Source organism: Sycon ciliatum, chromosome 9 (genome assembly GCF_964019385.1).
Source record: "Sycon ciliatum chromosome 9, ocSycCili1.1, whole genome shotgun sequence".
NCBI classification, from domain to species: Eukaryota; Metazoa; Porifera; class Calcarea; order Leucosolenida; family Sycettidae; genus Sycon; species Sycon ciliatum.
In genome coordinates, this window is record NC_088651.1 from 21,813,845 (window position 1) to 21,885,933 (window position 72,089).

The 72,089-nt window shown below is 45.9% G+C and overlaps 1 protein-coding gene and 1 long non-coding RNA gene across 2 annotated transcripts in view; both read right to left on the reverse strand.

The window, feature by feature from the left end:
• Positions 1-514, reverse strand: part of LOC135824349 (uncharacterized) — a 1,377-nt gene extending 863 nt beyond the window's left edge. Inside the window, exon 1 of the mRNA XM_065337081.1 lies at positions 1-514. This exon is cut by the window's left edge and continues 863 nt beyond it. Coding sequence (XP_065193153.1) covers positions 1-514 — 514 coding nt within the window.
• Positions 515-22,604: 22,090 nt separating this feature from the next.
• Positions 22,605-36,096, reverse strand: LOC135825393 (uncharacterized). Its single transcript, XR_010555073.1, has 3 exons — positions 36,026-36,096; positions 28,664-28,711; positions 22,605-23,480 (listed from the first exon to the last, which is right to left on the reverse strand). It is a non-coding gene; the product is annotated as an uncharacterized LOC135825393 (long non-coding RNA).
• Positions 36,097-72,089: the final 35,993 nt, after the last annotated feature.

The window sequence follows — 72,089 nt, forward strand, 5'->3', positions numbered from 1 at the left end:
TGTCCTCTGCATATTCGCCTGCACGTGTCGTTCGACTGCTGTGGAGCCAGTCTTGGTTGTGCACATTAAAGTCACCAGCTAGGATCACAGGCGAATTTCGGCGCGCTGTCGACTCGAGGCCCGCAGATATGGCGTCAAAGATGGTGATGTCTGTGTCTGAGCACGTTCCAGGGCGGTAAGCTGCACATATGACCACAGACTGGCCGTTGCACAGCTTGACGCTTAGCCAGATGAGCTCCTGATCAAGCACGTCGATTGTTTCCAGCTCCCGCATAGCGAGGGAAGTCTTAACCCAGACTGCCACACCACCGCCATGGCGAGTCCTGTCACGCCGCAAGGGTGAGTAATAGCCAGGGACCGTCAGCTCTGCTTGCGTAGTACTTTCTGGGGTGAGCTTGGTTTCTGTGATGATGGCGATATCAGGTTGGACTTGGTCTAGGGTGTGCTGGAACTCACCAAGTTTGGATTGCAGTCCGAAGGCATTTGTGAGCAGGAGCGTTAGGCTGGGGGGCATCATTTGGATTGCTGCTCAGTGCGTTCCTTAAATCGCCATGGCCTCGCGTACAGGGGCCTTGGCCAGAAATTCTCAGTTGTGACTAGGGTGAGGTCCTTAGCGTCCACAGTTAGGTGGGCAGACACTCTTCCTGCCTCCGTGGTGTGGAGGCTGCAAGTGTGCACCGTTGCCGTACCCCCTGCTGCAACTGCACGCTGCTGGGTGAAGCTTTTCAGTCCCTCCTCAGTGCAGCTTGAGCTTAAATTGCCTACATACAAAACTGCCCTCCTGGACCTGGGAGGCTCTCCTGACACCAGTTGCCAGCTGTCGTCGTCTAAGACCTCCAGGACTGGCTTGGAGCGATGTTTAGCTCTCCTGCTGTAGGGGCCCTCAATGCCAATGATCTCAGAATTACTGTCTTCCTCACTGGACGCCTCAGGCTCAGGGTCACTGCCAGTGTCACCCACGCTACGGGGATCACCCGTACTAGCAGTGCACGCGGCAGCCTGGCCTGTGCGGGTACTACGGGTACGATTTATTGACGATTTCGTAGATCTACGCTTCGTACGCTGGCTCTGCTGAGAAGCTTGAACATTTGGGAGAACACTTGCCTTGGCAATGGCGGCTTCCTTGAGGGAGACAACTTCCTGAGTCAGGCCTGACACTTGCCGCGACAGGTCATTGATTCTTTTGTTGAGGCGATCCTCGCGATCGGCCGACTCGGACGCTAAGTTCGCCAGGGTCTTGATAACCTCAATCACAGACGACTCGATACCCGGGAGGGAGCACAGCAGTTTCGTCTCGACCTCTGAGAGCCCCTTGAGGGCGGCCTTTGTAGCTGGGGGCATGGCCGCCAGAGGTGGGTCAGCCCTACTACACGATACTAACTAACTAATACTGCTAGTGGTCCTCTCGGCCACGCCGACGGGCTGCCAGAGACTGAAAAACTGCGGAGCTCAAAAATTTGCTCTTGCTTTGCAATGAAACTATCCGCCAAGGACCGACAGCGACTCTCGTCCGTTTATCGTCGTTCTGTACGCGCTGCTTGTGGCTCGAAACTACAAGATGACGTCATGCCGCTGTTAGCTAGATTGTCGATTGATCCGTTTGAACATTACCTTATTCGTAGCATTGCTAAATTTATCCATGTTAATCATGTCGTTTTCCCTCTCCCAAATCTGACGGACCTTTTCCCTCAAGTTTCAACCGGCCCTAGGACAAAAAGAAGCTCTTTTAATGCTGCTATTGCAATATCTAAATTCCGGACGACTGACGGTGTCAATTCCTTTTCAAATCGTGCTGCCCTGTTCTTTAATTCTTTGCCTGTGGAGTGGCGCACCCAGCACCGCACTACATTTGCTAAGCACCTTCAGACCATGCTAAAAGACGCAGCGTCTTTTCAGAAGTATTTTGATCTTCTTTTCAGCAAACTCCCTCATTGATCTGCACCGCCTGTATTGTATAACTGTGTTTACTATTATTATTATTATTATTATTAGACCCAATCTCATAGCATGTGACAAGCATAGCTAGTGCAGGGACAGAATCCCCTGAGACAAGGGCGTTGAGCCAGCCACGGCAATAGTAAGCTAGGAAAACAAAGCAAAAATAATATGAATTAAAGCAGAAAATGAATGGAAAATTACAAAGAAAAACGATTAACGGAAGTGAGCACTATCAAAATTCGTGCATCACCCAGGTATTCGAGAATGTTCTTCGATGATAATTATTGCGTCTAGTTCAGTTGTGATAGTAGATCTTTAAACTGACCAATAGAAGAACAAGTTTTCAGACCGTATGGTAATGATAACCAATGAGAGTAGCCGGAAAACAAAGGGGACTTTAGATACTGGGCTGACTTAACAAGAGGCAGGGTGAGCGCGTTACGGGTTGAGCTTGTCGAAAACCAATTGTACTTCATCATGTGTGAAGGGGTTTTATGAAGAAATATCTTATGAACCAGTGTACAGAGATGGTGCTTATGACGAATGGAGAGAGGAGAAGTGTGTGCAAGTCGATAAAGGGCATCCGAAGGAAAACATCGATCCTTGTTGTAAAGAATTTTAAGTATAAATCTATGGTGGACTTCTAATTGGCTCAGAGTTGTGTCAGAAAGGCCACACCAAGCGGTATCGCAATAGTCGAATATAGGGAGAATAGAGCACTGATAAAATAATAGTTTACACTGGATGGGCAAATGAGTGCAATGTGATTGCGTTCCTAGTTTAAATTCGTTTTTAAAAACATCTCTTTAATTCTTGCATTATCCCATTATGACCATGTTTAAAGACGCAGCGTCTTTTCAGAAGTATTTTGATCTTCTTTTCAGCAAACGGCCTCATTGATCTGCATCGCTTGTATTGTATACCTGTGTTTACTGCTTACTGCTTACTGCTGCTTTATTGTTCCAAGTATCAGTTTAGTTTAGTTTAAATATCTCTTATTATTAAATATCTCTTATTATTTTTATTATTTTTTCTCACCCCACACCCCTCTACTCTGTTATCGGCCCTCTTAAGAGTTGTGTTCATCACTGTTGAGGCTTCCGATGGAAAATAAAAAAATACTACTACTACTACTAGTAGTCCTCAGTGGTGCTGAGTTACAATAACTTACCAGAAAGAACATATTCTTTCATACCACACCAAGTCTCTCTACATACAACCCACAAAACTACCCAATATAGTGGTACACAAGAATGATTGAAGTGAGATAATGCATGTAACCTCGTTCTAAAAAAATTAGTGCATGGCAGGGAGGGCCTTATGGCTTGTTTGTGCCCTTCAGGGTAGCCCTCGGGCCTACGGCCCTCAACCTGTCGGGCACTAACAAGCCACAAGGCCCTCCCTGCCATGCACTAACCTATACTTAAACCTATTCAGAGCCAATACATGATGTATGCAGTATCAATATTACACTTCGAAGTATTGTGTGTTTCCCTCAAAGTAGTGAATATATAAACGAAACAAAATAGTTGAAAATGACACAGAAGAACAGTGGCGTGAAGGCCAGCAAGTCAGATTGAAGTCTGCTGATTTTCAATCAGCAGAAGAGCACCATGGTTCAAAATGACACAGATGAACAGTGGCGGGAAGGCCAACAAATCAGATTAAAGTCTGCTGATTTTCAAAAAGTTCTAGATTGATTGGGAGGTTGTGCGCACTTCAAAGAACCATGCAGCAGCAGCAGGTCAAAAGAAACACCATGGTTCAAAATGACAGATGAACAGTGGCGGGAAGGCCAACAAATCAGATTAAAGTCTGCTGATTTTCAAACAGTTCTAGATTGATTGGTAGGTTGTGCGCACTTCAAAGAACGATGCAGCAGCAGGTCAAAAGAAACACCATGGTTGAAAATGACACAGATGAACAGTGGCGGGAAGGCCAACAAATCAGGATAGCTACATGTAGATCGATTTGACCCGTAACAGAGCAGCAGAAGAAATGCATAGGGAGTGTGATTTGATTAACCTGCTTATATGAATAGACTGCGAGCAGACAAACGCCATTCCATGCATTGACGATGATATGACCTTCAATGTTCTTTGACAGTGATCCACACTACTCAAACAGTGCAAAAATGTTCTGGCTTTGCTATACACCCATGCCCATGCAGAGCTTTTCCACGATCTGCAGGTGACAGGAACACGTGCACATATGCACGTACGTACATACACATGTACACACACTTGCACACAAACTCATGCACACAAACACGCACACCCACACATGTGCACACCCACACATACGTGCACACACACCCACACACAAACGTGCACACACACATGCACACACACCCACGCACCCACACCCAAACGTACGGTATGAATAGCGATGCAGGATTGTACCGCAAAGGGGGTATGACAAGCGAGTCATCACTATCTTGAGAATAAAGCATTGCTACATTGTAGACGTTACTGACAAGGTGGTAACAGTTAAAGGCGAAGGCGGAAGGTGGGGTGCTGACGAAGAAGATATAACTGGCATCTCAAGGCACAGCCTACAGTTTTGTTTGATTCTTTCTTTCTCTTGCACCTTGCACAGATATCAGTGCTTTTTAAAGGAAGATGTGCTCGACGGAAAACGGAAAACGTCTATCGGAGACTGCCCTGGCTATAATGAATCGTGCGATGGTGGAGAAGGTGCTTGGACGAGTCCAAAAAAAGATATCGTAAGAGAACTGGAGATTTTCATGCACAACACAAAGGTGTTTCACTAGCTGGGCTGCGAAAATCGGCAAGGTTGTCATGAAGCAAAAGTTTGGGTGCTAATGCCTGCTTAAATATTTGTTTGTTTGTTTCTCTTCTTTTTCTCTTCTGCTACCCAAGAAAAGTGGAAAAAAGGATTTAATGGCGGATTTTGGAGAGCTGACACTAATGGGTGCAACATACAGGACCATCTGTTATGATCGTGCTCTGGTTTTCATCGAAGTCCATACGCATGTTGGCTGCATAGTTGTCGCTGGTTAGTTTTGTTTACGATTAACACTCCAACTTTGCTGATTTTTCCCTGGACAATGTTCAAATGGTTTCCGTCGGTATTCCGTGTGTACACTGAGAATAGCAGCTAGGATATATAGTGTAAAGTTAGTCAGTCATAATGGCATCTTCTCCTTCTCTTCCTTTCTCCATACAAAGTTCTGCATTCAGCCTGAGCGGAGTGAGGATATCGCTGAAGCACTGACTATACTAAAGGCGAGCAATCCACGTTTGTCGAAAACCAATTGTACTTCATCATGTGTGAAGGGGTTTTATGAAGAAATATCTTATGAACCAGTGTACAGAGATGGTGCTTATGACGAACGGAGAGAGGAGAAGTGTGTGCAAGTCGATAAAGGGCATCCGAAGGAAAACATCGATCCTTGTTGTAAAGAATTTTAAGTATAAATCTATGGTGGACTTCTAATTGGCTCAGAGTTGTGTCAGAAAGGCCACACCAAGCGGTATCGCAATAGTCGAATATAGGGAGAATAGAGCACTGATAAAATAATAGTTTACACTGGATGGGCAAATGAGTGCAATGTGATTGCGTTCCTAGTTTAAATTCGTTTTTAAAAACATCTCTTTAATTCTTGCATTATCCCATTATGACCATGTTTAAAGACGCAGCGTCTTTTCAGAAGTATTTTGATCTTCTTTTCAGCAAACGGCCTCATTGATCTGCATCGCTTGTATTGTATACCTGTGTTTACTGCTTACTGCTTACTGCTGCTTTATTGTTCCAAGTATCAGTTTAGTTTAGTTTAAATATCTCTTATTATTAAATATCTCTTATTATTTTTATTATTTTTTCTCACCCCACACCCCTCTACTCTGTTATCGGCCCTCTTAAGAGTTGTGTTCATCACTGTTGAGGCTTCCGATGGAAAATAAAAAAATACTACTACTACTACTACTAGTAGTCCTCAGTGGTGCTGAGTTACAATAACTTACCAGAAAGAACATATTCTTTCATACCACACCAAGTCTCTCTACATACAACCCACAAAACTACCCAATATAGTGGTACACAAGAATGATTGAAGTGAGATAATGCATGTAACCTCGTTCTAAAAAAATTAGTGCATGGCAGGGAGGGCCTTATGGCTTGTTTGTGCCCTTCAGGGTAGCCCTCGGGCCTACGGCCCTCAACCTGTCGGGCACTAACAAGCCACAAGGCCCTCCCTGCCATGCACTAACCTATACTTAAACCTATTCAGAGCCAATACATGATGTATGCAGTATCAATATTACACTTCGAAGTATTGTGTGTTTCCCTCAAAGTAGTGAATATATAAACGAAACAAAATAGTTGAAAATGACACAGAAGAACAGTGGCGTGAAGGCCAGCAAGTCAGATTGAAGTCTGCTGATTTTCAATCAGCAGAAGAGCACCATGGTTCAAAATGACACAGATGAACAGTGGCGGGAAGGCCAACAAATCAGATTAAAGTCTGCTGATTTTCAAAAAGTTCTAGATTGATTGGGAGGTTGTGCGCACTTCAAAGAACCATGCAGCAGCAGCAGGTCAAAAGAAACACCATGGTTCAAAATGACAGATGAACAGTGGCGGGAAGGCCAACAAATCAGATTAAAGTCTGCTGATTTTCAAACAGTTCTAGATTGATTGGTAGGTTGTGCGCACTTCAAAGAACGATGCAGCAGCAGGTCAAAAGAAACACCATGGTTGAAAATGACACAGATGAACAGTGGCGGGAAGGCCAACAAATCAGGATAGCTACATGTAGATCGATTTGACCCGTAACAGAGCAGCAGAAGAAATGCATAGGGAGTGTGATTTGATTAACCTGCTTATATGAATAGACTGCGAGCAGACAAACGCCATTCCATGCATTGACGATGATATGACCTTCAATGTTCTTTGACAGTGATCCACACTACTCAAACAGTGCAAAAATGTTCTGGCTTTGCTATACACCCATGCCCATGCAGAGCTTTTCCACGATCTGCAGGTGACAGGAACACGTGCACATATGCACGTACGTACATACACATGTACACACACTTGCACACAAACTCATGCACACAAACACGCACACCCACACATGTGCACACCCACACATACGTGCACACACACCCACACACAAACGTGCACACACACATGCACACACACCCACGCACCCACACCCAAACGTACGGTATGAATAGCGATGCAGGATTGTACCGCAAAGGGGGTATGACAAGCGAGTCATCACTATCTTGAGAATAAAGCATTGCTACATTGTAGACGTTACTGACAAGGTGGTAACAGTTAAAGGCGAAGGCGGAAGGTGGGGTGCTGACGAAGAAGATATAACTGGCATCTCAAGGCACAGCCTACAGTTTTGTTTGATTCTTTCTTTCTCTTGCACCTTGCACAGATATCAGTGCTTTTTAAAGGAAGATGTGCTCGACGGAAAACGGAAAACGTCTATCGGAGACTGCCCTGGCTATAATGAATCGTGCGATGGTGGAGAAGGTGCTTGGACGAGTCCAAAAAAAGATATCGTAAGAGAACTGGAGATTTTCATGCACAACACAAAGGTGTTTCACTAGCTGGGCTGCGAAAATCGGCAAGGTTGTCATGAAGCAAAAGTTTGGGTGCTAATGCCTGCTTAAATATTTGTTTGTTTGTTTCTCTTCTTTTTCTCTTCTGCTACCCAAGAAAAGTGGAAAAAAGGATTTAATGGCGGATTTTGGAGAGCTGACACTAATGGGTGCAACATACAGGACCATCTGTTATGATCGTGCTCTGGTTTTCATCGAAGTCCATACGCATGTTGGCTGCATAGTTGTCGCTGGTTAGTTTTGTTTACGATTAACACTCCAACTTTGCTGATTTTTCCCTGGACAATATTCAAATGGTTTCCGTCAGTATTCCGTGTGTACACTGAGAATAGCAGCTAGGATATATAGTGTAAAGTTAGTCAGTCATAATGGCATCTTCTCCTTCTCTTCCTTTCTCCATACAAAGTTCTGCATTCAGTCTGAGCGGAGTGAGGATATCGTTGAAGCACTGACTATACTAAAGGCGAGCAATCCACGTTTGTCGAAAACCAATTGTACTTCATCATGTGTGAAGGGGTTTTATGAAGAAATATCTTATGAACCAGTGTACAGAGATGGTGCTTATGACGAACGGAGAGAGGAGAAGTGTGTGCAAGTCGATAAAGGGCATCCGAAGGAAAACATCGATCCTTGTTGTAAAGAATTTTAAGTATAAATCTATGGTGGACTTCTAATTGGCTCAGAGTTGTGTCAGAAAGGCCACACCAAGCGGTATCGCAATAGTCGAATATAGGGAGAATAGAGCACTGATAAAATAATAGTTTACACTGGATGGGCAAATGAGTGCAATGTGATTGCGTTCCTAGTTTAAATTCGTTTTTAAAAACATCTCTTTAATTCTTGCATTATCCCATTATGACCATGTTTAAAGACGCAGCGTCTTTTCAGAAGTATTTTGATCTTCTTTTCAGCAAACGGCCTCATTGATCTGCATCGCTTGTATTGTATACCTGTGTTTACTGCTTACTGCTTACTGCTGCTTTATTGTTCCAAGTATCAGTTTAGTTTAGTTTAAATATCTCTTATTATTAAATATCTCTTATTATTTTTATTATTTTTTCTCACCCCACACCCCTCTACTCTGTTATGGGCCCTCTTAAGAGTTGTGTTCATCACTGTTGAGGCTTCCGATGGAAAATAAAAAAATACTACTACTACTACTAGTAGTCCTCAGTGGTGCTGAGTTACAATAACTTACCAGAAAGAACATATTCTTTCATACCACACCAAGTCTCTCTACATACAACCCACAAAACTACCCAATATAGTGGTACACAAGAATGATTGAAGTGAGATAATGCATGTAACCTCGTTCTAAAAAAATTAGTGCATGGCAGGGAGGGCCTTATGGCTTGTTTGTGCCCTTCAGGGTAGCCCTCGGGCCTACGGCCCTCAACCTGTCGGGCACTAACAAGCCACAAGGCCCTCCCTGCCATGCACTAACCTATACTTAAACCTATTCAGAGCCAATACATGATGTATGCAGTATCAATATTACACTTCGAAGTATTGTGTGTTTCCCTCAAAGTAGTGAATATATAAACGAAACAAAATAGTTGAAAATGACACAGAAGAACAGTGGCGTGAAGGCCAGCAAGTCAGATTGAAGTCTGCTGATTTTCAATCAGCAGAAGAGCACCATGGTTCAAAATGACACAGATGAACAGTGGCGGGAAGGCCAACAAATCAGATTAAAGTCTGCTGATTTTCAAAAAGTTCTAGATTGATTGGGAGGTTGTGCGCACTTCAAAGAACCATGCAGCAGCAGCAGGTCAAAAGAAACACCATGGTTCAAAATGACAGATGAACAGTGGCGGGAAGGCCAACAAATCAGATTAAAGTCTGCTGATTTTCAAACAGTTCTAGATTGATTGGTAGGTTGTGCGCACTTCAAAGAACGATGCAGCAGCAGGTCAAAAGAAACACCATGGTTGAAAATGACACAGATGAACAGTGGCGGGAAGGCCAACAAATCAGGATAGCTACATGTAGATCGATTTGACCCGTAACAGAGCAGCAGAAGAAATGCATAGGGAGTGTGATTTGATTAACCTGCTTATATGAATAGACTGCGAGCAGACAAACGCCATTCCATGCATTGACGATGATATGACCTTCAATGTTCTTTGACAGTGATCCACACTACTCAAACAGTGCAAAAATGTTCTGGCTTTGCTATACACCCATGCCCATGCAGAGCTTTTCCACGATCTGCAGGTGACAGGAACACGTGCACATATGCACGTACGTACATACACATGTACACACACTTGCACACAAACTCATGCACACAAACACGCACACCCACACATGTGCACACCCACACATACGTGCACACACACCCACACACAAACGTGCACACACACATGCACCCACACCCACGCACCCACACCCAAACGTACGGTATGAATAGCGATGCAGGATTGTACCGCAAAGGGGGTATGACAAGCGAGTCATCACTATCTTGAGAATAAAGCATTGCTACATTGTAGACGTTACTGGCAAGGTGGTAACAGTTAAAGGCGAAGGCGGAAGGTGGGGTGCTGACGAAGAAGATATAACTGGCATCTCAAGGCACAGCCTACAGTTTTGTTTGATTCTTTCTTTCTCTTGCACCTTGCACAGATATCAGTGCTTTTTAAAGGAAGATGTGCTCGACGGAAAACGGAAAACGTCTATCGGAGACTGCCCTGGCTATAATGAATCGTGCGATGGTGGAGAAGGTGCTTGGACGAGTCCAAAAAAAGATATCGTAAGAGAACTGGAGATTTTCATGCACAACACAAAGGTGTTTCACTAGCTGGGCTGCGAAAATCGGCAAGGTTGTCATGAAGCAAAAGTTTGGGTGCTAATGCCTGCTTAAATATTTGTTTGTTTGTTTCTCTTCTTTTTCTCTTCTGCTACCCAAGAAAAGTGGAAAAAAGGATTTAATGGCGGATTTTGGAGAGCTGACACTAATGGGTGCAACATACAGGACCATCTGTTATGATCGTGCTCTGGTTTTCATCGAAGTCCATACGCATGTTGGCTGCATAGTTGTCGCTGGTTAGTTTTGTTTACGATTAACACTCCAACTTTGCTGATTTTTCCCTGGACAATATTCAAATGGTTTCCGTCAGTATTCCGTGTGTATACTGAGAATAGCAGCTAGGATATATAGTGTAAAGTTAGGCAGTCATAATGGCATCTTCTCCTTCTCTTCCTTTCTCCATACAAAGTTCTGCATTCAGTCTGAGCGGAGTGAGGATATCGTTGAAGCACTGACTATACTAAAGGCGAGCAATCAACGTTGGCAGCCTAAATACTTCGTGACAGACTGTCCGGAAGCAGACATGTTAGCAATTGAGGTGGTAAAGGGAAACATTATCACTACATGCATTCCTGCTTGGAGTGATGGATATCGGGTGAGTCCAAAACACGACCATCCACAGATACTTTCTGGTCACTTACTCGAATACCAAACTCCTTCATGGATTCAGACTCATTGATTCGAGCTTCTCTATACTATAATGTTCCCGAAGCCTGAGCAGATCCATTTGATGGCAGCGTTCCCACCCCAGGCAGTGTAACATTGAAGCTTCAGAACCAGCAGCGGCAGCATCAGTAGCAGCAGCAGCAGCACCAACACCAGCAGGACGATCAGCGCTCTAACAGACATCGGCACGATGGCAGAAGGTCCAGCTCCAGCACAGGGAGCAGAGCATGTCGTGGTGTACGAAGCAAATCACATTGTGTACCTTTCCGAGGGTTATACTCCACTCATACATCTTTGTGCTTCCTTGCGAGCTGGATCTTGTTCTAAAAATTTAATGCTTCTGATCTCATATGATAGGTTCAATGATCCCTCTTTACCGGGCAGGACCACAATTCTCAATATCTGTAGATACGTACGATTTTAAGTACGAATCTGTGCATCTTATATCTTTAGTTGCCAGTCATCTTACAAGTCTCGATGGCGAGGAAGGACCTGTACTGTGCCCAGACATTGCTCCGTCAGCAAACCTCCAACTATTCGCAAGGGGCACTTAGAAGAGCTGTTAATTCAAGCAAACCGTTGGTTCTCACCATCAAAAATGAATCTGACCGTCCCAAGTTGTGCTTGTCCTGGCTTATTTATGTTAGGTGAATGTACTCATTCTTTCCTCCTGGGGGCTGTCCCCCTGTTGTTGCTCCGAGTTTTCTTCTACATTCCGGTTCCCATCTGGCTGCGGCCTACTACCCTCACTCTGGGTGCTTCTGCCTCTGTTGACTGGGTCCATGTCGTTATGTCGGTGTATGTGGAGCGACTACCATTGATTCTCACCATCAAAAACCTGTATATCACTGCAGAAACAGTGAAGAGCAAGGGGACACTAATGTTTGTTTGTACCCTGAAATTTTGTTGGCATGCTTTGTGTAGCCACACCTGTCGTCACCGCTCTGGTTTCGGATGTCGACTCCGGTGCCATCGCTAACTCAACCTACGCACTCAGTCCGCAGAGCATATCCGAGTGTCTGCACCGGTGTGCGTTGAAGGTTGTGCAGTGCTGCCACAGGCAAGTTCACAGGCAAGTTCAGCATCGCAGCCCGGCTGAGTGCATCACATCTTCTGTGGAACCTCTGACGGCGATTGTCGCAAGCACTGCTCCACTGGACCGCGAGTCCATGCCAGTTTACTTTCTCTTAGTGGTGGTAACAGATAGCAGTGCCGATGGTTCGCAACTGGACGGAAAACATGCCTATCCATGACACTCAATGATGTGAATGACGAGACCCCAGCATTCGATCAGGCAAGTTACGGTGGAAAAATCCATGAAACCTTCCAGCGGGTCATTCCATAACTCGATGATGTGAATGACGAGACGCCAGCATTCGATCAGGTAAGTTACGGTGGAAAAATCCGTGAAACCTTCCAGCGAGTCATTCCATAATGACAGTGACAGCCACTGCTGCCAAGAACATCGGGCTCAACGCAGACCTAGTATACTCACTGAGCACCAATGGAGCGTGAACTCTTGTTAGACTTTTCTAAGCACTCGCAGACCCCGTTGAATGGTTTTTTTCACCCTGAAGATGGGCCATGCCCGAAAATTTGGTGCATTCCATATTTATCTAATATTATTTATATTTTTTGGAAGTGAAGTGAACGTATGCAGCGAAGAGACCGTAGTTGGAGAGTTTGAAGCGAGGTACCCTATAACTCTCTTTAGTGTCCACCAAGACATGAACTCCTCTGCCACCATCTTTGATCGGGAGACATCAAACTTCTGGCAGTTCATGATCACAGCTACAGACAAAGGCGCCCCGAGCGGGAACTCTCTTTAGTGTCCAACCAGACAGTGGCAAGATATCCTCAGCCGCAATATTTGATTGGGAAGCAGCCCACTTCTGGCAGTTCATGATCACAGCTACCGACAATGGCGTCCCGAGCGGGAACTCTCTAGTGTCCACACAGACAGTGGCAGTTCATGATCACAGCTACCGACAATGGCGCCCCGAGAAGGAACTCTCTTTAGTGTCCACCAGGGAGTCGTACTCAAACTAGGGAGGTGACACGGCACAGAAATCCGTGTCACAGGGGTTGACTCGCACCCGTGACCCCTCGTTGTTATTTTTGGAATAGTTCAGTCCAGTCCAGTCCGAAAGGTCATACTCGGATCGACTCGCCTTCTGTACTTCACCTCCAAGCGTGCAGCATGGGTGTCTAGTTTTTGAAATTATTGAGGCAGCAAATTTTCGTTTACAGCCCATCACTCGCCAGTATTCTTTGAAAGACTACCAGCAATTTGTTTACCTCCTGCCATGTCCGAACTACTTGATAGCAGTGATGGCAACAGCAGCAGCTATGAGACAGCGTGTAGTGTTACGGTGACTGTTCAGAACTGTTCAGAGTCGTATCCTAGGTTAATCCGAATACTAAAAATTGACCCAAATTGCACATAACACGAAGCTGGTTTTTGAAAATTGTAAGTCGTGTATCTGCCCCATTTCTTCTTTATGACTTGCACAATGGTCCAGTCTGACTAAATAACACATTTATAGCAGGGGTTATGTACCATATTAGAGAAGTACAGCCAATGATATTGTCATGTCTAAATGCTACAATTTTGACACAAATTACACATAACACGAAGCTGGTTTTTGAAAATTGTAAGTCGTGTATCTGCCCCATTTCTTCTTTATGACTTGCACAATGGTCCAGTCTGCCTAAATAACACATTTCTAGCAGGGGTTATGTACCATATAAGAGAAGTACAGCCAGTGATATTGTCATGTTGAAATACTACAATTTTGGCACAAATTACACATAACACGAAGCTGGTTTTTGAAAATTGTAAGTCGTGTATCTGCCCCATTTCTTCTTTATGACTTGCACAATACACCACTTTTCCTAAATAACACATTTATAGCAGGGTTAAGTACCATACAAGAGAGCTACATTGTACATCTAGTCATACTGTCATAAACAGCCAGCATTTTTCCTGCAGCAGTCACACCACCATCATCATTATTTCCAGGGAAATCCTCTTACATTGTCAGCTCCTATGTCGTTAGATACAATGTAGGGGGTTGTAGGACCGGCTCGTCAAAAATAGAGAACCTAAACACTTGAAGCGTGCTCGGGACATCTCAGCAATCGTAGTATGCCTGAGCACTCCAATAAAAACTTGATCAATGGCAAAATCGTTCCCCACAGAAAAATCATACTTTGCGGGTCTTGCGTTGCACGCTTGGAGGTGAAGTACAGAAGGCGGGTCGATCCGAGTATGACCTTTCGGACTGGACTGGACTGAACTATTCCAAAAATAATAACGAGAGGTCACGGGTGCGAGTCAACCCCTGTGACACGGATTTCTGTGCCGTGTCACCTCCCTAGTTTGAGTATGACTCCCTAGTGTCCACCCAGATAGTGGCATGATAGCCTCTGCCACAATGTTTGATCAGCAAACATCCTACTTCTGGCAGTTCATAATCACAGCTATAGACAAAGGCGTCCCGCCACGAGCTTTCACATTGCGGTGCCCGTGGCAATGAGCATCACAGATGCCAACGATAACCCTCCACAGTTTGTACTTGCTTCCAGGATCACCATGCAGTACAACGTGAACAAGTATGTATGACATCATCACTTTGAAGTATGTATGACGTCATCACTTTGAAGACCTACAAACTGCATACTACTTCTCTATACTACACACTGCACACTGTACACTGCACACTGCACACTGCACACTGCAGACAGCATTAAGTATTTATGCTATCCTGTCATACAAACGTCCACTCAACTTTCCCATCGTACAGGTGGTTTATATTGGGCATATAAACCAAATGGTCATATAAAGCGCATAATACTCCTAATATAAACCTCTTATCGCCCTCTTAGTATTTGACCTCACTAATGTTTCCTGATACCGGTCAATTATATTGCGTATTCGACTACCTAGTCAAATACGCAGTTATATTTGACTTATAGTAAAGAAAAAAGGACCAAGAAACTGCAAGATACGACAACTACATGACATTGTATGATGTCTTGGTCATTTTTTATTTACTATACATTTATCCTTGCCTCTCCATCCGAGTCCATTATATTTGACTACTTTTATTTGACTCCTTGGGCCATCCGTGAATATCAAACTTTTTCAATGAATTATTTTAGTTTGGACCCAACCCCTCCCTCCCCCTCAGAACGGAAAAATGTTAACTTGATACATGCAAAAGTCGCAAGTGTGTCACTGCTACTACGGCCGTGTACATGTATCAATGTTTTCTGAAACGAAATTGGTCAACCCCCTCCCACCCCATAACGAAAGTATTTCGTTTTGTGGACGACCCCTTCGATAGAACCTCGTAGGTCAAGCAGACAGCATTTGTATAGAATATGAGAGCGCCGTTTTACATTTTTTATTGTCAGCATTTAATTGTGTCCAGTCCCATTTCTATTCCCTCAACTACTGAATATTCCCCTGGTGATTGTTTTCTGTCTTCATTGTTTTTATTGTTTTCACATTTCTTTTATGCCTCGCAGTTGCTACAATCTAGTGGACTTACCCTGTCGGATACGCTTCAGTGTGTTGTACCAAGACCTTTCAGCGTCCCCTGAGAACTGAAAACAACATCACATAGGCATAGGAGAAACACAGTCACGTGACACAAAGACAATGGTTCTGGATGCGTCTTCACCCACAGAAGTCACTAGTGATTTCAGTCTTCATTTCGATGACGAAGAGGATGTGCAAGTGTGAGTCAACGACTACTGAACTAGCTCAATACCTATCATATGTATGAATTTGATCTATCACAGGGGTGCGGAGCGCTCTCCTACCAGAACCCTGCCCAAGTGCAGGAGAAGACAGCTCACTCTAGCACCGGAGTACTGCTTTAGAGTGTGTATGATTGCATCAGGACATGAACTGTGGCAAATTGCAGTGCTTCACCAGTTAGTTGTACTAGGTAACCACACAGACTACTGTCTACACCGCAAATGTCTGCCTCACTACAGGTGGAATCCTCATAATTCGAATATGGCTTAAAGGGGAAGTGCATCGATTTTTCAAGTAGGATCCAGAAGAAAGACAATTTGATATCGGTTCGAATGGCATATCTCTCGCTTCCATACGACAAGCCAAACTTGCCAAATCGCCAATTGTATGCTCACGTTGCCATAGCGACCAGCGGAGTGATGGCGTACGAAAGGCTTAGCTCCTCCACAGAGAAGGTCGATCACTGCATAAATTGGTCATTTTCAATTGTCTTATTGTATTCACGATGTGAAAGAAGTGCTGTGTTCAGTGCTGTTAGTGCCTCGAACTATTTTTCGCCCTTCTCATGCATTTCCCTAGGCTGACTGTGCCTTGGAAATGTGTTCCTCCAGGACAAGATGCTTGGAATTCGCCGTCTTTCCGAGACAATTTCAGCAAACTTTCAAACCTACGACATTATTTCATTCGTCAATCTCCACCACCCGTCGTCTCACCTGGCTTCAGACTGAGATGTTACGAGAGATAGGAGAGTCGCCAGGAAGCATCACATTCATCTTCAGGAAGTGGAAAGAGCAAACGGCATGGTCCTTGGTTGGGGGAAATGCTGAACGTCTGATTTGTCCCAACCAAGATTTCAGCATTTTGTTCGTCACTATTTTCGCTTGTCTGCTGGTGTCTCCGCGCTCCAGGTTTCTCCTATCGGTGTCACGTCCCAGTACACAACCAAGAGGACTACTAACAAACAGTTCACTGCACTTACAGCATTGAACACAGCCCTTCTTTCACTTCGTGAATACATTAAACCAATTGAAAATGACCAAATTCTGCAGTGATCGACCTTCTCTGTGGTGGAGCTAAGCCTTTCGTCCGTCATCACTGCGCTGGTCGCTATGGCAACGTGAGTATACAATTGGCGATTTGGCAAGTTTGGCTTATCGTATGGAAGAGAGAGATATGCCATTCGAACCAATATCAAATTCTCTTTCTTCTGGACCATACTCGAAAAATCGATGCACTTCCCCATTAATTTGAACATACGTGTGAACAGCTGTCACCAACGTGGATTCCATCTCTGTACATGCATACAGTCATAAGCAGGACTGCATATGAGCCGCGCCAAGCTAAAAAGTGGCTTAGCGTTTTGCCAACAAATCGAGAAAATCACCAAAACGTCACAGTCGGCAAAATTCTACTCGAGCGCAGTCGCGAAAATATTCACTTTCGAGCATCCTTTCAAATTCAAGTAAATAGTTTGCAAGTGGAGAAGAAGGAAGAGGCCTTTTATTTTTGAGCAACACTTCTTCAGTGTTCCCTCTTTCATCGTTGAGTGGATTTCTCGGTGCTGCCAGAGATCGTAATGGAGCGTTCTGGAGAATGAGGAGGCGAGCTGGATGACCCTCTGTCTCCGTGTGCGCCCAACCCTAGTTGACGAGGAAAACTCGCTCATTCATAGTGGCTGTGGTTCTCATCGTGGCCACGACTAGTCTAGAGCGTCTGGTATACCTATGTGGAGACGTCTACAAGCCGTCCGGCCATCACTCTGACAAGCTCCCTAGTGAGTTGGATCTTGCTGCGATGTTTCACTTTGTTTCGTGTACCTTCAAATGTTCATGACGTGGCGTACTGTACACCAAAATTTCCTCATTTCAAGGACAATAGTGCGACACGACGAAACGATGCATTGACTCTACCTGCTAGCATATCGTCCCGTGGTGCTTATACCACTACCTACACCAGGGAAGGAGAATGACATGGACTAGGACGGACAAAGAATCAGTGCCGCCTTTTAGCGATGTGCAGTCTGTTGGACCTACGTGCAAGGGACCAAAGGAGCTCGATCTCTGGCACAACACTACGAGCTACAGGGAAGGATAAATTCATGTTGGCGTAGGTGATTGGAGAGAGGATGACGGACTGCCTTGGTAAGATGCGACGTTTCCCAGCCCAGCGAAAAATATAGTCACAGACTCACAAAATCATTGAAGGATACGAAAATTCGTGTTGCGTGATGAAATGACATGAGATGAATACATCAATTATTTCTTCTTTCTTGGATCTTCTAATCAGAACACAAGTGCTCGTTCCTCTTGTATTGCTTCCACACCTGCTAAGCTCTGTCTCCACTTGGTGTCCCATGTTTTCTGGAGTAGGTCTTCATAATTATTATCTTAGTTTCATTGATACCAGGCATGCTGTGACATGTGGGCAATGTATGCTTATTTGTGGCACATATACATTTCAGATGGGCACCAAAATTTCCTTGATGGAAGTTGGATAGGTAGACATCGCTTTGGCATGAAAAAAGAAATTTCCAAAAATTATGCCTAAGCCACCTTTTTGCTTGGCTCGGCTCATATGTTAGCTAATCCCCTCCGGCCATAGTGGAGACAATCCTGACACGCTTTCTATGGGTTTCTCCAAGAGTACATGAAAACCAGAGTGTGCAGCTTGGGGCCTTTTCTGCTATGGGTGTCTGTCACGGCGGAATTCCGTGATTACATCATATTTGGCGCAGATCTCAGGCGGGAAATGGCATAGTGCTGAGTTGTGCAGGAAGAGACCTGCTTGAATCCTGCGTCTACGCACTACATCACCAAAATGATGTAATCACGGATTTCCGCCGTGACAGCAACCCATCCGAGCTGCACACTCTGGTGTTCATGTACTCTTGGTTGCTCCGACGGCGAAAACTCACATCACGTGGTGTAGTGTTCCCTCTGTACGGTCCCAGCCCGTTTTTAGGGACCAATGGAGTTGAAATAATACCACTCCCCGACAGAAACCCACCCAGCTTAGTCCAAGTCTACAGCATGACCATGGCAGATAATAGAGAGGTTTCGCTTCACGTTGTTCTGCACTACACCGTGAAATTTCACGTCGGTGTGGCAAATTTTGGCGTCGAAACTCCCGTTCATGACGTGAGCTGAGGTCAACTCACGTTCGACGTGAACGCGAGTTTTTGAAAATTTAGCCTTGCTATCAGGTTGGGATTATTGACTCGATTTGTCGATTTTGCCTAAACAAGCTACAAATAATATTTGTGCGACTTCGGCCTCACCAAAAATCACTTTTTTCGCTTTTTGAAGTTTTCGCTCCCAGTTTTCGCTCCTGTCGTCAGCGACACGACGTGCTTCACAAGCAACGTGAAACGAAAGCTCTTTCTGAGCTCGCGTCGACGCAAAAAATTGACGTTCACGTAAGAGCACAAATCACGCAGGTCGAAACCTCTCTATTCAAACTGCATGGACGCTATTTTCGTTGTACGCCGTACAAATCGCATTTGAAACACGTGATGCGAGTTTTAGACCCTGCTGTATGCAGAGTAACTGTTGCGCAGTGACACTCTTGAGAGCATACTATTGCCCTTGACAGTACTGTGTCATGAACGCCAGTCATTTTTAGAAAACTGGTTCTTAGCGGCCTTACCTGCAATATCTGTACTGACTCGCTGAGACAGACAAGGTGACGTCTTCCTTCACACTTCTCCCTTTTGCCAGAGTTGCCGTCGTCCGGTGTTGTCATTAGTCGCTGCTCGGAAAACTCTTCCGTCATTCTTCCGCAAAGTACATTGAATGCGGTTCCGGCCGCACACGCATCTTCTTGCGCTAACACTGACTAATAGTACATACTGCCTCAGGTAGCACGCTACCGTCCGCTGCCCGCTGATTGAGGCTGGCCTGCCGACTAGCAGCAGCCATCTACAACCCTCCGGCTCGATCGACTGTTCACCTGTCGTTGACTGCGCTCCATTGCGGGACAGCAATACGTATTCACTGCAGAATAGCAATATTTCCTCGCCCGCTTGACTTACTAATAAAACGAAACGAGGAAAAGGACAAAACTAAGGGGATGTAGGAACGACGTGTCGATGTGCTGGGAACACACCACGCACTCCCTCGTCTTCGGTGCTTTTTGAGCTGAGTAGCGACCTGGTCCCGGAAAGCAGACGTCGACCATTCCGCAAACATCATAGTCCCTTCAGAGCCGAGTGCTTTGTTGATAGTGACAGAGCCTTCAGGCTCTCCGGAGGTCGGCGACGCGAGCCGCGCGGAGAAGAAGTTCGCTAGAGCGTCTTGCGGCCAGGGGCCATTGGTTGGTTGGTACCGGTATTTTTACTTCGCCAGAATGAAGCGGCATTATTGCCCTTGGCTACTAGCATTGCGTCGACAACTCGTCTCCCGTGACTGCCGCTAGTGTTCATAGCTTTCTCGTAAGTCGCTCCTTCAACACGTGGAGGCAAAACGGTTGCCAGAGCTGCATACCTCGTCCGGTCGCCCAGCCGTGCACGCTCTGCACAGTTAGCCGTATTCCGTTTCCGGCGTTTGGTCCGCTCTCTCACAGGTGTGTCGTTTCCGTTGTACGTTGTGTTTCGGTAGCGTAGCGTCCACGTTGCGGTGCCAGCACACCATAGACTCCCACCAAGCGGCAAGCAATATGCTCGATAGTACCGCAAGGACTACAAGTGTCTTGTAGCCAATGAAGGCTGCAGCCCTTTTTGAGGACTGAGTCAAGAGTGGAAAAGAACGCATCAAGATCCAAGATGAGTCCTATATCTGACGCTAGAGCGGCAAAATCACGAATGAGCCAATTAAATGGCCAGGCGACAATGTGGGCGCAAGCGAGGGTACGTGTACTGTATTAGTTACATGCAAGACTGGCAAGGTGTGAAGACTCAATGGCTGTCACCCTGGACCTGCGCCTCGTCACAGACGACGCTGCTAACGCCGGGTTCACACTAGGCCGATTTTCCGGCCGACATGGACTCGTATGCAAAATCCTCAAGATCGGGATTATCAAGATCAGAGTGCTGAAAAGGAGGTACTGGAAGCAGACGTCCGATCTGGGATATAAAACTCTCGATGGAAGCAAGCATCTGGCCTTCTGATGATTTCACCTTCTGCAAATGTTCTACTGCAGTTCAAGGCAGGACAATGAAAATAAGTATTATGTACATGTGCGCGTGCGTGTTTGTATGTGTGTGTGTGTATGCATGTGTGCATGCGTTCGTGTGTGTATGTGCATGCGTGTGTATGCGTGTGTGTGCGTGCATGCGTGCGTGCGTGGGTGGGTGGGTGGGTGCGTGCGTGAGTGCGTGCGTGAGTTCGTGCGTGCGACGTGCGTGTGTGTGTGAGGATGTGTGTGTGTGCGAGGATGTGTGCGTGTGTGTGTGTGCGTGTGTGTTCAGCCCAACCCATACAATACCTTGCCCTTACAAGCCACTCGGCATATAATCCACCTACCCCCGTCCACAGTGCATTCACACAGTTTTTATGCAGCCATGGACCCCAGGTGAAATCACGCATGATCTGATGCACACAATAGAGATGTTAAGGTGCACGTTTTTCTGGCTTCACGCGAAAGTTCAGCTGGCATTATATGGCTTGCACGTCGAAAACGACACGAGTGACCTGCAGCTCACCGAAGTTTGGAGTTTTACGTCAAATTTGACGGCAAATTGTGCGTGACGTTCGAAAGAAGGTGCATCTTAACTTCTCTATTACTGTTAAACCGGAAAATCTAACGAGTCACAAATTCTAACGTTTAGCGACCAGTTTTTTTCGTTATTTCAAGAAACGTTATGGGGAGATGTCTGTGCATACAGATGGGTACCAGGTGGCCGACCAGGTAGCCATCGTTAAACTTTCCGCACGTTATTATGCCAAAATTTCAAAAAAAACGTTAAACTTGTTCGTTGTTAAACTTTCTTGTTTTACAGTATTTAGAATAGACGGCAGTGTTTTTGTCACTACCCCGTGCAATAAATGAATTCCAAAAAATAGTAGAACAGCAAGATTAACGAGAACAGCAGCAGCAACAAATTGATGACGACCATAACAACAGCAGCAACAGCAGCAGCAGCAACAAAACGATGACGACCATAAAAACAGCAGCAGAAGCAACAGCAACTACTAAGGGCGCGTTCGAAATGTCTTCACCAACTGTTCAAACAACTTTTATAAAGAGATTACTTGTACAAGTAGTTGAAGTGTCTCATTAGAACGGTTTCTATAATTTTTAGAGTTTTTCAGTGGAATTGTCATGGCTATGATGACGTCTGATCGGATCGACCAACTCCACATACTACGTGAAGAAGCTATTCCACACTTTTCGGAACTAATCCACCTCTCCCATCGGATGAAGTTGTGGAGTTTCGAGGAGCTTCGTTTTTCTGAAGAGGCCAATAAGGCCACCTCTTCAGAAAAACGAAACTCCTCGAAAAGTCAAAGAGTGACAATTTGAATCCGCCCTACATGTACTAAAGTGCTGCTCAATAAAATCCAGTCGCTTCACTCCAGTGTGCGCCGTGCATTGCACAGCCATAGACCTGAGAACATTGGGCTGTGAAATGATGCAAGGCGCAAACTCAAGTCACGTGACTGGATTTCATTGAGCAGCCCTATGCTAGCGTACCGTAGCTGTCATGCTGGACACACCAATGCCAATCTTATGGCCAAACCATATACATTCCTATTGCCGTAATAACCCAACCAGGTCATCAACCAACATAGTTGATCCAAGTATCCATTCAGCCCCACAAGGTCACCTTGGACGATAGGAAAATTGGAGAGACAAGAGGTCTGCTCATTATTAATCAGTTCAAGGATTAAGGAAGGTTGCGTGCACTTTAAAGAACCAAGCAGTAGCACTTATACACGAAACCCAATGGTTGAAAATGACACAGATCAACAGTGGCGTGAAGGCCAACAAGTCAGATTAAAGTCTGCTGATTTTTCAATCAGATCTTGGATTGATTGGGACGTTGTGCGCACTTCAAAGAACCATGCAGCAGCAGGTCAAAAAAACCAAATGGTTGGAAATGACACAGATGAACAGTGGCGTGAAGGCCAACAAGTCAGATTAAAGCCTGCTGATTTTTTCAATCAGATCTTGGATTGATTGGAAGGTTGTGCGCACTTCAAAGAACCATGCAGCAGCAGGTCAAAAAAACAGATGGTTGGAAATGACACAGATGAACAGTGGCGGGAAGGCCAACAAAGATTAAAGATATGTAACTAGTATGATTTGACCAGTAACAGACCAGAAGAAATACATAAGGTGTGTTATTTGTTATTTATATATTGTTGCACTTAGCTTTCACTTCACTTCTATTGTCTCACCTTCTCTCATTCTATTTTGGCACTGTATTTTGTTCTCGTAACACATCATTGAATGTATATCATTGTTCAGCATGGTTACTCTTCATTCATGACATTCCACTGATGAATGTGACAATAAAATTAATTATGGTAAACTTTCATGACTTCGTTGTAGTGTGGCGATGACTGCAGAATTTGTTCTCTTTATTGCTATTATATTTGATTAACCTGCGTATATAAACAGACTGAGACAGACACCATTCCATGCATTGACGATGACACGATCTTGGATGTTCTTTGATAGTGATCCACACTACTCAAACAGTGCATAAATTGTTCTGACTGTGCTGTGCACCCATGCCCATGCAGAGCTTTCCCAGGATCTGCAGGTGACAGGAACACGTGAACATATGCACGTACGTACATACACATGTACACACACACTTGCACACAAACTCATGCACACAAACACGCACACCCACACACGTGCACACCCACACGCGTGCACACTCACACACGTGCACACACACACACGTGCACACACACACACACACACACACACACACACACACACAAACACACACACACACAAACACACACAAGCGTACGGTATGAATAACGATGGCGGCCATGGAAGGGAGGTCAGGGGCCCTCCCGCTGGAAAAATTTCAAAAATTGAAGCCAATTGCAAGCATTTCCGGGCATTTGGTGCCATTTCAGTGTACGGTAACTACAACGAAAGTCTATTTGATTCTGCAACAAACGAAGAAGACGCTACGATCGGGGACAAACATATCCCTGCCCTGGAAAAAAATATTGAAGATAATAATTATTAAACTCGGATGTTGAGCCATAAATAAATGTAGAAGAGAAAAGGACATATTGCACTTTCTGACTGTATAAAGTATCATGTTACAGTGATGGAGAGTTACTCTTAACTCGTATCCATATGTCCTTTTCTCTTCTACATATAATAATTATTGCAAGCATTTCCAGGCACTTGGTGCCATTTCAGTGTCTCTTTCCCTCAAATCAGTTAATATAATAATTATTGCAAGCATTTCCAGGCACTTGGTGCCATTTCAGTGTAACTGCAATGAAAAACATTTTTCTGCAACAAACCACAATCAGGGACAAGAATTTGTCACGTTTGCGCTAAGCTGCGATCTTTGTGCTTTGTTGTAATGTGCTCCAAAAAAAACGGCGGAAAAAGTGAGGCGGCCTCAGCCGCCCCGGCCGTGACGGCCTTGCCGCAAAGGTGGTATGACAAACGAGTAATAAAGCATTGCTAGATTGTAGACGTTACTGGCAAGGTGGTAACAGTTAAAGGCCAAGGCGGAAGGTGGGGTGCTGACGAAGAAAATATAACTGGCATCTCAAGGCACAGCCTACAGTTTTGTTTTTTTCTTTCTTTCTCTTGCACCTTGCACAGATATCAGTGCTTTAGATGTGCTCGACGGAAAACGTCCATCGAAGACTGCCCTGGCTATAATGAATCAAGCGATGGTGGAGGAGGTGCTTGGAAGAGTCCAAAAAAAAAGATATCGTAAGAGAACTGGAGAGTTTCACGCACAAAAAGGTGTTTCACCAGCTGGGCTGCGAAAATTCCGCCGGAGTTTATTGTGGTGGGGAGCGGCTGTTGTTGGCGCAAGTGTGTCCGTATTAACTCGCTCTTACAGCGTCGTAAGTGCCTGAACGTCGAAGTACAGACGGGAAGTTGTCAGCAAGGTTGTCATGAAGGCGGAAGGTGGGGTGCTAATGTCTGTTAAAATCTGTGGTTGTTTGTTTCTCGTCATTTTCTCTTCTCTTTCAATTGTCCTTTCCTTCTTCTTTTCTCCCCATCGGGCTCCGGAAGAGTTCTATACTCCTGGTCGTCTTGCCGCTACCGCCGCCGCCGCTGGGGTAGGACAGTCTGCTGGTCGCAATAGGGTCCTTGCATGACGGGGCGGTGGAGCTCACCCCTGCCCATCCCGCAATCCAATAGTACTTACGGGGCAGTGGAGCTCTCCCCTGCCCATCCCGCAATCCAATCGTACTGATGTTGTAGTACAAGCTCTCTACTGCTTTTCTCTCGACCAGTTTTGTTTGAAAGGCCTGGATGAGTCACATCAGCACCAACAACAATATAGCGGGTTCTTTGAAGAATGGGTGCTTGAACTCGGGCACAATGACGAAGTTGATTCCATCAAGCTTGGAGTTAAGACTGATTGACGCAGTACCTGCTGCAGCCGGCGCACATGCTTCTGATACCAAAGAAAAGTGGAAAACAGGATTTAATGGCAGATTTTGGAGAGCTGACACTAATGGATGCAACATACAGGACCATATGTTATGATCCTGCTCTGGTTTTCATTGTAGTCCATACCAATGTTGGCTGCATAGTTGTCGCTGGTTAGTTTTGTGTACTATTAAGCACATTTCAACTTTGCTGATTTTCCCCTGGACCTTGTTCAATTGGTTTCCGTAAGTATTCCGAGTGTACACTGGGAATAGCAGCTAGGACATATAGTGTAACGTTAGTCAGTCATAATGGCATCTTCTCCTTCTCTTCCTTTCTCCACACAAAGTTCTGCATTCAGCCTGAGCAGAGTGAGGATATCGCTAAAGCACTGCCTATACTAAAGGCGAGCAATCCACGTTGGCAGCCTAAACTTCGTGACAGACTGTCCGGAAGCAGACATGTTAGCAATTGAGGTGGTAAAGGGAAACATTATCACTACATGCATTCCTGCTTGGAGTGATGGATATCGGGCGAGTCCAAAACACGACCATCCACAGATACTTTCTGGTCACTTACTCGAATACCAAACTCCTTCATGGATTCAGATTCATTGATTCGAGCTTCTCTATACTATATGTTCCCGAAGCCTGAGCAGATCCATTTGATGGCAGTGTTCCCACCCCAGGCAGTGTGACATTGAAGCTTCAGAACCAGCAGCTGCAGCATCAGTAGCAGCAGCACCAACACCAGCAGGACGATCAGCGCTCTAGCAGACATCGGCACGATGGCTGAAGGTCCAGCTCCAGCACAGGGAGCAGAGCATGTCGTGGTGCACGAAGCAAATCACATTGTGTACCTTTTCGAGGGTTATACTCCACTCATACATCTTTGTGCTTCCTTGCGAGCTGGATCTTGTTCTAAACATTTAATGCTTTTGATCTCATATGATAGGTTCAATGATCCCTCTTCACCGTGCAGGACCACATTCTCAATATCTGTAGATACGAATGATTTTAAGTACGAATCTGTGCATCTTATATTTTTAGTTGCCAGTCATCTTGCAAGTCTCAATGGCGAGGAAGGACCTGTACTGTGCCCAGACATTGCTCCGTCAGCAAACCTCCAACTATTCGCAAGGGGCACCTAGAAGAACTGTTAATACAAGCAAACCATTGGTTCTCACCATCAAAAAATAATCTGACCGTCCCAAGTGGTGCTTATCCTGGCTTATTTATGTTAGGTGAATGTACTCATTCTTTCCTCCTGGGGGCTGTCCCCCTGTTGTTGCTCCGAGTTTTCTTCTGCATTCCAGTTCCCATCTGGCTGCGGCCTACTACCCTCACTCTGTGTGCTCCTGCCTCTGTTGACTGGGGGCATGTCGTTATGTCGGTGTATGTGGAGCGACTACCATTGATTCTCACCATCAAAAACCTGTATATCACTGCAGAAACAGTGAAGAGCAAGGGGACACTAAAGTTTGTTTGTACCCTGAACTTTTGTTGGCATGCTTTGTGTTGCCACACCTGTCGTCATCGCTCTGGTTTCGGATGTCGACTCCGGTGCCATCGCTAACTTAACCTACGCACTCAGTCCGCAGAGCATATCCGAGTGTCTGCACCGGTGTGCGGTGAAGGTCATGCAGTGCTGCCACAGGCAAGTTCATCGTCGCAGCCCGGCTGAGTGCATCACATCTTCTGTGTAACCTCTGACGGTGATTTCGCAAGCACTGCTCCACTGGACCGCGAGTTTACTTTCTCATAGTGGTGGTAACAGATAGCAGTGCCGATGGTCCGCGATTCAACGGAAAACATGCCTATCCATGACACTCGATGATGTAAATGACGAGACGCCAGCATTCGATCAGGCAAGTTTCGGTGGGAAAATCCGTGAAACCTTCCAGCGGGTCATTCCATAATGACAGTGACAGCCACTGCTGCCAAGAACATCGGGCTCAACGCAGACCTAGTATACTCACTGAGCACCAATGGAGCGTGAACTCTCTTTAGTTTCCACCAAGACATGATATCCTCTGCCAACATCTTGGATCGGGAGACATCAAACTTCTGGCAGTTCATGATCACAGCTACAGACAAAGGCGCCACTGGAGCTTGAACTCTCTTTAGTGTCCACCAAGACATGATATCCTCTGCCACCATCTTTGATCGGGAGACATCAAAATTCTGGCAGTTCATGATCACAGCTACAGACAAAGGCGCCCCGAGCGGGAACTCTCTTTATTCTCCAACCAGACAGTGGCATGATATCCTCAGCCGCAATATTTGATTGGGAAGCATCCCACTTCTGGCAGTTCATGATCACAGCTACCGACCAGGCGTCCCCATCTTTGATTGGGAAACATCCGACTTCTGGCAGTTCATAATCACAGCTACAGACAAAGGCGTCCCGACACGAGCTTTCACATTGCGGTGCCCATGGCAATCAACATGACTGATGCCAACGATAACCCTCCACAGTTTGTACTTGCTTCCAGGATCACCATGCAGTACAACGTGAACAAGTATGTATGACGTCATCACTTTGAAGTATGTATGACGTCATCACTTTGAAGCCTCATACTACACACTGCATACTACTTCTCCATACTGCACGCTGTACACTGCACACTGTATACTGTACACTGCACAATGTATACTGCATGCTGCAGACTGCATTCAGTATTTATGCTATCCTGTCATACAAACGTCCACACTAATGTTCCCAGATACCGGTCAAATATATCGCTTATTTGACTACCTAGACAAATACGCAGTTATATTTGACTTATAGTAAAGAAAAAAGGAGCAAGAAACTGCAAGATACGACAACTACATGACATTGTATAATGTCTTGGTCCTTTTTTATTTACTATACATTTATCCTTGCCTCTCCATCTGAGTCCATTATATTTTGACTACTTTTATTTGACTCCTTGGGCCATCCGTGAATATCGAACTTTTTCAATGAATTATTTTAGTTTGGACCCAACCCCTCCCTCCCCCTCAGAACGGAAAAAAATGTTCACTTGATAATACATGCAAAAGTCGCAAGTGTGTCACTGCTCCTATGGCCGTGTTCATGTATCAATGTTTTCTGAAACGAAATTGGTCAACCCCCTCCCACCCCATAACGAAATTATTTCGTTTTGTGGACGACCCCTTCGATAGAACCTCGTAGGTCAAGGAGACAGCATTTGTATAGAATATGAGAGCGCCGTTTTTTTATTGTCAGCATTTTGATTGTGTCCAGGCCCTTTTCTTTTCCCTCAACTACTGGTGATTGTTTTCTGTTTTCATTGTTTTCACATTTCTTTTATGGCTCATAATTATTACAATCTAGTGGACTTACCCTGTTGGATACGCTTCAATGTGTTGTACTGAGACCTTGCAGCGTCCCCTGGGAAGAGAAGAAAAGGAGAGAAAAAGAGAAAACAACATCACAGAGGCACAGGAGAAACAAAGTCACTTGACACAAAAAGGATGGTTCTGGCTGCGTCTTGACCCACAGAAGTCAACAGTGATTTCTGTCTTTGCATTTCCATGATGAAGAGGAGCTGCAAGTGCTAGTCAAAGACTACTGAACTAAAACATTACCCTATCATGTGCGTGACTACTATCACAGAGGGCGAAGCACTCTCGTACATAAACTCAGCCCCAAGTGCTGGAGAAGACAGCTCCTCTAGGGCCAGAGTAATGCTTTGGAGTTTGTATGATTGCCTTAGGACATGAACTGTGCCAAATTACGATGCTTTCATCAGACAGTTGCACTCTCGGCTACTGATGTGTTGCTAGCGGCGATATGGGGTTAAGTGGAACCAACATGGCTGCCTTGTACTGTATATCATGTGAAGAGAGGTCTACCTTGACAGGACATAATGAAATTTTGAAGCTCTGCAAAAACGAAAATCCAGGCAATAAGCTGATGGCAGGTTACGTCGGACTGACAAATTGAGTATGGCCATGGAAATCAAATAGGCTAAGAGAGCGAGGGACATTTTCCGTGCTTCCAAAAGAGATATTGAGAGCCTGAAAGTGAAAAGTGCTACGACGTATTTTCGGTAGCAAGATGGCTAGTGAAGAAGCCAAATCCAACACCGCACTAGAGTTTCGAGAGAACTGTGTTCTCTGCCAGTCTAATGGTGAGTTCGGTGCAGCAGCTAGTCAGTTGAAAATACTCAAGTGTCTTCTCGTATCGTGAAAGTCCTGTGCAGAGCAGTTTCTGCTCTACAGCAACACTATTCGCTGTGCTCGCTGTCAAACAGTTACACCAGACCCTGGTTCAGGTCGGAAACTCACCGAATGCCTCGTTAGCTGGTCAACCCAGCAATCAGCTGCCAGCCACCATGATCAGAGAGATACGTATAATGACGGGAGTGACTTTCGAGCAATGAAGCGGCGCAGGTATTGTTTTGCCAGAATTTGCACTGCGAAGATGTGGACGAACGTGCTGAAATGCGCTGCTTGACGTGCGATATGCTGCTCTGCAACATTCACTCTGTAGCTCACCGATGGAGAAAGAGTCGCCGTGGCCACCAGATAACCGCCGTGCCGTTTTATTGAACGATAGAACACTAGTCACCACTTTTTTCTTTTTTTTCTTACTGAACTACAGTCCAGCAGAGAACGGGATGGGAAGACAGAACCAAAGAGGAGACAGCTGTCCGCTGAAAAATGAAGACTTGCGGTCCTACTGTAACGTTAAGTCCTGCAATGTGTTGGTGTTTGATAGATGCCATACAAATGAACTATGTTTCACTGCATACAACGGGCAGGACGCGCTAGAATTCAGTGTTGCTGCCAACAAGCCGAGGCACGTCAATGAGTTGTGCCAGGGTGAGATACCCATTCTGGACAACATGGTGAGTGAAGCGGAAGGCCGTGCCGAAGAAGTGAACGAAGAACTGAGACCATGTTAGGGTTAGGGTTAGGGTTAGGGTTAGGCCGAAAGCGGTTAGGGTTAGGGTTAGAAATATCTGCCAGCAGAGCGGCGGTAGGGCGGCACAACGCAGAAAGATGTATGGAAAATGCAAAGCAATGTATAAATGAAGTGCAGTGGATGATATAGGAACACAAACCAATGCAAGAGAAAATTTGAACGCAATAGCAAAAGTTGAAAAAAGTAAACGCAATGATGTAGGTGGATGAGTCGTGTATTGTGAAAAAGAGAAAAAAAACTGTCCAAAGGAAGATGGTGATAAGCTTATTTCTGCACTATGAAAGGAGTGCTTCATCAGACCAATGGAGTCAAAGTGGATGAACAGTTTCTTATCAATGGGATTTAGGTATGTGGGGTGAAAACAATAGGAGGTGTAGAAAAAGACGGCTGGGAAGTGCGAGTCTCAAACATGTTTATGTTTAAGATGGCTGGCCAGACATTTTGTCTTTGTCCAAGCGATAAATGGCGCCTGGCCTAAAATAGTGTCAAGTTTGTGCTTGGTCCATAGGGTTCTTAGCACTTTGTTGATATCTGTAAGGCCAGGGTGGTAGGGGAGTATGAGTGGTGGTGTGGTGTTGGTTTTAGTGTGAGCAGGTCGCCTTCGGTGTGTAGAGGAGAGTGCAGCGCTGACTACCGACTTAGAGTAGCCACGTTCAATTAGTTTTGAAGCTAGAAAGGAACGGTTACCTAAGGAGGTAACTTCAGTTGTGGATCCTCTGTCTGCTCGGATCATCTCGCCAAGCGCCACCGCCTTCCAAGTATGGTGAGGGGGGGGGGGAAGATCTTGGGGAGATGTATTGAAATTTGTTTGTTTCTTTAAAATTAATTTTAGATTCTATTGCGTTGTCAAGGATACTGAGTTTAAGATCTAGCATAATAATTTCTACTTTACTTGTTTCATGCGTGAATTTGACAGGGCAGTTAGTTTGAATGGGTTCATCGATAATTTGCTTGATTCGCTCTCAATAGCTAGGGATGTCAGCGCGGACACTGCGCAGGGCTTTGCGCATTCAATGATGTAATCGATTTTTCAACGCGGCGATGGCAGACTGAAAGAAAATGGCGATCGCCAAAAACCGGCTCAGTGAGTCGCTATTTGACGACTCCCCGATGCAGCTCGACCTATATTTTGAAGTTTGGAACATTTTTAGAGAGAAAGAGAGGGAGAGAGAGAGAAAGAGAGGGCTAGAAAGAAAGATTACTCAAGGTAATGCTTCAGTAGAGTCATTAGAAGTTCTGGGCACACTGATAGGCTAATATCATCTGACGATTTCCACAGCTTGTGCCGCTTGTTGCAGAGCATCAGTGAAAATGCGCCGCCAGAAGATCGGCGATCGTGAAGTCGGCTTTGGGTAGATTTGGCCATCGCCATCCCGAGGAGCCGCTCCTGTTGCCTGTGTGAACCAAACCACGTCTCCACACGACTACTCGAACAAAACCCTGTCCACACCTGACAATCGATGTCTCTGGAACAACGGCCCATATGCACGGCGATATGTCAGAAATGCAGAAATTCACAAGAACGAACACCGTCACGTGGAGCTTGAACGCTTCGGTCAAATTTCCTACAAACTCTCAACATCCAACATCAAGTATTTCTGCCGGGTTTACCATTGAATCCAGAGCTTTTCCCCGGTTAAATCCAGAGATTTTCAACTCTGAGATCGTGGCAACGATCGGCATGGTCGCCATTTTCCGCTCTGAAAGAACCCTGTCGTTTGGAACGAAAACGGCTTCGCGCCTTCCAACGAAAGCTACAAATCGATTCCAGAACACATGGGCGGCCAACATACCAAACAAGATCCCATTCTGGAAAGCAGGTAGCCTGTAACCACCATCTCCTTGCACGGAAATTTCAGCCATTTCTCCTTCGTTCAAGGTCTCAATTTTCTGCAAAAAATAGCCAGTGTTTGGCAAAAATTCTGCATGCCACTTCTGATGCGCGTTTGGCTGCATGCGCGAACTGCATGCGCAGTGCACGCGCTGAGATCCCTATCTATTGTGACGGCGAATAGGTCGTCTATATATCTCTTTGCTAGCAGGGAGGAAGCAAAGAAAGTTGTGAGATGGTATCTTTCCTTTCGAAACGTAAAGATGTTAGCGTAGGCAACAGCTGCAGGGCTGCCCATTGCCGTACCTTGGAGTTGATGATAAGTAGAGTCATTGAATGTAAAGTAGTTATTCATGAGAATTATTCTCATGGTTTTTACTACGGCTACTCTCCATGTACCTGGAATGTCCTTTTGGCGGAGGTGCCAGGCAAGGGCTTGGAGGCCATGGACATGTTTGATAGATGTATATAGAGAGACTACATCCATTGTCATAAGTACGGAATTGTGCGCCAGGCGCAGGTTCCGTGTATTTGTGAGGAGATCCGTAGAGTTAATGAGTGTGGATGGGTGTTTAAGGATTGTAGGCCAGAGGGTGAAGTGGATGAAGAGGGCCCAGTAGTACGTGGGTGATAAAATGGATGATACAATAGGACGTATCTTGAGTGGGTTTTTGTGGAGTTTTGGTAGGCCGTAAAAATTTGGGGTACGAGTTCCGGGCGTACGGAGTTGTTTGGTTAGACGTTTGTGTAGGTCGTCTTCGATAGGCAGCAGGGCTTCCTCAAGGGCTGGTTGGGTGTCTGGGATAGAATCAACAGTCTCGTACGGGTCTTTATTTAAAAGGTGGTCAAGACAAAGGGATTTGTACTTATCCGTTGTCATAACGACGGTGGTAGAACCTTTGTCAGCTCTGCATACTACAAGATTGGAGTTGCGAAGAGTGTCCAGGGCTTTACGTTCTGCCGGTGTGAGGTTCTTTTTACTAGGTTTTGGTTTATATTGTTGTAAGGTAGTACCAATATCCATACTAAACTCGATTTGTTCAATGGGAATGGAATTTAGTAGTGGTGTCCAATTCGATCGAGCAAAGATCCTGGAGTATTGGTTCCTAGTTTTTGGCTCGCCCATAAAGAATGCATGAACATGTAGGTTACGTAGGAACCTGGGGAAGTTGTCGGCCCAGGATGCATGTGGGAGGGTGTTAGTTCGAGGAACGAATTTTAAGCCGAGGCTTAAGATATCTCAGGCAGTGTCAGAGATTTTGATGTCGCCGATCATCATTACTTGTGTAGTGTTCTTTGATTCGTTAAATATGAGTTCCGCTGCTCGCCTTTTTAGTCTCCTTCGGTTCCGACGGCGTTTAGATTTTTTAGCCGTGTTCTGGGACTCTGTTGGTTGTCAGGAACGTGGCGGAGGGTGAAAATACGCGGGCTGGCGCCTCTGTTGCGGGTATGGTGTTGGCCTAACTACCTGTCTAGGTGGGAAGTGTTGTGGTGGCAGTATGGGGCCGATAAAACGGGGCGGCCCTCTAGGTTTGTAAGATTGAACGCGAGGGGGTTGAATGTATGTTGGAGGCTGCAACGGACCCATTGGGTTGGGTGGTCCCCGGGCTCTCGGAGGGTTTATGACATGTTGGGGCCGGATTAATTGCGGCTGTTGTTGGTAGGGGGTCCTTGGTTGGGTTGAACCACGTTGGCCGGTAATGTAGGTTCTAGGCGGTTTATTAAATGTAGGCGGTGCTTGTGCATAATTTTGCCTCGGTCGGGGGACCTGTTGGTTTTGCCTTCGGGGTGGGGCCTGTGGAGGTGGCCGAGCGAGTGGAGGCTGAGTTTGTTTGCCCGTTTGTAGCTGGGGTTTTGGTGGTTTCGCTTTATCCGAGAGTGCAAGAATGTGTTTTGCGAGACTTGGGCGGTGGATAAGTGGTGTATCGCTCATTTTCTCACTGATAACGGAATCGATAGCTCTGGGGAGATCCGTGATTGCTGTAGCTATCGTCTTGCGTGTCTCTTGGAAAAGGTCTTGGTGTCGGGCAAGTTCGATCTCTAGCACTTTTAAATTAGTGTCGGCGGCTATTTGTGCTAGTTTTTCGTCCGAGGGGTCATGGCCTGTTTTACGCGGTTTGTATCTCAGGGCATTGTGGGGGGTTCTGGAACTGTGGCGTACTTGTTCATCTAGGAGGTTAGTACCTGCTATATGAAGGTTGACCTTATGGTCGCGTAACTTCTTCAGAATAGGCCAGAAGAGGGTTTGATACTTTGATTTTTTTTCTTTTTCTGTTTCTTATTCTAATTATTGTTATTTTTGCGGGTTCGTTTACTGGTTGCCATGGCGCCTTTGGCTTGTTGGTTTCGTGAATGTTAACTACGGTTTGCAATGTGCAAACCTCCATCTATCCCAAGAGTCACCTAGAAGAGCTGTTAATTCAAGCAAACCATTGGTTCTCACCATCAAAAACCTGTATATCACTAAAAAAACAGTGAAGAGCAAGGGGACACTAAAGTTTGTTTGTACCCTGAAATTTTGCTGCCAAGAACATCGGGCTCAACGCAGACCAAGTATACTCACTGAGAACCACTGGAGCGTGTACTCTCTTTAGTTTCCACCAAGACATGATATCCTCTGCCACCATCTTTGATCGGGAGACATCAAACTTCTGGCAGTTCATGATCACAGCTACAGACAAGGCGCCCCGAGCGGGAACTCTCTTTAGTGTCCAACCAGACAGTGGCTTGATATCCTCAGCCGCAATATTTGATTGGGAAGCATCCGACTTCTGGCAGTTCATGATCTCTTTAGTGTCCACCCAGACAGTGGCAGTTCATGATCAAAGCTACCGACAATGGAGCCCCGAGCGGGAACTCTCTTTAATGTGCACCCAGACAGTGGCATGCTAGCCTCTGCCACAATATTTGATCAGGAAACATCCTACTTCTGGCAGTTCATAATCACAGCTACAGACAAAGGCGTCACGCCGCGAGTTTTCACATTGCGGTGCCCGTGGCTCTCAGCATCACTGATGCCAATGATAACCCTCCACAGTTTGTACTTGGTTCCAGGATCACCATGCAGTACAACGTGAACAACAAGTATGTGTGACATCACGCTTTGACGCCTCATACTACACACTGCATACTACTTCTCCATACTGCATACTGTACACTGCACACTGCATACTGCATTCAGTATTTATGCTATCCTGTCATACAAACGTCCACTCAACTTTCCCATCGTGCAGGTGGTTTATATTGGGCATATAAACCACATGGGCATATAGACCACATATCCTCCTATTACACAAGCGGAAAAACGTCAGAGATCAAATTCGACTCAGCACCCCGAAGACTACAACTGGTGGAAATTTGATTTTAGGCTCAACTTCCCCTCTAACTCCAGACGCGACTTTCTCTAATAGGGCTTGAAAGTGATGACGTCAAAACGGCCAGGGAGTAGTAAGTTGACATCAGATTTCTATTTTGGATCCACTAAGGTGTGACTTTGCTATTGCCTGTGGGTGCATAGCAACCCACTCATGTCGCACACAGGTGTGACTTTTATTTCGCCACCATTTGTCACCCCGGCCCCATTAGCCAAATCAGTCAGTTTCACTGGCTACATCACCTTGCTGTGAGTAAGACGGCTTGAAATGTGCTTGGATCCATACAAAAACTGGATCCAGGTGGATCCAGTTTTTGAATTTTTGAAATTGTTGCTATGCTGTGACGTAGCACTTTCAAGCCCTATTATCTCCATTCAGGTTGAGACTTTCTCTGTAGGACTCAGATTGCCGACTTCTCCATACAAAAACTGAGTTGGAGTCATACAGAGAAAGTCTCAACCTGAGTGAAGATATCTAGGGAAAGTTTTGTCTGGAGTTATGACCTGGAGTTATATAGAGAAAGTCGCAGTGAAGCCATTATAGGCACGAAGTAAACAGGTGATAAAATACATTCAAACCTGTCTAAGACGACCGCTCAAGGGACCTTCAAAGTGCGGTCTCTGTTACCAGGTGGTCTCCTTTCCCAGGGTCATTTGACTGGAAATAGCAACCCTTGGTCCTGGCTGCAGTGGTCGTCTGGGACAGGTGGTCGCCTTATCCGCCGAGTGGTCGCTTTGACAGATTTTTACTGTATAGAGACAGGGATGACAAACAGAGATATGATGCCATGCTGAGTGTAACATATTATACCACCCCAATAACATTCATAGTACGCAGTACAACTCGTATTCGAAACACGTGATGTGAGTTTTAGACACGGATGCAGAGGTGCACACTCTTGAGAGCTTAGACAGTATTGTGTCATGATCTCAAGTCATTTTTAGGAAACTGGTTCTTAGCGCCTTACCTGTAATATGTGTACTGACTCGCTGAAACAGACAAGGTGACGTCTTCCTTCACACTTCTCCCTTTTGCCAGAGTTCCCGTCGTCGGGTGTTGCATTAGTCGCTGCTCGGAAAACTCTTCCGTCATTCTTCCGCAAAGTACATTGGATGCGGTTCCGGCCGCACACGCATCTTCTTGCGCTAACACCGACTACTGGTGCTGCCTCAGGTAGCGCTACTGTCCGCTGCCCGCTGATTGAGGCTGCCAATTACTTGCAGCCCTCGACAACCCTCCGGCTCGATCGAGTGTTCACCTGTCGTTGACTGCGCTCCACTGCGGAACAGCAATACGGTATTCACTGCGGGATAGCAATATTTCCTCGCCCGCTTGACTTACTATTAAAAAGAAACGAGGAAAAGGACAAAACAAAGGCTTGAAAGGGGATGTAGGAACGACGTGTCGATGTGCTGGGAACACACCACACACTCCCTCGTCTTCGGTGCTTTTTGAGCTGAGTAGCGACCTGGTCCCGGAAAGCAGACGTCGACCATTCCGCAAACATCATAGTCCCTTCAGAGCCGAGTGCTTTTTTGATAGTGACAGAGCCTTCAGTGACATGTCCAGTGAGGCTGTCTGGAGGTCGGCGACGCGAGCTGCGCGGAGAAGAAGTTTGCTAGAGCGTGTTGCGGCTCGGGACCATTGGTTGGGTGGTACCGGTATTTTTACTTCCCCAGAATGAAGCGGCATTATTGGCCTGTATTGCGTCGACAACTCGTCTCCCGTGACTGCCGCTAGTGTTCATAGCTTTTTCGTAAGCCGCTCCTTCAACACGAGGTGGCAAAACAGTTGCCTGGCGAGCAGTAGATCTATCTCGTCCGGTCGTCCAGCCGTGCACGCTCTGCACAGCAAGCCGTATCCTGTTGCCCGCGTTTGGTCCGCTCTCTCGCAGGTGTGTTGTTTCAGATGTATTTCGGGAGCGTAGCGTCTAAGTCGCGGTGAAAATGCCAGCACACCGCATAGACTCCCAGCAAGCAACATGCTGGATAGCACGGCAAGGTGTCTTGTAGCCAATGAAGGCTGCAGCCATTCACGACTGAGTCAAGAGTGGAAAAGAACGCATTATGATCAAGGGTGAACCCTATATCAAAAGCTAGAGCGCAAAAATAGCAAATGAGCGACGATGGGGGCGCATGCGAGTAACTGTTGTTTGCACGACTGGCAAGGTGTGAAGACTCAATGGCTGTCACCCTGGCGCGGCCCCGAGCCTCGTCACAGACGACGCTGCTGAAGCCTGGTTCACACTAGGCCGATTTTCCGGCCGGCGCTCCCACACCGACTCCGACAAGAAATCGACCGACTGTGTCGGAAGAGTCGGACTAGCTGTTCACACAGATCGTACAGAATGGTTGGCAATTTCGCTTGCACAAAGTTGTAGGCCTGTCTGTTACGCACGTACACGCGGTACACAGCCACCCTAGACCTATAGTAGATGCTAGACAGCGGAAATGAGATAGTTTTTACACGAGCTACACTGGGCCAAAGGCGTGAAAAGGCTTGCGTCTAGTAGCGATCCAGCGCACCCAGTTCACGGTCTGCACCGATGCTGTCTGCTGTAATTGTGAAAAGCCTACAGTGATTGGTCCGATGACCGCTCCATCACGTGCAAGAACGAAAAATCGGCCGGCTTTTCGGCTAAATCGACCATTCGATACTTGGCCGAAAACTAGTGGGGCAAGAAAATCGCAGCAGATCTGTCAGAAACCTGTACGACAACACCGTCCACAGTCCACACCAGGCAATTTTCGCCCCAGTCTTGAGGATTTTTCGTCTACGAGTACATGTCTAGGCCGATTTTCCGGCCGACATGGACTGGTAGGTCTACATAAAATCCTCAAGATCGGGAAAATCAAGATCAGGGTGCTGAAAAGGAGGTACTGGAAGCAGACGTCCGATCTGGGATATAAAACTCTCGATGAAAGCAAGCATCTGGCCTTCTGATGATTTCACCTTCTGCAAATGTTCTACTGCAGTTCAAGGCAGGACAATGAAAATAAGTATAATGTACATGTGCGTGTGCGTGTTTGTATATGTGTGTATGTGTGTGTGTGCATGCGTTCGTGTGTGTATGTGCATGCGTGTGTATGCGTGTGTGTGTGAGGGTGTGTGTGAGCGCGTGCGTGTGTGTGTGTGCGTGTGTGTGCGTGTGCGTGCGTGTGTGTGTGTGTGTGTGTGTGAGTGTGTGTGTGTGTGTGCTCGGCTGCTTGAAGGTGTGATGTTGTATTTGCCACCTTTGTTTGTTCCAGGGTTCATATACTTTCTATTTGAAGTATACATACCTGTTAATTAACCATTGACTGCTTCTGGCTAGATTTAACTAGCCATTGGCGGACTATGCCCGGCCAATCATCAAATAATTATGCTTTTGATTATGCATCAATTATGCCAACAGATATGCTGAATTATGCTGAATTATGCTCGGTTCCACTATGTATTCACGCTGTACATAGAGGATTGAGAAACCACGCATGCCCTAAGCATAATTTTTGTCTAAACCGAAAGATTATGCCGACCTTAGGGCCTGGTCAGACTGCGGCAAAATCGAAATAATCCTAGGATTATAATCCGAATCTCCATAGTAACTTGCCGCCAGAGCGGCAAAAGCGAGAGTTGACGCTCCAAAAAAAAAGCAAGAACGGACCACGCTTTTCCGCTCCAAACAGGATTTGACGCTGATACGCCATTGACGCTGATAATCACTGATTTTTTCATCTCGATATCGAGGAGCTAATTGGCCACAGACAACAACAAAACTCATAAGGATGGTTGCAAGGATTGCACTGAAGGTGTTGGCGATCCCCAAGGTGAAGGAATTTGACGTCGTTCGTGGAGATAACCACTTGACGCTCGAAAGGAAGTTTGAATTTTCACTCTCCCCACATGTGTAGTGTGATCGCGATTCAAATTCTGGACGCTGTTCTGTTTTCGTCAGGCAACCAAAATTTGCCGCAGTCTGACCAGGCCCTAACACGTTGGAATCCGTGTATTATGCTGGAGCATAATATTTGACGAAATCACAACATTATGCCAAATATTATGCCAGCATAATCTGCCAAGGGCTATGACAAGGAGTTGTAACTGGAGTATTTAAAAAAAACACATCTGCAGCCTTTCTGACAAAGCTGTATTATGCCCCGAAGCATAATTTTTGTCTAAACCGAAAGATTATGCTGACCTTACACGTTGGAATCCGTATATTATGCCGGAGCATAATTTTTTGACGAAACCCCAAGATTATGCCAAATATTATGCCGCATAATCCGCCAAGGACTATATTTAACTCTTGTGTAATCAATGGTGCTAGTGAAGCTTTTATCAGATCCACTCTGATTTAGCCACCCACACTAGTAGCAAGTATTACCTTCACTGGGGGCAGGGGTAACTGCAGTTGGATCCCGGGACGGATATCCTGATGCCGTCAATCCTTTTTTCTGCACCTTGTCCTCACCCACTTACTGAGGTGTGGTGAGCCCATAAGTGAGATCCTTTTCAAGTCCACCCAGTGTTTGGGGGTTTCAGGGGGTGTCGGCGGTTGGGCGGTTCTGTCGTATCCGGTCGGCCCCGGGGTTGGACCCCACGGCTGCGGTTCGACGACATGAACTAACTTAATAATAAACCTTCACATTACAAGGCCGTGCAGTGGTGGCCACTTGGAGAGAGTCCACCAACAGAATTACTCTTACGCACGCACGCACATATACCTAGACATACTCTCACACACATCCTCAGGTATATACAGACACGTACACTCACACCAGCGTTCAGGTTGACTCACATCTTCAAAGGATTTAACTTGGTTCAAGAGACGATATTGAGAGCACAAGGCAAGACAGACGAAAGCCGAAGCTTCCGCCTGAAGGCGGAAGGCAAGAGAGAGAGAGAAGGAAAGTCATCGCAATAGTATCTAGTTGCGGCCATGGAAGTCCATGGCCACGAGATTGCTGGTCCCGCATGCAATAGCGTATCAAACCGTAGTAAATGTGTGTACGACTGTTGCATAAAGAGCGGGAGCCATGTGGGGAAATAACAGCGTATACCAAATAAGGAAGGCCCCAGGCCTTGTGTGAAGATATAAAATAAAGACGATTATGAACCCGTTAACGGGAGATAGATAAATAATAAGACACCTATTCACACAACAAGGCATACTTGTCCCGTAGAGGCCTAAAAGGCACGTGTCTATAGTATGGATACGACAGTTCAATAGCCAATTGAGTCATCTTTCCGAGATTCCTTTTGAGTCTCTCTCCCCTCTCCCTCCCCCGAGGAGACCCACATGACCAGTTTTGGCAGTGAGCAACAAGTACAAGTACAAGTGTGTTTGTGTTTGTGTGTGTGTGTGTGTGTGTGTGTGTGTGTGTGTGTGTGTGTGTGTGTGTGTGTGTGTGTGTGTGTGTGTGTGTGTGTGCGTGTGCAGCCCAACCCATACAAATGAATACCTTGCCCTCACGAGCCACTCGGCATAATTATAATCCACCTACCCCCATCCAAAGTGCATTCACACAGTTTTTATGCAGCCATGGACCCCAGGTGAAATCACGCATGATCTGATGCACACAATAGAGGGGTTTTAAAAGATGCACGTTTTTTGCATTATTTGGCTTGCACGTCGAAAAAACACTAGTGACCTGAAGCTCACGAGAATTTTGGCGTTTTACGCCAAATTTGATGTCAAATTATATGTGACGTCGGAAATACGGTGCATCTTAACCTCTCTATTACTGTAAAACCGGAAAGTCTAACGAGTCACAAATTCTAACGTTTGACAACCAATTTTTTAGACGGCAGCGTTTTTGCCACTACCCCGTTCAATAAATGAATTACAAAAAAAAGTAAAACAGCAAGAGTGATGAGAGCAGCAGCTACAACAAAACGATGACGACGATAACAACAGCAGCATCAACAGCAGCAGAAGCAACAGCAACTGCTACATGTGCTGCTCAATAAAATCCGGTCGCTTCAGTCCAGTGTGCGCCGGGCATTGCACAGCCATAGACCTGCGAACATTGGGCTGTGAAATAATGCAAGGCGCAAACTCAAGTCACGTGACTGGATTTCATTGAGCAGCCCTATGCTAGTGTACCGTAGCTGTCATGCTGTCATGCTGGATACACCAATGCCGATCTTATGGCCAAAACATATACATTCCTATTGGCGTAATAACCCAACCAGGTCATCAACCAACAGAGTTGATCCAAGTATCTATTCAGCCCCACATGGTCACCTTGGAAGATAGAGAAATTGGAGAGACAAGAGGTCTGCTCATGTTCAATCAGTTCAAGGATTAAGGGAGGTTGCGTGCACTTTAAAGAACCAAGCAGTAACAGTTATACACGAAAGCAAATGGTTGAGAATGACACAGATGAACAGTGGTGGGAAGGCCAACAAGTCAGATTAAAGTCTGCTGATTTTCAAACAGTTCAAGATTGATTGGGAGGTTGTGCGCACTTCAAAGAACCATGCAGCAGCAGGTCAAAAAACCAAACGGTTGAGAATGACACAGATGAACAGTGGCGGGAAGGCCAACAAGTCAGATTAAAGTCTGCTGATTTTCAAAACAGTTCTAGATTGATTGGGAGGTTGTGCGCAATTCAAAGAACCATGCAGCAGCAGGTCAAAAAAACCAAATGGTTGAAAATGACACAGATGAACAGTGGCGGGAAGGCCAACAAATCAGATTAAAGTCTTCTGATTTTCAAAACAGTTCTAGATTGATTACGAGGTTGTGCGCACAACAAAGAACCATGCGACAGTAGTTCAACAAAACCAAATGGTTGAAAATGACACAGATGAACAGTGGCGTGAAGGCCAACAAGTCAGATTAAAGCCTTCTGATTTTTTCAATCAGATCTTGGATTGATTGGAAGGTTGTGCGCACTTCAAAGAACCATGCAGCAGCAGGTCAAAAAAACAAATGGTTGGAAATGACACAGATATGAACAGTGGCGGGAAGGACAACAAAGATTAAAGATATGTAACTAGTATGATTTGACCAGCAACAGACCAGAAGAAATACATAAGGTGTGTTATTTGATTAACCTGCGTATATAAACAGACTGTTGGCAGACAGACACCATTCCATGCATTGACGATGACACGATCTTCGATGTTCTTTGATAGTGATCCACACTACTCAAACAGTGCAAAATTGTTCTGGCTGTGCTGTGCACCCATGCCCATGCAGAGCTTTTCCACGATCTGCAGGTGACAGGAACACGTGCACATATGCACGTACGTACATACACATGCACACACACACATGCACACAAACTCATGCACACAAACAAGCACACCCACACACGTGCACACCCAAACACGTGCACACGCACACCCACACATGTGCACACCCAAACACGTGCACACAAACACACACACGAGTGTACGGTATGAATAACAATGGCGGCCATGGAAGGGGGGTCGGGGGTCCTCCCGCGGGAAAAATTTCAAAAATTGAAGCCAATGGCAAACATTTCCGGGCATTTGGTGCCATTTCAGTGTACGGTAACTACAATGAAAGTCTTTTTGATTCTGCAACAAACGAAGAAGACGCTTCGATCGGGGACAAAAATTACCCTGCCCCGGGAAAAAAATAATTGAAGATAATAATTATTGAAAGCATTTCCAGGCATTTGGTGCCATTTCAGTGTAACTGCAATGAAAGACTTTTTTCTGCAACAAACCACGATCGGGGACAAGGATTTGTCACGTTTGCGCTAAGCTGCGATCATTGTGCTTTGTTGTAATGTGATCAAAAAAAAAAAAAAAAAAGCGGAAAGGTTCGGCCGTGGCGGCCTTGCCGCAAAGGTGGTATGACAAACGAGTAATAAAGCATTTTAGATTGTAGACGTAACTGGCAAGGTGGTAACAGTTGTTAAAGGCGAAGGCGGAAGGTGGGGTGCTGACATGAAGATATAATTGGCATCTCAAGGCACAGCCTGCAGTTTTGTTTTTTGTTTCTTTCTTTTGCACCTTGCACAGATATCAGTGTTTTTTAAAGGAAGATGTGCTCGACGGAAAACATCTATCGAAGACTGCCCTGGATATAATAAATCAAGCGATGGTGAAGGAGGTGCTTGGAAGAGTCCAAAAAAAGGATATCGTAAGAGAACTGGAGAGTTTCACGCACAAAACACCAAAGAAGTTTCACCAGCTGGGCTGCGAAAATTCGGCCGGAGTATATTGTGGTGGGGAGCGGCTGTTGTTGGCGGCAAGTGTGTCCGTACTAGTTTCACTTTTACAGCGTCGTAAGTGCCTGAACGTCGAAGTACTGACGGTAGACATCTTGGCATCTTCTCTCTTTTTCTTTCTCCACACAAAGTTCTGCATTCAGTCTGAGCGGAGTGAGGATATCGCTGAAGCACTGACTATACTAAAGGCGAGCAATCCACGTTGGCAGCCTAAATACTTCATGACAGACTGTCCGGAAGCAGACATGTTAGCAATTGAGGTGGTAAAGGGAAACATTATCACTACATACACTCCTGCTAGGAGTGATGGATATCGGGTGAGTCCAAAACACGACCATCGCCAGATACTTTTTGGTCACTCACTCGAATACCAAACTCCTTTCATGGATTCAGACTCATTGATTCGAGCTTCTCTATACTATATGTTCCCGAAGCCTGAGCAGATCCATTTGATGGCAGCGTTCCCACCCCAGGCAGTGTAACATTGAAGCTTCAGAACCAGCAGCGGCAGCATCAGTAGCAGCAGCACCAACACCAGCAGGACGATCAGCGCTCTAGCAGACATCGGCACGATGGCTGAATGTCCAGCTCCAGCACAGGGAGCAGAGCATGCCGTGGTGAATGAAGCAAATCACATTGCGTACCTTTCTGAGGGTTATACTCCACTCATACATCTTTGTGCTTCCTTGCGAGCTGGATCTGGTTCTAAAAATGTAATGCTTTTGATCTCATAATTATGATAGGTTCAATGATCCCTCTTCACCGGGCAGGACCACATTCTCAATTTCTGTAGATACGTACGATTTTAGTACGAATCTGTGCATCTTATATCTTTAGTTGCAAGTCATCTTACAAGTCTCGATGGGGAAGAAGGACCTGTACTGTGCCCAGACATTGCTCCGTCAGCAAACCTCCAACTATCGCAAGGCGCACCTAGAAGAGCAGTTAATTCAAGCAAACCATTGGTTCTCACCATCTGACCGTCCCAAGTGGTGCTTGTCCTGGCTTACTTATGTTAGGTGAATGTACTCATTCTTTCCTCCTGGGGGCTGTCCCCCTGTTGTTGCTCCGGGTTTTCTTCTGCATTCCGGTTCCCATCTGGCTGCGGCCTACTACCCTCACTCTGTGTGCTCCTGCCTCTGTTGACTGGGTCCATGTCGTTATGTCGGTGTATGTGGAGCGACTACCATTGATTCTCACCATCAAAAACCAGTATATCACTGCAGAAACAGTGAAGAGCAAGGAGACACTAAAGTTTGTTTGTACCCTGAAATTTTGCTGGCATGCTTTGTGTTGCCACACCTGTCGTCACCGCTCTGGTTTCGGATGTCGACTCCGGTGCCATCGCTAACTTAACCTACGCACTCAGTCCGCAGAGCATATCCGAGTGTCTGCACCGGTGTGCGGTGAAGGTCGTGCAGTGCTGCAACAGGCAAGTTCAGCGTCGCAGCCCGGCTGAGTGCATCACATCTTCTGTGGAACCTCTGACGGCGATTGTCGCAAGCACTGCTCCACTGGACCGCGAGTTCATGCCAGTTTACTTTCTCGTAGTGATGCTAACAGATAGCAGTGTCGATGGTCCGCGACTCAACGGAAAACATGCCTATCCATGACACTCGATGATGTGAATGACGAGACGCCAGCATTCGATCAGGCAAGTTACGGTGGGAAAATCCGTGAAACCTTCCAGCGGGTCATTCAATAATGACAGTGACAGCCACTGCTGCCAAGAACATCGGGCTCAACGCAGACCTAGTATACTCACTGAGCACCAATGGAGCGTGAACTCTCGTTAGACTTTTCCACCAAGACCTTTTGATATCCTCTGCCATCTTTGATCGGGAGACAGACTTCTGGCAGTTCTTGATCACAGCTACAAACAAAGGCGCCATTGGAGCGTGAACTCTCTTTAGTGTCCACCAAGACATGATATCCTCTGCCACCATCTTTGATCGGGAGACATCAAACTTCTGGCAGTTCATGATCACAGGTGCAGACAAAGGCGCCCCGAGCGGGAACTCTCTTTAGTGTCCAACCAGACAGTGGCTTGATATCCTCAGCCGCAATATTTGATTGGGAAGCATCCGACTTCTGGCAGTTCTTGATCACAGCTACAGACAATAGGGTCCCGAGTGGGAACTTTCTTTAGTATACACCCAGACAGTGGCAGTTCATGATCACAGCTACCGACAATGGCGCCCCGTGCGGGAACTCTCTTTAGTGTCCACCCAGACAGTGGCATGATAGCCTCTGCCACAATATTTGATCAGGAAACATCCTACTTCTGGCAGCTCATAATCCCAGCTACAGACAAAAGCGTCCCGCCGCGAGCTTTCACATTCCGGTGCCCGTATGGCAATCAGCATCACAGATGCCAATGATAACCCTCCACAGTTTGTACTTGGTTCCAGGATCACCATGCAGTACAACGTGAACAAGTATGCATGACGTCATCACTTTGAAGTATGTATGACGTCATCACTTTGAAGCCTCATGCTACACACTGCATACTACTTCTCCATACTGCACGCTGTAAACTGCATACTGCAGACTGCACACTGCACACTGCATTCAGTGTTTATGCTATCCTGTAATACAAACGTCCACTCAACTTTCCCATCGTGCAGGTGGTTTATATTGGGCATATAAACCACATGGGCATATAAACCACATATCCTCCTAATATAAACCTCTTAGTATTTGACCCCACTCAAGTTCCCAGATACCGGTCAATTATATTGCGTATTTGACTACCTAGTCAAATACGCAGTATATTTGACTTATAGTAAAGAAAAAAGGACCAAGAAACTGCAAGATACAACTACATGACATTGTACAAGGCCTTGGTCCTTATTTATTTACAATACATTGATCCTTGGTTCTCCATCCGAGTCCATTATATTTGACTACTTTTTGTTGACTCCTTGGGCCATCCGTGAATATCGAACTTTTCAATGAATTATTCTAGTTTGGTCCCAACCTCTCCCTCCCTCTCAGAACGGAAAAAATGTTAACTTGATACATGCAAAAGTCGCAAGTGTGTCACTGCTCCTATGGCCGTGTACATGTATCAATGTTTTCTGAAACGAAATTGGTCAACCCCTCCCACCCCATAACGAAATTATTTCGTTTTCTGGATGACCCCTTCGATAGCATCTCGTAGGTCAAGCAGACAGCATTTGTATAGAATATGAGAGCGCCGTAACATTTTTTATTGCCAACATTAAATTATCTCCAAGCCCCTTTCTATTCCCTCAACTACTGATTATTCCCCTGGTGATTGTTTTTCATTTTCATTGTTTTTATTGTTTTCACATTTCTTTTATGGCTCATAATTATTAAAATCTAGTGGACTTACCCTGTCGGTTACGCTTCAGTGTGTTATACCAAGACCTTTCAGCGTCCCCTGAGAACTGAAAACAACATCACATAGGCATAGGAGAAACACAGTCACTTGACACAAAGAGAATGGTTCTGGATGCGTCTTCACCCACAGAAGTCACTAGTGATTTCAGTCTTCATTTCGATGGCGAAGAGGATCTGCAAGTGTGAAAAGAAACTGAACTAAAACATTACCCTATCATGTGCGTGACTTTGAACTATCACAGAGGGCGAAGCACTCTCGTAGCAGAACTCGGCCCCAAGTGATGGAGAAGACAGCTCCTCTAGTGCCAGAGTAATGCTTTGGAGTTTGTATGATTGCCTTAGGACATGAACTGTTCCAAATTACGATGCTTCAGATCGTTGCACTCTCGGCTACTGATGTGTTGCTAGCGGCGATATGAGGTTAAGTGGAACCAACATGGCTGCCTTCTACTGTATATCATGTACAGAGAGATCTACCTTTACAGGACATAATGAAATTTTGAACATCTGCAAAAACGAAAATCCAGGCAATAAGCTGATGGCAGGTTACGTCGGACTGACAAATTGAGTATGGCCATGGAAATCAAATAGGCTAAGAGAGCGATGGACATTTTCCGTGCTTCCGAAAGAGAGATATTGAGAGCCTGAAAGTGAAAAGTGCTACGACATATTTTCGGTAGCAAGATGGCTAGTGAAGAAGCAAAAGCCAACACCGCACTAGAGTTTCGAGAGAACTATGTTCTCTGCCAGTCTAATTGCTCCGTCAGCAAACCTCCAACTATCGCAAGTGGCACCTAGAAGAGCTGTTAATTCAAGCAAACCATTGGTTCTCACCATAAAAACCTGTATATCATTGAAGAAACAGTGAAGAGCAACTAAAGTTTGTTTGTACCCTGAAATTTTTTGGCATGCTTTGTGTTGCCACACCTGTCGTCACCGCTTTGGCTTCGGATGTCGACTCCGGTGCCAACGCTAACTTAACCAACGCTCTCAGTCCCCAGAGCATGTCCGGGTGTCTGCACCGGTGCGCGGTGAAGGTTGTGCAGTGCTGCTACAGGCAAGTTCAGCGTCGCAGCCCGCCTGAGTGCATCACATTTTCTGTGGAACCTCTGATGGCGATTGTCGCAAGCACTGCTCCACTGTACCGCGAGTCCATGCCAGTTTACTTTCTCGTAGTGATGGTAACAGATAGCAGTGCCGATGGTCCGCGACTCAACGGAAAACATGCCTATCCATGACACTCGATGATGTGAATGACGAGACGGCAGCATTCGATCAGGCAAGTTACGGCGGGAAAATCCGTGAAACCTTCCAGCGGGTCATTCCATAATGACAGTGACAGCCACTGCTGCCAAGAACATCGGGCTCAACGCAGACCTAGTATACTCACTGAGCACCAATGGAGCGTGAACTCTCTTTAGTGTCCACCAAGACATGATATCCTCTGCCATCTTTGATCGGGAGACATCAGACTTCTGGCAGTTCATGATCACAGCTACAAACAAAGGCGCCATTGGAGCGTGAACTCTCTTTAGTGTCCACCAAGATATGATATCCTCTGCCACCATCTTTGATCGGGAGACATCAGACTTCTGGCAGTTCATGATAACAGCTCAGGGGCGGATCCAGGAATTTTTCAGGGGGGGTTCAAATTTTTTCGACCGCACAGAATTAAATTCGCTTCAAACTGTTTTCGGTTCGTTCACTACACCGGGAGTTGCAAAATCTTTATTGTCATGGTAACCCTTGGCCAATAAGACAAGGGTAATGTGTTTAAAGCCTTACAAAGCACAAAGCTGCAGCACAGGCAGAAACTTAGGCAAAATAACACTAATGTTAGTATGTACAAGGAACACACACACAGCAACTTCAACTGTTGGTAAGTACGAACATATTATACAATGAATGCTGGAACTGTGCTGGTGCTGTTCACCTCAAGTGATGTTGATCAGATTCACTGCTGGCCGTGACTGTAGATGATAGCTAGAAGTGCTCTACCTGTCAACTACAGGGTCATTCAATACCATTCTTCGTGGATGCAGGTGTCCAAAAGTGCGACTTACTCGAAGTTGACAGTGTGGTTGCGATGCACCTGCATCAGTGCCGGAGCTGAGAGGCGATCCGTGCCCATGGTGGACCTGAGGTAGTGCTTCAGGCGCTTCAGGGCACTGTTGCACCGCTCGTTCTCAGCTGCTCACACTGGCAGAGTGCAGGCAATCCTCAGGAGGACGTGGATGTTGGGGAAGACATCGGGATCACACTGCTGCAGCACTTCGCTGGGAGTAGCAGGTAAGTCGGCACTGTCGATACTTTCCCACTTCATCTTCCACTTGCGGATGTCAGTGGCAATGGTGGAGACGCTTGGCAGATCAGCTTAATAGGTCTTCCTCAGTGCCTTGAACGCCTCAGTGACATCAGGCTGCGCAGCCATCGCTTTCGGCACCAAGCACAGCACCTGCGGCACACTGTCGCTGTTGGCCGAGAACCGCTCCTTCATGGCCTCGATGAGGTGGTCCAGGAATGGGATGACCAACGAGCGGCGATAGTACTCTTCAGCACTGTCGTGTTCAACATTCTCTCGGTGACGTTGGCGACCGGCAGTCCGGGGAACTTGAGGCTCTGTACGACAAGGAAGGTAAGGAGGACAAGTGGCGGTTTTTCCACCTTTTGCGCTTTGGTTTTGGTCCACCACTTGAACTGTCGATCGTTTCAAGTCACATGATACACGTACAGACACTTCGATTCGAACGGTACGCGTACCACAGTCCCGACCACTGCATGCAGGATGCATGCCAGTGAAGTCTACTGGCTACGCGGTACGCTACACTTCGCTGGCTGCATGCGCACGTCGATACCACAAAAAAGTCGACTGGACCCATGGTCGAAATTATTTTAGGGGGTTCGTCCGAACCCCCTGAACCCCCCCCCCCCTGTATCCGCCCCTGCAGCTACAGACAAAGGCACCACTGGAGCGTGAACTCTCTTTAATGTCCACCAAGACATGATATCCTCTGCCACCATCTTTGATCGGGAGACATCAAACTTCTGGCAGTTTATGATCACAGCTACAGACAAAGGCGCCCCGAGCGGGAACTCTTTAGTGTCCAACCAGACAGTGGCTTGATATCCTCAGCCGCAATACTTGATTGGGAAGCATCCGACTTCTGGCAGTTCATAATCACAGCTACAGACAATAGCGTCCGGAGCGGGAACTTTCTTTAGTGTCCACCCAGACAGTGGCAGTTCATGATCACAGCTACCGACAATGGCGCCCCGTGCGGGAACTCTCTTTAGTGTCCACCCAGACAGTGGCATGATAGCCTCTGCCACAATATTTGATCAGGAAACATCCTACTTCTGGCAGTTAATAATCACAGCTACAGACAAAAGTGTCCCGCCGCGAGCTTTCACATTGCGGTGCCCGTGGCAATCAGCATCACAGATGCCAACGATAACCCTCCACAGTTTGTACTTGCTTCCAGGATCACCATGCAGTACAACGTGAACAAGTATGTATGACGTCATCACTTTGAAAGCCTCATACTACACACCGCATACTACTTCTCCATACTGCACGCTGTACACTGCACACTGCATACTGTACACTGCATACTGCACACTGTACACTGCACACTGTACACTGCATACTACACACTGCACACTGCAGACTGCATTCAGTATTTATGCTATCCTGTCATACAAACGTCCACTCAACTTTCCCATCGTGCAGGTGGTTTATATTGGGCATATAAACCACATGGGCATATAAACCACATATCCTCCTAATATAAACCTCTTAGTATTTGACCCCACTAATGTTCCCAGATACCGGTCAAATATATTGCGTATTTGACTACCTAGTCAAATACGCAGTTATATTTGACTTATAGTAAAGAAAAAGGACCAAGAAACTGCAAGATACGACAACTACATGACATTGTATAATGTCTTGGTCCTTTTTTATTTACTATACATTTATCCTTGGCTCTCCATCCGAGTCCATTATATTTGACTACTTTTATTTGACTCCTTGGGCCATTCGTGAATATCAAACTTTTCAATGAATTATTTTTGTTTGGACCATGCAAAAGTCGCAAGTGTGTGACTGCTCCTATGGCCATGTACATGTATCAATGTTTTCTGAAACGAAATTCGTCAACTCCCTCCCACCCCATAACGAAAATATTTCGTTTTGTGGACGATCCCTTCGATAGCACCTCGTAGGTCAAGCAGACAGCATTTGTATAGAATATGAGAGCGCCGTTTAACATTAAATTATCTCCAGGCCCCTTTCTATTCCTTCAACTACTGAATATTCCCCTGGTGATTGTTTTATATTTTCATTGTTTCTATTGTTTTCACATTTCTTTTATGGCTCATAATTATTACAATCTAGTGGACTCACCCTGTCGGTTACGCTTCAGTGTGTTGTACCAAGACCTTGCAGTGTCCCCTGAGAACTGAAAACAACATCACATAGGCATAGGAGAAACACAGTCACTTGACACAAAGACAATGGTTCTGGCTGCGTCTTGACCCCCAGAAGTCAACAGTGATTTCCGTCTTTGCATTTCGATGATGAAGAGGAGCTGCAAGTGTGAAAAGAAAGACTACTGAACTAAAACATTACCCTTTCATGTGCGTGACTTTGAACTATCGCAGAGGGCAAAGCACTCTCGTACCAGAACTCAGCCCCAAGTGCTGGAGAATACAGCTCCTCTAGTGCCAGAGTAATGCTTTGGAGTTTGTATGATTGCCTTAGGACATGAACTGTGCCAAATTACGATGCTTCAGACAGTTGCACTCTCGGCTACGGATGTGTTGCTAGCGGCGATATGAGGTTAAGTGGAACCAACATGGCTGCTTTGTACTGTATATCATGTACAGAGAGGTCTACCTTGACAGGACATAATGAAATTTGAAGCTCTGCAAAAACGAAAATCCAGGCAATAAGCTGATGGCAGGTTACGTCGGACTAACAAATTGAGTATGGCCATGGAAATCAAATAGGCTAAGAGCGAGGGACATTTTCCGTGCTTCCGAAAGAGATATTGAGAGCCTGAAAGTGAAAAGTGCTACAACGTATTTTCGGTAGCAAGATGGCTAGTGAAGAAGCTAAAGCCAAGACCGCACTAGAGTTTTGAGAGAACTGTGTTCTCTGCCAGAATGGTGAGTTCGGTGCAGCAGCTAGTCAGTTGAAAATACTCAAGTGTCTTCAAGTATCGTGCAAACCCTGTGCAGAGCAGTTTCTGCTCTACAGCAACACTATTCGCGCTGCTCGCTGTCAAACAGTTACACCAGACCCTGGTCTAGGTCGTAAACTCACCGAATGCCTCGTTAGCTGGTCAACCCAGCAATCAGCTGCCAGCCACCATGATCAGAGAGATACGTATAATGACGGGAGTGACTTTCGAGCAATGAAGCGGCGCAGGTATTGTTTTGCCTGAATTCGCACTGCGAAGATGTTGACGAACCTGCGAAATGCGCTGCTTGACGTGCGATATCCTGCTCTGCAACATTCACTCTGTAGCTCACCGATGGAGAAAGAGTCGCCGTGGCCACCAGATAACCGCCGCGCCGTTTCATTGAACGATAGAACACTTGTAACCACTGTTTTTTTGTTTTATTTTCTTACTGAAATACAGTCCAGCAGAGAACGGGATGGGAAGACAGAACCAAAGAGGAGACAGCTGTCCGCCGAAAAATGATGACTTGCGGTCCTACTGTAACGTTAAGTCCTGCAATGTGTTGGTGTTTGATAGATGCCATACAAATGAACTATGTTTCACTGCATACAACGGACAGGACGCGCTAGAAATCAGTGCTACTGCCAACAAGCCGAGGCACGTCAACGAGTTGTGCCAGGGTGAGATAACCATTCTGGACAACATGGTGAGTGAAGCGGAAGGCCGTACCGAAGAAGTGAACAAAAAACTGAGACCATGTTATCTGAGAAGATCAATGCTGATGTCGCCTGCCCGCAAACACTGGAATGTTGCACTGGTGAAGGGGTGCAGACTTTATTTTGGGATTGGATTGCATTTTCATTCAACAGCACTGCAGATGTATCTGTTTGGAAAGTGTGCACAATGATTGGTCTCCACTTTTCTACTATTTTCACCTTACGCATTAGAAGTAAGCAATTTTTTTGCCATTTTGTATCTTCACATATCTTGCCCAGCTTCCATAGCCATGGGATGACGGACTTCACCACAAGACCTGGCCGAGAATGTATCTCCACTAGGGTCTCGTTTGAAGGATTATCCACTTCATTAGCCTGATGATATTGGCCAGGGTCGAAAATTTGGTTTAATGTTAATCTGAATTTGAATCGCAGTGAAGAGACCGTTTTCGAAGTTTGGAGGTAAGAAGTAAGATACAAACCGGCATGGAGAACGGTGGTCTAAAAATAATGGTACTGAACTAGAACAACGGAAAGATTCATCAAGACACGGCAGCAGACCGAACATTAGTGTAGCACAATATTAATGTCGCATTTAATATTGACTGAGTACGAGGTCAGTATTGTAAATGAAAGCCGTGGTTTTTTACGAGGCGTCATTTACTATACTGACCAAGCACGAAGTCAATATTAGATTAAATTTTATCACGATAAACAGCCCGTATTTCAAATTCCAGAGGGATAACCTCATGCATCCCAGTTTATGATTGCACAACCGTTGCACCATACGACCATTTGCCATTAATTTTGTATACGGGCTACTGAATGCTGCTCGTGCAACCCGGCAAAATATAGTGACCATGCACTAGGCACCGTTTAACGGAGCAACCCTAAGCAGTCAGTATAGCCCTAAGGAGTGAAAAATGCAGGAATATTTGACTGCTTAGGTATGGCAAAAATGCCAAAAATCTATGGTAGTCAATACTAAGGGAGTGATAAACTGTGTTATTATTACACGTGTAGTTTTCCTCACTGTTTATTTCAATTGCATGATTTGCATCAGGAGATCCCCTCGACAGGCCATCGCCTCTGGGAGATCATTTAATAAAGATTATATTATACCGTATATTCCGGGATATAAGCCGCACACCCCTTTTTGAGGCAAAATATTGACTAAAAGTTGGTATTCGGAGTATAAGCCGCACCCACAAACCTAGAGTTTTCAAACTCATTGACAAATGGCCTTTCTACCAATTTATTATGGTTATGGAGCTAAATACCATGTTAGATCAGATTATGAAGTGTTAGTGCACCACAGGTTGCTGCAGAGATGTTGGTGTATTGCTGTGTTGACTACAGATCACTCCATGTCATCTGCACTATCTTCAGTCTCGCTGCCACTGATGTTGATCAGCAACACAGGCGCGAAGCTGAGTCGAATGACATGTCACATGACGTCAGCATGCATACTGATGTATGCTAAGCATTCATTCGCGCAAGCATATTCGGTGTATAAGCCGCAGGGGCGATTTTGGTCCGATTGTTAGCGAAAAAAAAGTGCAGGTTATACCCCGGAAAATACGGTATATTATTATTAGTCGAGAAGTGAAGATTCCTAAAAAAAAAAAGCTAATCCCTCCTGGAGAAGATGTGCTATAATACTTGTTTTATCAGGCCTTAGTGAAGACAATTCTCAACTCCCAGCGCTCTTTCTATGGGTTCGCATTATATTTGATTACTTTTATTTGACTCCTTGGGCCATCCGTGAATATCGAACGTTTTCAATGAATTATTTTAGTTTGGACCCAACCCCTCCCTCCCCCTCAGAACGGAAAAAAATGTTCACTTGATATATTCAAGAGTCGCAAGTGTGTCACTGCTCCTATGGCCGTGTACATGTATCAATGTTTTCTGAAACGAAATTGGTCAACCCCCTCCCACCCCATAACGAAATTATTTCGTTTTGTGGACGATCCTTTCAATAGCACCTCGTAGGTCAAGCAGACAGCATTTGTATAGAATATGAGAGCGCCGTTAACATTTTTTATTGTCAGCATTTAATTGTGTCCAGGCCCCTTTCTTTTCCCTCAACTACTGGTGATTGTTTTCTGTTTTCATTGTTTTCATTGTTTTCACATTTCTTTTATGGCTCATAATTATTACAATCTAGTGGACTTACCATGTTTGATACGCTTGAGTGTGTTGTACCAAGACCTTGCAGCGTCCCCTGGGAAGAGAAGAAAAGGAGAGAAAAAGTGAAAACAACATCACAGAGGCACAGGAGAAACAAAGTCACTTGACACAAAAAGGATGGTTCTGGCTGCGTCTTGACCCCCAGAAGTCAACAGTGATTTCCGTCTTTGCATTTCCATGATGAAGAGGAGCTGCAAGTGCTAGTCAAAGACTACTGAACTAAAACATTACCCTATCATGTGCGTGACTTTGAACTATCACAGGGGGCGAAGCACTGTCGTACATAAACTCAGCCCCAAGTGCTGGAGAAGACAGCTCCTCTAGTGCCAGAGTAATGCTTTGGAGTTTGTATGATTGCCTTAGGACATGAACTGTGCCAAATTACGATGCTTTCATCAGTTGCACTCTCGGCTACTGATGTGTTGCTAGCCGCGATATGGGGTTAAGTGGAACCAACATGGCTGCCTTGTACTGTATATCATGTGAAGAGAGGTCTGCCTTGACAGGACATAATGAAATTTTGAAGCTCTGCAAAAACGAAAATCCAGGCAATAAGCTGATGGCAGGTTACGTCGGACTGACAAATTGAGTATGGCCATGGAAATCAAATAGGCTAAGAGAGCGAGGGACATTTTCCGTGCTTCTGAAAGAGAGATATTGAGAGCCTGAAAGTGAAAAGTGCTACGACGTATTTTCGGTAGCAAGATGGCTAGTGAAGAAGCAAAAGCCAACACCGCACAAGAGTTTCGAGAGAACTGTGTTCCCTGCCAGTCCAATTGCTCCGTCAGCAAACCTTCAACTACCGCAAGGGGCACCTACAAGAGCTGTTAATTCAAGCAAACCATTGGTTCTCACCATCAAAAACCTGTATATCATTGCAGAAACAGTGAAGAGCAAGGGGACATTAAAGTTTGTTTGTACCCTGAAATTTTGTTGGCATGCTTTGTGTTGCCACACCTGTCGTCACCGCTCTGGCTTCGGATGTCGACTCCGGTGCCATCGCTAACTTAACCTACGCTCTCAGTCCCCAGAGCATGTCCGAGTGTCTGCACCGGTGTGCGGTGAAGGTCGTGCAGTGCTGCCACAGGCAAGTTCAGGGTCGCAGCCCGGCCGAGTGCATCACATCTTCTGTGGAACCTCTGACGGCGATTGTCGCAAGCACTGCTCCACTGGACCGCGAGTTCATGCCAGTCTACTTTCTCTTAGTGGTGGTAACAGATAGCAGTGCCGATGGTCCGCGACTCAACGGAAAACATGCCTATCCATGACACTCAATGATGTGAATGACGAGACGCCAGCATTCGATCAGGCAAGTCACGGTGGGAAAATCCGTGAAACCTTCAAGCGGGTCATTCCATAATGACAGTGACAGCCACTGCTGCCAAGAACATCTGGCTCAACACAGACCTAGTATACTCACTGAGCACCAATGGAGCGTGAACTCTCGTTAGACTTTTCCAAGCACTCGCAGACCCCGTTGAATGGGTTTTTTTCACCCTGAAGATGGGCCATGCCCGAAAATTTGGTGCATTCCATTTGTATCTAATATTATTTATATTTTTTGGAAGTGAAGTGAACGTATGCAGCGAAGAGACCGTAGTTGGAGAGTTTGAAGCGAGGTACCCTATAACTCTCTTTAGTGTCCACCAAGACATGATATCCTCTGCCACCATCTTTGATCGGGAGACATCAGACTTGTGGCAGTTCATGATCACAGCTACAGACAAAGACGCCATTGGTGCGTGAACTCTCTTTTAGTGTTGAAACGATCTCACCGGATACTCGTTAGCTCGCTCGCCAGAAACTCGGCTCGTTTGTGCGGCCAGCTCGTTTGCACTAACGAACACTGTACACCGTACTCCGTACACATGGCAGTACATGTCGACCGGAGAGTCGTAAAATATTTTACGACTCCCTGGTCGATCGAGAGTCCAGTCCCGCGCAAAGTGAAAATCACTCGCAGTTACAGTGACTGTATGCCTGCACGACACTTGAGTTGTTTCAGTTGTCGTTGCAGCTTTGGTGGGCTCTAGTGATGTCTTGTTCCGCATCTGCTGACCTGACGCAGGATATTCTTCGGTCACCTCTCCATTCGAGTGAAAGTTTCGCTCAGTCATTTGGAAGTTTTCTCCCGCAATGCAGCGAAGACCAGGGCTACTTGCAATCTTTGCAAAACGGTCTATTCTTACAAAGGCTACTCGACGACGGCGCTGAAAAGACATCTCGACACCAAACAGCAGTCCGAAGTGAAGCAGCAGCAACCCCAAATGCCGGCGGTGATAATTTGAACCAGCTGAAAAATCGGACTAAGAAATTTTTTTATTCAAAAAATCATATTTGCCACATCAATGAAACTCGTTAGCTCGCTCGATAGCTTGATTGTTAGTGAAACTGATCGCTCGTTTGTTATAGATACGCTCGTTTCAACACTACTCTCTTTAGTGTCCACCAAGACATGATATCCTCTGCCACCACCTTTGATCGGGAGACATCAGACTGCTGGCAGTTCATGATCACAGCTACAGACAAAGGCGCCCCGAGCGGGAACTCTCTTTAGTGTCCAACCAGACAGTGGCATGATATCCTCAGCCGCAATATTTGATTGGGAAGCATCCGACTTCTGGCGGTTCATGATCACAGCTACCGACAATGGCGCGCCGACGGGAACTCTCTTTAGTGTCCACCCAGACAGTGGCATGATAGCCTCTGCCACAATATTTGATCAGGAAACATCCGACTTCTGGCAGTTCATAATCACAGCTACAGACAAAGGCGTCCCGCCGCAAACTTTCACATTGCGGTGCCCATGGCAATCAGCATCACAGATGCCAACGATAACCCTCCACAGTTTGTACTTGCTTCCAGGATCACCATGCAGTACAACGTGAACAAGTATGTGTGACGTCATCACTTTGAAGTATGTATGACGTCATCGTTTTGAAGCCTCACACTACACACCGCATACTACTTCTCCATACTGCACGCTGTGCACTGTACACTGCACACTGCACACTGCATACTGTACACTGCATTCAGCATTTATGCTATCCTGTCATACAAACGTCCACTCAACTTTCCCATCATGCAGGTGGTTTATACTGGGCATATAAACCACATGGGCATATAGACCACATATCCTCCTAATATAAACCTCTTAGTATTTGACCCCACTAATGCTCCCAGATACCGGTCAAATATATCGCGTATTTGACCACCAAGTCAAATACGCAATATATTTGACTTATAGTAAAGGAAAAAGGACCAAGAAACTGCAAGATACGACAACTACATGACATTGTATAATGTCTTGGTCCTTTTTTATTTACTATACATTTATCCTTGCCTCTCCATCCGAGTCCATTATATTTGACTACTTTTATTTGACTTCTTGGGCCATCCGTGAATATCGAACTTTTTCAATGAATTATTTTAGTTTGGACCCAACCCCTCCCTCCCCCTCAGAACGGAAACAAATATTCACTTGATACATGCAAAAGTCGCAAGTGTGTCACTGCTCCTATGGCCGTGTACATGTATCAATGTTTTCTGAAACGAAATTTGTCAACTTCCTCCCACCCCATAACGAAATTATTTCGTTTTGTGGCCGACCCCCTCGATAGAACCTCGTAGGTCAAGCAGACAGCATTTGTATAGAATATGAGAGCGCCGTTTAACATTTTTTATTGTCAGCATTTAATTGTGTTTTTTATTCCCAATCCAACTCGTGCACTTCCACCGAAACTGGGTGACTGCGCCCTACTAGATGGAGATTGGTATGCAAAATCTCACTAAAATCTCACTAAAAGCGCCATGTTGTCTTATAACAGCATGGATGACCGCGATTGGCCCATATGTTGTAGTCTTTTGGACACTGACTGGATGCCGTATCCTCGGACCAAGACCATTCGACTCAGCACCCCGAAGACTACAACTGGTGGCAATTTGATTTTAGGCTCAACTTCCCCTCTAACTCCAGACGCGACTTTCTCTAATAGGGCTTGAAAGTGATGACGTCAAAACGGCCAGGGAGTAGTAAGTTGACATCAGATTTCTATTTTGGATCCACTAAGGTGTGACTTTGCCATTGCCTAAGTATGTGGGTGCATAGCAACCCACTCATGTCGCACACAGGTGTGACTTTTATTTCGCCACCATTTGTCACCCCGGCCCCATTAGCCAAATCAGTCAGTTCCACTGGCTACATCACCTTGCTGTGAGTAAGATGGCTTGAAATGTGCTTGGATCCATATAAAAACTGGATCCAGGTGGATCCAGTTTTTGAATTTTTGAAATTGTTGCTATGCTGTGACGTAGCACTTTCAAGCCCTATTATCTCCATTCAGGTTGAGACTTTCTCTGTAGGACTCAGATTGCCGACTTCTCCATACAAAAACTGAGTTGGAGTCATACAGAGAAAGTCTCAACCTGAGTGAAGATATCTAGGGAAAGTTTTGTCTGGAGTTATGACCTGGAGTTATATAGAGAAAGTCGCAATGAAGCCATTATAGGCACGAAGTAAACAGGTGATAACATACATTCAAACCTGTCTAAGATGACCGCTCAAGGGACCTTCAAAGTGCGGTCTCTGTTACCAGGTGGTCTCCTTACCCAGGGTCATTTGACTGGAAATAGCAACCCTTGGTCCTGGCTGCAGTGGTCGTCTGGGACAGGTGGTCGCCTTATCCGAGTGGTCGCTTTGACAGATTTTACTGTATAGAGACAGGGATGACAAACAGAGAAATGATGCCATACTGAGTGTAACATATTATACCACCCCAATAACATTCATAGTACGCAGTACAACTCGTATTCGAAACACGTGATGTGAGTTTTAGACACGGATGCAGAGGTGCACACTCTTGAGAGCTTAGACAGTATTGTGTCATGATCTCAAGTCATTTTTAGGAAACTGGTTCTTAGCGCCTTACCTGTAATATCTGTACTGACTTGCTGAGACAGACAAGGTGACGTCTTCCTTCACACGTCTCCGTTTTGCCACAGTTCCCGTCGTCGGGTGTTGCATTAGTCGCTGCTCGGAAAACTCTTCCGTCATTCTTCCGCAAAGTACATTGGATGCGGTTCCGGCCGCACACGCATCTTCTTGAGCTAACACCGACTACTGGTGCTGCCTCAGGTAGCGCTACTGTCCGCTGCCCGCTGATTGAGGCTGCCAATTACTAGCAGCCCTCGACACCCCTCCGGCTCGATCGAGTGTTCACCTGTCGTTGACTGCGCTCCACTGCGGAACAGCAATACGGTATTCACTGCGGGATAGCAATATTTCCCGGCCCGCTTGACTTACTATTGAAAGAAACGAGGAAAAGGACAAAACATAGGGGATGTAGGGACGACGTGTCGATGTGCTGGGAGCACACCACGCACTCCATCGTCTTCGGTGCTTTTTGAGCTGAGTAGCGACCTGGTCCCGGAAAGCAGACGTCGACCATTCCGCAAACATCATAGTCCCTTCAGAGCCGAGTGCTTTTTTGATAGTGACAGAGCCTTCAGTGACCACATTTCCAGTGAGGCTCTCTGGAGGTCGGCGACGCGAGCCGCGCGGAGAAGAAGTTCGCTAGAGCGTATTGCGGCCAGGGTCCATTGGTTGGGTGGTACCGGTATTTTTACTTCCCCAGAATGAAGCGGCATTGTTGGCCTGTATTGCGTCGACAACTCGTCTCCCGTGACTGCCGCTAGTGTTCATAGCTTTCTCGTAAGCCGCTCCTTCAACACGAGGTGGCAAAACAATTGCCTGGCGAGCAGTAAATCTATCTCGTCCGGTCGTCCAGCCGTGCACGCTCTGCACAGTAAGCCGTATCCCGTTGCCGGCGTTTGGTCCGCTCTCTCGCAGGTGTGTTGTTTCAGATGTATTTCGGTAGCGTAGCGTCTACAGTGGTCTAAGTCGCGGTGAAAATGCCAGCACACCACATAGACTCCCACCAAGCAACATGCTGGATAGCACGGCAAGGTGTCTTGTAGCCAATGAAGGCTGCAGCAATTCACGTTTGAGTCAAGAGTGGAAAAGAACGCATTATGATCAAGGGTGAACCCTATATCAAAAGCTAGAGCGCAAAAATAGCAAATGAGCGACGGTGGGGGCGCATGCGAGTAACTGTTGTTTGCACGACTGGCAAGGTGTGAAGACTCAATGGCTGTCACCCTGGCGCGGCCCCGCGCCTCGTCACAAACGACGCTGCTGAAGCCTGGTTCACACTAAGCCGATTTTCCGGCCGGCGCTCCCACACCGACTCCGACAAGAAATCGACCGACTGTGTCGGAAGAGTCGGACTAGCTGTTCACACAGATCGTACAGAATGGTTGGCAATTTCGCTTGCACATAGTTGTAGGCCTGTCTGTTACGCACGTACACGCGGTACACAGCCGCACTAGATCTAGAGTAGATGCTAGACAGCGGAAATGAGATAGTTTTTACACGAGCTACACTGGGCCAAAGGCGTGAAAAGGCTTGCGTCTAGTAGCGATCCAGCGCACCCAGCTCACGGTCTGCACCGATGCTGTCTGCTGTAATGGTGAAAAGCCTACAGTGATTGGTCCGATGACCGCTCCATCACGTGCAAGAACGAAAAATCGGCCGGCTTTTCGGCTAAATATCGACCAGTCGATACTTGGCCGAAAACTAGTGGGGCAAGAAAATCGCAGCAGATCTGTCAGAAACCTGTACGACAACACCGTCCACACTAGGGCCCGGTGTAATATGCCCGAAACTTTGCCGAAAATGATTTTGAGAAATTCTCGTAAACCATGCCGAAAATGCTCCTAAACCTTGCCGGAAATGCTCGGAAAATGCTCACTTTTTTGCAAGAATCGCTCTCTACAGTATCTTCATGTTCATCACTGTCATCCGAAACCCACTCAATAAGAGACTTGCTCGAGTCTGCCATGGTAAACAATTCATAAACTACTCAACAAGAAGCTAACCCACGGAATGCGGAAGTGACGTTCTTGTTTGGGAAGTTTTTCTTCTCTCAATTTTGATACACAACGGCCAAGTGCTCCGTTTCCCCCAAAAATGCTGCATCACCAGCCCAAAGTGCTGCGTTCGTGGATTGTACCGAAAATGCTCAAAAAAATGCCGGCATATAACACGGGGGCCTAGTCCACACCAGGCAATTTTCGCCCCAGTCTTGAGGATTTTTCGTCTACGAGTCCATGTCTAGGCCGATTTTCCGGCCGAAATGGACTGGTAGGTCTAAGTAAAATCCTCAAGATCGGGAAAATCAAGATCAGGGTGCTGAAAAGGAGGTACTGGAAGCAGACGTCCGATCTGGGAAATAAAACTCGCGATGGAAGCAAGCATCTGGCCTTCTGATGACTTCAGCTTCTGCAAACGTTCTACTGCAGTTCAAGGCAGGAAAATGAAAATAAGTATTATGTACATTTGCGTGTGCGTGTTTGTATGTGTGTGTGTGTGTGTATGCATGTGTGCATGCGTTGGTGTGTGTATGTGCATGCGTGTGTATGGGTGTGTGTGAGGGTGTGTGTGAGCGCGTGCGTGTGTGTGTGTGTGCGTGTGTGTGCGTGTGTGTGTGTGTGAGTGTGTGTGTGTGCTCGGCTGCTTGAAGGTGTGATGTTGTACTTGCCACCTTTGTTGGTTCCAGGGTTCATAATTATACTTTCTATTTGAAGTGTACATACCTGTTAATTAACCATTGACTGCTTCTGGCTAGATTTAACTAGCCATTGGCGGACTATGCTCGGTCAATCGTCAAATTATGCTTTTGATTATGCATCAATTATGCTAACCGATATGCTGAATTATGCTGAATTATGCTCGGTTCCACTATGTATTCACGCTGTACATAGAGGATTGAGAAACCACGCATACACGCACGGCCATGCCCTAAGCATATTTTTTGTCTAAACCGAAAGATTATGCCGACCTTACACGTTGGAATCCGCATAATATTATGCTGGAGCATAATATTTGACGAAATCCCAAGATTATGCCAAATAATATGCCGGCATAATCCGCCAAGGGCTATGACAAGGAGTCGTAACTGCGGTATTTAAAAAAAACACATCTGCAGCCTTTCTGACAAAGCTGTATTATGCCCCGAAGCATAATTTTTGTCTAAACCGAAAGATTATGCCGACCTTACACGTTGGAATCTGTATTATTATGCCGGAGCATAATTTTTGACGAAACCCCAAGATTATGCCAAATATTATGCCGGCATAATCCGCCAATGGCTATATTTTAAAACTCTTGTGTAATCAATGGTGCTAGTGAAGCTTTATCAGATCCACTCTGATTTAGCCACCCACACTAGTAGCAAGTATTACCTTCAGTGGGGGCAGGGGTAACTGCAGTTGGATCCCGGGACGGATATCCTGATGCCGTCAATCCTTTTTTCTGCACCTTGTCCTCACCCACTTACTGAGGTGAGATCCTTTTCAAGTCCACCCAGAGTTTGGGGGTTTCAGGGGGTGTCGGCAGTTAGGCGGTTCAATAGCCAATTGAGTCATCTTTCCTAGATTCCTTTTGAGTCTCTCTCCCCTCTCCCTCCCACGTGACCAGTTTTGGAAGTGAGCAACAAGTACAACTACAAGTGTGTGTGTGTGTGTGTGTGTGTGTGCGTGTGCAGCCCAACCCATGCAATACCTTGCCCTCACGAGCCACTCGGCATATTTATAATCCACCTACCATCATCCAAAGTGCATTCACACAGTTTTTATGCAGCCATGGACCCCAGGTGAAGTCACGCATGATCTGATGCACACAATAGAGGGGTTAAGGTGCACGTTTTTTTTCATTATTTGGCTTGCACGTCGAAAAAAACACAAGTGACCTGAAGCTCACGCCAAGTTTGGCGTTTTACGCCAAATTTGATGTCAAATTACGCGTGACGTCGGAAATACGGTGCATCTTAACCTCTCTATTACTGTAAAACCGGAAAGTCTAACGAGTCACAAATTCTAACGTTTTACAACCAATTTTTTAAGACGGAAGCGTTTTTGTCACTACCCCGTGCAATAATTGAATTACAAAAAAAGTAAAACAGCAAGAGTGATGAGAGCAGCAGCTACAACAAAACGATGACGACGATAACAACAGCAGCATCAACAGCAGCAGAAGCAACAGCAACTGCTACATGTGCCAAAGTGCTGCTCAATAAAATCCAGTTGCTTCACTCCAGTGAGCGCCGGGCATTGCACAGCCATAGACCTGCGAATACTGGGCTGTGAAGTGATGCAAGGCGCAAACTCAAGTGACGTGACTGGATTTCATTGAGCAGCCCTATGCTAGTGTACCGTAGCTGTCATGCTGGCCTGGACACAGCAATGCCGATCTTATGGCCAAACCATATACCTATTGCCGTAATAACCCAACCAGGTCATCAACCAACATAGTTGATCCAAGTATCCATTCAGCGCCACATGGTCACCTTGGACGATAGAGAAATTGGAGAGACAAGAGGTCTGCTCATTTTCAATCAGTTCAAGAATTAAGGGAGGTTGCGTGCACTTTAAAGAACCAAGCAGTAGCAGTTATACACGAAATCCAATGGTTGAAAATGACACAGATGAACAGTGGTGGGAAGGCCAACAAGTCAGATTAAAGTCTGCTGATTTTCAAAACAGTTCTAGATTGATTGGGAGGTTGTGCGCACTTCGAAGAACCATGCAGCAGCAGGTCAAAAAACCATATGGTTGAAAATGACACAGATGAACAGGGGTGGGAAGGCCAACAGGTCAGATTAAAGTCTGCTGATTTTCAAACAGTTCTAGATTGATTGGGAGGTTGTGCGCACTTCAAAGAACCATGCAGCAGCAGGTCAAAAAACCAAATGGTTGAAAATGACACAGATGAACAGTGGTGGGAAGGCCAACAAGTCAGATTAAAGTCTGCTGATTTTCAAACAGTTCTAGATTGATCGGGAGGTTGTGCGCACTTCAGAGAACCATGCAGCAGCAGGTCAAAAAACCAAATGGTTGAAAATGGCACAGATGAACAGTGGTGGGAAGGCCAACAAGTCAGATTAAAGTCTGCTGATTTTCAAACAGTTCTAGATTGATTGGGAGGTTGTGCGCACTTCAATTAACAATGAAGCAGCAGGTCAAAAAAACCAAATGGTTGAAAATGAGTAAATGACACAGATGAACAGTGGCGGAAAGGCCAACAAATCAGATTAAAGTCTGCTGATTTTCAAAACAGTTCTAGATTAATTGCGAGGTTGTGCGCATTACAAAGAACCATGAGGCAGCAGGTCAATAAAACCAAATGGTTGAAAATGACACAGATGAACAGTGGCGTGAAGGCCAACAAGTCAGATTAAAGTCTGCTGATTTTTTCAATCAGATCTTGGATTGATTGGGAGGTTGTGCGCACTTCAAAGAACCATGCAGCAGCAGGTAAAAAAAAACAAATGGTTGGAAATGACACAGATGAACAGTGGCGGGAAGGCCAACAAAGATTAAAGATATGTAACTAGTATGATTTGACCAGTAACAGAGCAGAAGAAATGCATAAGGTGTGTTATTTGATTAACCTGCGTATATAAACAGACTGTTAGCAGACAGACAACATGGCATGCATTGACGATTACACGATCTTCGATGTTCTTTGATAGTCATCCACACTACTCAAACAGTGCAAAATTGTTCTGGCTGTGCTGTACACCCATGCCCATGCAGAGCTTTTCCACGATCTGCAGGTGACAGGAACACGTGCACATATGCACAGACGTACATACACCTGTACACACACTTGCACACAAACTCATGCACACAAACACGCACACCCACACACGTGCACGTGCACACGCACACACACACACACACACACAAGCGTACGGTATGAATAACGATGGCGGCCATGGAAGGGGGGTCGGGGGACCTCCCGCGGGAAAAATTTCAACAATTTCAGCCAATTGCAAGCATTTCCGGGCATTTGGTGCCATTTCAGTGTACGGTAACTACAATGAAAGTCTTTTTGATTCTGCAAAAAACCAAGAAGATGCTCCTATCGGGGACAAACGTTACCCTGCCCCGTGAAAAAAATATTGAAGAGAATAATTATTGCAAGCATTTCCAGGCATTGGTGCCATTTCAGTGTAACTGCAATGGAAGACTTTTTTCTGCAACAAACCACGATCGGGGACAAGGATTTGTCACGTTTGCGCCAAGCTGCGATCATTGTGCTTTGTTGTGAATGTGCTCCAAAAAAACGGCGGAAAAAGTGGGGCGGAATCAGCCGCCCCGACTGTGACGGCCTTGCCGCAAAGGTGGTATGACAAACGAGTAATAAAGCATTGTTACATTGTAGACGTTACTGACAAGGTGGTAACAGTTAAAGGCGAAGGCGGAAGGTTGGGTGCTGACGAAGAAGATATAACTGGCATCTCAAGGCACAGCCTACAGTTTTGTTTCTTTCTTTCTTTCTCTTGCACCTTGCACAGATATCAGTGCTTTTTAAAGGAAGATGTGCTCGACGGATCACGTCTATCGAAGACTGCCCTGGCTATAATGAATCAAGCGATGGTGGAGGAGGTGCTTGGAAGAGTCCAAAAAAAAAGGATATCGTAAGGGAACTGGAGAGTTTCACGCACAACACATCAAATCTGCTTCACCAGCTTGGCTGCGAAAATTCCACCGGAGTTTATTGTGGCGGGGAGCGGCTGTCGTTGGCGGCAAGTGTGTCCGTATTAGTTCGCTCTTACAGCGTCGTAAATGCCTGAAAGTCAAAGGACTGCAGGTAGACGTTGTCGGCAAGGTTGTCATGAAGGCGGAAGGTGGGGTGCTAATGCCTGTTAAAATCTTTGTTTGTTTGTTTCTCGTCTTACTCCTGGTCATCTTGCCGCTACCGCCGCCGCCGTTGAGGTAGGACAGTCTGCTGGTCGCAATAGGGTCTTAGCCTCACGGGGCAGTGGAGCTCTCCCCTGCCCATCCCGCAATGCAATAGTACTGATGTTGTAGTACAAGTTCACTACCGATTTTCTCTGAACCAATTGTGTTTGAAAGGCCTGGATGAGTCACATCAGCACCAAGAACAATATAGCGAGTTCTTTGAAGAATGGGTGCTTGAACTCGGGCACAATGACGAACTTGATTCCATCAAGCTTGGAGTTAAGACTGATTGACGCAGTACCTGCTGCAGCCGGCGCACATGCTTCTGATACCCAAGAAAAGTGGAAAACAGGATTTAATGGCAGATTTTGGAGAGGTGACACTAATGGATGCAACATACAGGACCATATGTTATGATCTTGCACTGGTTTTCATCGTAGTCCATACCAATGTTGGCTGCATAGTTGTCGCTGGTTAGTTTTGTTTACGATTAAGAACATTCCAACTTTGCTGATTTTCCCCTGGACAATGTTCAAATGGTTTCCGTCGGTATTCCGTGTGTACACTGAGAATAGCAGCTAGGATATATAGTGTAAAGTTAGGCAGTCATAATGGCATCTTCTCCTTCTCTTCCTTTCTCCACACAAAGTTCTGCATTCAGTCTGAGCGGAGTGAGGATATCGCTGAAGCACTGACTATACTAAAGGCGAGCAATCCACGTTGGCAGCCTAAACTTCGTGACAGACTGTCCGGAAGCAGACATGTTAGCAATTGAGGTGGTAAAGGGAAACATTATCACTACATGCATTCCTGCTGGGAGTGACGGATATCGGGTGCGTCCAAAACACAAAATCATCCACAGATACTTTCTGGTCACTTACTCGAATACCAAACTCCTTCATGGATTCAGACTCATTGATTCGAGCTTCTCTATACATCTTTGTGCTTCCTTGCGAGCTGGATCTGGTTCTAAAATGCTTTTGATCTCATGTGATAGGATCAATGATCCCTCCTCACCGGGCAAGACTACATTCTCCATATCCGTAGATACGTACGATCTTTGGATCTTAGGGACAGACGTGATGGAGATTTTCAATTATCTAATATGTTGTTGTTTTGAGGGTATCCCATAAGTACGAGTCTGTGCGTCTTTAGTTGCCAGTCATCTTACAAGTCTTGATGGCGAGGAAGGACCTGTACTGTGCCCAGACATTGCTCCAACAGCAAACCTCCAACTATCGCAAGAGTCACCTAGAAGAGCTGTTAATTCAAGCAAACCATTGGTTCTCACCATCAAAACCTGTATATCATTGCAGAAACAGTGAAGAGCAAGGGGACATTAAAGTTTGTTTGTACCCTGAAATTTTGTTGGCATGCTTTGTGTTGCCACACCTGTCGTCGCCGCTCTGGATTCGGATGTTGACTCAGGTGCCAACGCTAACTTCTACGCACTCACTCCGCAGACCATGTCCGAGTGTCCTGCACCGGTGTGCGGTGAAGGTTGTGCAGTGCTGCCCTAGGCAAGTTCATCGTCGCAGCCCGGCTGAGTAAATCACATCTTCTGTGGAACCTCTGACGGCGATTGTCACAAGCACTGCTCCACTGGACCGCGAGTCCATGCCAGTTTACTTTCTCGTAGTGGTGCTAACAGATGGCAGTGCCGATGGTCTGCGACTCAACGGAAAACATGCCTATCCATGACACTCAATGATGTGAATGACGAGACACCAGCATTCGATCAGGCAAGTTACGGTGGGAAAATCCGTGAAACCTTCCAGCGAGTCATTCCATAATGACAGTGACAGCCACTGCTGCCAAGAACATCGGGCTCAACGCAGACCTAGTATATTCACTGAGCACCAATGGAGCGTGAATTCTCTTTAGTGTCCACCAAGATATGATATCCTCTGCCACCATCTTTGATCGGGAGACATCAAACTTCTGGCAGTTCATGATCACAGCTACAGACAAAGGCGCCCCGAGCGGGAACTCTCTTTAGTGTCAAACCAGACAGTGGCTTGATATCCTCAGCCGCAATATTTGATTGGGAAGCATCCGACTTCTGGCAGTTCATGATCTCTTTAATGTCCACCCAGACAGTGGCAGTTCATGATCACAGCTACCGACAATGGCGCCCCGAGCGGGAACTCTCTTTAGTGTCCACCCAGACAGTGGCATGCTAGCCTCTGCCACAATATTAGATCAGGAAACATCCTACTTCTGGCAGTTCATAATCACAGCTACAGACAAAGGCGTCCCGCCGCGAGCTTTCACATTGCGGTGCCCGTGGCAATCAGCATCACAGATGCCAACGATAACCCTCCACAGTTTGTACTTGGTTCCAGGATCACCATGCAGTACAACGTGAACAACAAGTATGTATGACGTCACGCTTTGACGCCTAATACTACACACTGCATACTACTTCTCCATACCGCATACTGTACACTGCACACTGCATACTGCATTCAGTATTTATGCTATCCTGTCATACAAACGTCCACTCAACTTTCCCATCGTGCAGGTGGTTTATATTGGGCATATAAGCCACATGGGCATATAGACCACATATCCTCCTAATATAAACCTCTTAGTATTTGATCCCACTAATTTCCCAGATACCGGTCAATTATATTGCGTATTTGACTACCTTGTCAAATACGCAGTTATATTTGACTTATAGTAAAGAAAAAAGGACCAAGAAACTGCAAGATACGACAACTACATGACATTGTATAATGTCTTGGTCATTTTTTATTTACTTTACATTTATCCTTGCCTCTCCATCCGAGTCCATTATATTTGACTACTTTTATTTGACTCCTTGGGCCATCCGTGAATATCGAACTTTTTCAATGAATTATTTTAGTTCGGACCCAACCCCTCCCTCCCCCTCAGAACGGAAAAAAAGTTCACATGATACATGCAAAAGTCGCAAGTGTGTCACTGCTCCTATGGCCGTGTACATGTATCAATGTTTTCTGAAACGATATTTGTCAACTTCCTCCCACCCCATAACGAAATTATTTCGTTTTGTGGACGACCCCTTCGATAGAACCTCGTAGGTCAAGCAGACAGCATTTGTATAGAATACGAGAGCGCCGTTTAACATTTTTTATTGTCAGCATTTAATTGTGTTCTTTATTCCCAATCCAACTCGTGCACTTCCACCGAAACTGGGTGACTGCGCCCTACTAGATGGAGAGTATGCAAAATCTCACTAAAATCTCACTAAAAGCGCCAGGTCGTCTTATAACAGCATGGATGACTGCGATTGGCCCATATGTTGTAGTCTTTTGGACACTGACTGGATGCCGTATCCTCGGACCAAGACCATTCGACTCAGCACCCCGAAGACGACAACTGGTGAAAATTTGATTTTAGGCTCAACTTCCCCTCTAACTCCAGACGCAACTTTCTCTAATAGGGCTTGAAAGTGATGACGTCAAAACGGCCAGGGAGTAGTAAGTTTACATCAGATTTCTATTTTGGATCCACTAAGGTGTGACTTTGCTATTGCCTAAGTATGTGGGTGCATAGCAACCCACTCATGTCGCACACAGGTGTGACTTTTATTTCGCCACCATTTGTCACCCCGGCCCCATTAGCCAAATCAGTCAGTTTCACTGGCTACATCACCTTGCTGTGAGTAAGACGGCTTGAAATGTGCTTGGATCCATATAAAAACTGGATCCAGGTGGATCCAGTTTTTGAATTTTTGAAATTGTTGCTATGCTGTGACGTAGCACTTTCAAGCCCTATTCTCTCCATTCAGGTTGAGACTTTCTCTGTAGGACTCAGATTGCCGACTTCTCCATACAAAAACTGAGTTGGAGTCGTACAGAGAAAGTCTCAACCTGAGTGAAGATATCTAGGGAAAGTTTTGTCTGGAGTTATGACCTGGATTTATATAGAGAAAGTCGCAGTGAAGCCATTATAGGCACGAAGTAAACAGGTGATAACATACATTCAAACCTGTCTAAGATGACCGCTCAAGGGACCTTCAAAGTGCGGTCTCTGTTACCAGGTGGTCTCCTTACCCAGGGTCATTTGACTGGAAATAGCAACCCTTGGTCCTGGCTGCAGTGGTCGTCTGGGACAGGTGGTCGCCTTATCCGCCGAGTGGTCGCTTTGACAGGTTTTACTGTATAGAGACCGGAATGACAAACAGAGATATGATGCCATACTGAGTGTAACATATTATACCACCCCAATAACACACATTGTACGCAGTACAACTCGTATTCGAAACACGTGATGTGAGTTTTAGACACGGATGCAGAGGTGCACACTCTTGAGAGCTTAGACAGTATTGTGTCATGATCTCAAGTCATTTTTAGAAAACTGGTTCTTAGCGGCCTTACCTGTAATATCTGTACTGACTCGCTGAAACAGACAAGGTGCCGTCTTCCTTCACACTTCTCCCTTTTGCCAGAGTTCCCGTCGTCGGGTGTTGCATAAGTCGCTGCTCGGAAAACTCTTCCTTCATTCTTCCGCAAAGTACATTGGATGCGGTTCCGGCCGCACACGCATCTTCTTGCGCTAAAACCGACTACTGGTGCTGCCTCAGGTAGCGCTACTGTCCGCTGCCCGCTGATTGAGGCTGCCAATTACTAGCAGCCCTCGACAACCCTCCGGCTCGATCGAGTGTTCACCTGTCGTTGACTGCGCTCCACTGCGGAACAGCAATACGGTATTCACTGCGGGATAGCAATATTTCCCCGCCCGCTTGACTTACTATTGAAAGAAACGAGGAAAAGGACAACACATAGGGGATGTAGGGACGACGTGTCGATGTGCTGGGAGCACACCACGCACTCCATCGTCTTCGGTGCTTTTTGAGCTGAGTTGCGACGTGGTCCCGGAAAGCAGACGTCGACCATTCCGCAAACATCATAGTCCATTCAGAGCCGAGTGCTTTGTTGATAGTGACAGTGCCGTCTGTGACGACATGTCCAGTGAGGCTCTCAGGAGGTCGGCGACACGAGCCGCGCGGAGAAGAAGTTCGCTAGAGCGTGTTGCGGCGAGGGACCATTGGTTGGGTGGTACCGGTATTTTTACTTCCCCAGAATGAAGCGGCATTGTTGGCCTGTATTGCGTCGACAACTCGTCTCCCGTGACTGCCGCTAGTGTTCATAGCTTTCTCGTAAGCCGCTCCTTCAACACGAGGTGGCAAAAC